The 60,948-nt window shown below is 32.2% G+C and overlaps 3 protein-coding genes across 5 annotated transcripts; 2 read left to right on the plus strand and 1 right to left on the minus strand.

Annotated features, from left to right (window-relative positions):
• The first annotated feature begins 2,712 nt into the window (after positions 1–2,712).
• Positions 2,713–20,862, plus strand: LOC139514496 (putative 2'-deoxynucleoside 5'-phosphate N-hydrolase 1). Of its 2 annotated transcripts, none has more exons than XM_071303821.1 (7): positions 2,713–2,826; positions 8,082–8,204; positions 14,384–14,497; positions 14,927–15,103; positions 15,941–16,006; positions 19,463–19,573; positions 20,415–20,862. In XM_071303821.1, exons 4-7 carry the CDS (start codon positions 14,968–14,970, stop codon positions 20,522–20,524), a joined length of 423 nt encoding a protein of 140 aa, XP_071159922.1. In that variant the 5' UTR covers positions 2,713–2,826; positions 8,082–8,204; positions 14,384–14,497; positions 14,927–14,967; the 3' UTR covers positions 20,525–20,862. The 2 variants fall into 2 exon arrangements, with proteins under 2 accessions (XP_071159922.1, XP_071159923.1); XM_071303822.1 differs by having other exon boundaries at positions 19,475–19,573; positions 20,415–20,654.
• Positions 20,863–21,462: 600 nt separating this feature from the next.
• LOC139514494 (beta-1,4-glucuronyltransferase 1-like) lies at positions 21,463–27,861 on the minus strand. Of its 2 annotated transcripts, none has more exons than XM_071303819.1 (3): positions 27,782–27,861; positions 24,057–25,141; positions 21,463–21,742 (listed from the first exon to the last, which is right to left on the minus strand). In XM_071303819.1, the coding sequence occupies exons 2-3, from the start codon at positions 25,074–25,076 to the stop codon at positions 21,551–21,553; spliced, it is 1,212 nt and encodes a 403-aa protein (XP_071159920.1). In that variant the 5' UTR covers positions 25,077–25,141; positions 27,782–27,861; the 3' UTR covers positions 21,463–21,550. The 2 variants fall into 2 exon arrangements, with proteins under 2 accessions (XP_071159920.1, XP_071159921.1); XM_071303820.1 differs by having other exon boundaries at positions 24,057–25,431.
• Positions 27,843–45,037, plus strand: LOC139514492 (complement factor H-like). Its single transcript, XM_071303817.1, has 11 exons — positions 27,843–27,908; positions 31,858–31,960; positions 33,642–33,833; positions 34,117–34,271; positions 35,219–35,366; positions 36,685–36,897; positions 37,299–37,460; positions 38,110–38,316; positions 39,058–39,267; positions 39,655–40,308; positions 41,069–45,037. Exons 2-11 carry the CDS (start codon positions 31,876–31,878, stop codon positions 41,149–41,151), a joined length of 2,109 nt encoding a protein of 702 aa, XP_071159918.1. The 5' UTR covers positions 27,843–27,908; positions 31,858–31,875; the 3' UTR covers positions 41,152–45,037.
• Positions 45,038–60,948: the final 15,911 nt, after the last annotated feature.

The raw sequence follows: 60,948 nt of genomic DNA on the forward strand, positions 1-60,948 counted from the left end.
TCTTTAGTTTTCTATGTTTTGTCATGTGTACTATTGTTTGTCGGGTTTTTTTTTTTTCATTTTTAGCCATGGCGTTGTCAGTTATTTTAGATTGATGAGTTTGACTGTCCCTTTAGAATCTTTCGTCCCTCTTTTGTTGATGTGTTAAATATTTGTTTTTCGTTCATTTCTTGTACATAAATTAGTTTTCTCGTTTGAATTGTTTACATTGCCGTTTTGGGGCTTTTTATAACTGACTATGCGGTATGGGCTTTTCTCATTGTTGAAGGCCGTACGGTGACCTATATTTGTTAATTTCTGTGTCATTTTGTCTCTTGTTGAGAGTTGTCTCATTGGCAATCATAACACATCTTCTTTTGTATAACACTTTATGTTAGCTGTCAAATCCTAATTATATTTTAAAAGATACAATGTGAGAATCTTGGATCACAATAAAAGGATCAGGGTTTGTTAGACAGATAGATGCATAGTTGAAAAACCTTATCGTTATTAAAACCAATCCGCAAAATCAGTCGTGTAGACAACTTTATGTTTGAGTTTAGTGTAGCAAAACCAAAGGTCATCAGTAATGTGTTGAGATAGGAAAAAGTTAAAAGATTTTTATTGATTATGATCGAAATTTTTAAAACGCAAATTAGTCATTAAAATGGTTTCTGTGAAGTGTTTACGATGATTAATACATGTTTCTTTGAATAGTTGTATGCACAATATTATACATTGTTCAAACATGGCCACAGATAGCTTCAACTGTTTGTGTGACGTTATAAAAAAAATTGTGTAATTTCAGAGCTAATCCGAATTGGAATCGAAGCGTCAAGATGTATTATAAATAATGCTTAATGATTATTTGAAACCACCTTCAGATAGGCCAACATAAGGATGGCATATGAAGTGCTACGATTGTCAAAGGTTTCTGAAAAGAAGAAACTATGATGATTTTAGTGAATCAGATCCTGAGGTTTCAAATGGAGACAGTCATGCTGCTTTAATTAATACGTCAGATCATCGATGTCTCACACAGTCGGTAAATGTAATACTTTAAAAAACATGTATATCTCTGTTGTGCAATTAAATTTACCGTATTTAGAAAACACGACAAAGTCTATGAAGCAATTTGATATGAACACCAGTTCGAAAACATTTGTTAGAACTGCTCATATTTCATAATTATGCCGATGAACATATGGCCATAAAGAAAAACGACCATACGACGAACGACATTGTGCAAAAACCGGATGTAATCTCGTATTCCGTAAGGGTAAACAGAATGTTAAAAGATGAAAAATAAAGATTTCATTTTATGAAAATTAAACATGAACTTTTGGTCTGTTATCTATGAGAAGTTAATTTGCATGCATTAACAGTCATTATTTTTATAATATCTTTGTGAAATGGCAAAACTTTATTATTTGTTCTGTTTAGCTTGAAGGCTCAATTGTATAACTTGTAACCCTTTATTCGGCAGTGTAGATGATTATTCATTTGAATTTGATAGTAACGGCTTAATTGATTCATCTCAATTTGGTATACTTTTATAACTTTAATGAAAGGTATTGACACTACTCATTGTAAAAACAAATTATGGAAAATGTTATTTTGTTACCTATGGTAAGTCAAAGAACGTATCGTCTTCTTTCTAATAAAATTAATTTATCGGAAGATACGTACAAGTCCTTGCTGACAAATATTCCGTATCAACTTCACAAATAGTACACAATGGTCTTGAAGTACAGATTCTAGGTACTGACTTTAAATACCATCTTAATAACGTGGTATAGTAAAATTGTATTTGTCTTTGTAAATTATTACTTTTACCGTTTAGTCTTTTTTTTTGTAATATCCATTTGACATGGCTCGGTACATATACATTCCGTCATTGTGTAATTGTGCTATGGTAAACTTTTGTACTAATAATGTGCTTTGTCTATATTCCTTTTTGTTTTTCTTTGTTTGCATATTTATTTGTTTGTATAGCAATAAAAATTATAACACAATGCTGACTGCTGTATCCCTATTTTTGACAGTTTAACTTATAGTGTCTGTTTGTTTTGTTCACACATCGTTGTCAATATAATGGCATTTTATGCAACTGTCATACAAGTGAGAGATTCAGCTAACTATAAAACCAGGTTTAAAACACAATTTTCGACATAAGGAAATGCATGTACCAATTCAGGAATCGACAGTTGTTATTCATTCGTTTGATGTGTTTGAGCTTCTTTTATTTTTGCCATTGGGTTAGGGACGACTTTCCGTTTTGAATTCGCCTTGTAGTTCTGCATTTTTGTTATTTTGCCGATGAAATATTTGATTTTCAGAGGAAAGAATGGCGATTGATTCTGACTTAAGCAAATTTGGTCTCCTTATTTCTCCATTCGATACGTACGGATATTGTATTCCGTCATAATTGTTTTAAAATGATAACAGGAGCACCTAAACTTCACTTCGGTTATTTGCTAGGTTTAGTGATACGTAGTCTTCAGTTTTCTATATTGTGTCTTATACACTTTTATTTGTCCTTCTACGTTGTTTTATATTTTTACGCCATGCAAATGTCATGTTTTATCGACTTATGAGTTTAAGTTTCCCTTTTTAATCTGTCGCCGGTCCTTTTTTAATGTTTGAAATGAAATGAATGGTTTAAACTGACCTATGATTTAAATTACATATACTAGACCTGTTGGTGCGTGTAATTCGTTGAAATATAAACTGTACATAACATAGGATTGTGTAATTGACAAATACTAGGATATTTTCTTTCATAAATGCTGATAATCCACATAAATTGTATCTACGTCTATCCCCAAAAATGTGAGGCGGAGAAATGTAAGTACAATATGGATAAACTAAAAATAATCTTATATTGAGCTCATTGACATTATTAATCTTTTAAACAGAAGTTATTTAACAGCTGGGTAGCAACCCTTAATGGGGGATTTCCTTCTAAATGATAAACTGTGCCTCAAACAAGGGGTTAGTTTGCCGTTGTAGAAAATAAAAATGAAAAACTTAACCTTTTTGATTTTAAAGGTGAAAATTCATTATATTTGGAACAATTTATTTGAAAGAGGGGTTATCTTATTTTGAATCATAAAGATGAAAGAAGTTCATGAATATTCCAAAATTCATATACATTTCTACATGTTTTGTAATTATTTTACAAGATAGATGTATAATTCATTTGGAAAAATTCTGCAAATGATATTTTTTAATATATGTCCATTTGTATGTAGAAGTCGTTTTAAAAACTAAATTATTTTTTTTTCACATAAAATTTACCCCTTATTTAATTATTCTTCATTTGAAGGGTTTTCCCCAACTTATTCAACATTTTGTCAACAACAGAAGGAAGTGATACATTTTGATATATTTTACAACAAACGAGTAATACCCAATTCCTTGGAGATCTTAACAACATAAAATGGACACCGATGACTAGTTATGCCAAATTAATTTCAAATGCATATGCCAAACTTTCATAGTGTATAAATAAGTAAATAACCTCATTGAACGCATATATAACAAGAGCTAATATCATAAACTATCTACACAGTAGGTATGATTCACTTACTAAGGCACTTTCTACTATTTTCTTGAATGTCATTTTTACTAAAACCAAAAATTTTCAGATATCAAACGCAATGATGTACACTCAGTAACGATAAGTTTACTAATAGACAAAGCAAAGGATGAACATACCTAAAAGTAAAATCACATAACAAGGCCATAAAAAAATTTGAGACTTTTTTTAGGGGGGTTCGGGTGCCTGAAACGGGAGAAGCTAGCTTATTTCAGCATTACTATTTATAATAAAAAAAAACAAAGAAAATATATCAGAAATGCGTTATTTTTATAAGCTAGCCTATATAAGTAAATATTAAAATTAATCTCTGCTGTTCAACCAAAACTTTCCGATTCTCCTGTGACCTGTACTATCGAAAAGCTTCAAAACACGTTCTTATGTATATACATGTATATATATTTATGTCCAGTAGCAAGTTATAAGCTTCTAGAAGTCGATAACATGTTATAAACATTCTAATGTCACAAGTGATCACAAGTTATCTGTAAACATTCCGCTGGAAGACATGTCAACCTACCTGGACACATTATTCTACCAATTTTTAAGTCATTGGTTTGACCTACCGGGGTTCGAACCCACGACCTACCGCACTAGAATCAACGGAACACGCTAGCAGACAATGCTGTTCATAATAAGAAAAAGAAACACGAAAAAAATATTTTCAAACAATACCAAAAATATATTTCATACTTTTATTAAAGATAAATAAAAATCATGAATTGCCTTATACATCAAAGACTTCCATAGAAAATGCGCTTCATGATTTTGTTTAAATTAATTATGAATAATTATGATTTTTGGTCAATGAATTATTTTATCGATTAGCATTTGTTATAGTGTAAACATTGGTAGCTATAGCGTTATCGATTCAAAAATATACCACGGAAAGTAATAAGCCAGCATGCTTATAGGGGGGTGTTTATACTCATGAGTTACCTTTTTCATCTTTTTTTCTCTTTTAAATTAAAGAACCCGTCTTCAACTAGTTTTGGAACGACATTAAGATTTGTTTCAATTTTCTTATTTTGATTTGTATTCGGAACACTTATTTTTTTACCGTCACCTCTATGATAAAAGCTGCAATCGCTGCAGATTGGACACACTGTATGCATGAAATTTATGCATCCATTACTCGTCATGCGAGTAATCGCTCAGTTATAATATTTCAATAGGGAAAGGGATAACCAATCGGTAAACTTACAACTCAGACGATTATTTGGGGTATTAAAAGACCGCGAAAACATGTCACTAACTTTGAAGTTTGCTGTTGTATCCTAAATATCAGGTTGACTGGGATATATGAGGTGGAAACACTTACTAAAATATGATTATTGAGAGACAGGACATAATCAATAATGAAATTAAAAAACCTTTATAAGATTCCTTTTCTGTTTCTTTCTGTGGAAAGTTTTTGAACTAACTCTGCTCTATATGGTTATAAAACAATCAAGTTACCTCAAGAAAATATTATAAGTACCATTAAATTTGTCATCATATCATGCAGAATATAGTAATTTTTACATTGTGCTGCTGTGTGTCTTTGTATTTCGAAGACGAGGAAACACGATTCTTAACATGAGAAATTTAAAACTTTGGTAAGCGAATGATCATTTCCGGTTTTTGTTATGTAAATCTTAATTCCTATTAACAGATCAAGACCAAGTAATATTTGAAGTTGTGTTCACATTGTACAATTTTTATGTATGAAAATCAATGATGATTTCAGACTGATTATCCTAATGCTATCAGGTCATAATTGTTCATGATTTAAATAGGAGCACCTGAACTTCATTCCGGTTTGTTGCTAGATTATGTTTGTCTGGCGTATGTACAAAATTAAGTCCTGGTATCTATGATGAGTTTATTTACGCTGTCTTCAGTTTTCTATATTGAGTCGTCCTATACACTTTGTTTTTCTTTTAACCGTTTTTTTTTTCGATTTTGACGCCATGGAAATATCAGTTTGTTTTCGACTGATGAGTATCCCTTTTTTATCTTTCGCTTGTCTTTTTATATATATACGTTTGAATTGAATGAATGGTTTTAAATGACTCATGATTTACATCACTAGTATATAATTTTTCACAAATGCTATATACATATATTAATCCACATAAATTGTATCGACGACTATCTCTAAAAATGTGAGGCGGAGAAAATGTAAGTACAGTTTGGATAAACTAAAAATAATTTTATATTGAGCTCATTGTTATAATTAATCTGTTAAACAGAAGTTATTTAAAAGGTGTGAGGGACAACCATCAAATCGTGGATTTCCTTTTACATCAGGAACAGTTCCTCAAACAAGGGGTATTTTGCTGTTGTAGAAAAAAAAAATGGCAAAATTAAGCATTTTTAACTTTAAAGGGGGAAAATCGTTAAATTTTGAATATCTTATTTGAAAGATAGGTCCTTTTATTTTCATTTAAAAAGAAGTCTATTGATATATTCCAAAATTCATGGACATGTTTTAATTGTCATTATATACCAGATAGACGAATAACTATCTGTGAAAGGATTCGGCAAATGATAAAAATATGTGCCCATGTGTACGTACGTAGAAATCCTTTTTAAAACTTTTTTTTTACTTTTACTTTATCCCTTATTTTACAAAGGGAAATGCATTACCTTGTGAGGTAATCCCTTAATTGAAGGGTTTTACCCAATTTGTTTAACCTTTCCACAACAGAAGGAAGTGATACATTTTGATATATTTTACAAAAAACGATTAATTCCCAAAACCTTTAGATAAGCACATATTGTGACGTTTTACACCGATGACTATTTTTGTCAAATCCATTTCAAATGCATACCAAACTTTAGTGAAGCAGTAAAAGTTCCTTCGATTACAGATCATTACAAGTATATAGCCTCATTGAACGCACATATAACAAGAAGTAATGTTATAAACGATCAACACAGTAGGTGCAGATCACAGGAGTCAAGTTATAACCAAAACCAAAGAAAAACTTCATTTTCAGATGTTAAACGAAATAATATGTAATACCTATTACTAAGTAATTTTACTGCAAGTCAAATTAAAGGAGGACGATATCGAAGGGTATCACCAGCCCAGTAGTCAACATTTCGGTGTTGACATGAATATCAATAATGTGGTCATTTTTATAAATTTCCTGTATACAAAACCTTGACATTTTCGAAAAACTAAGGATTTTCTTATCCCAGGCATAGTTTACCTTAGCAGTATTTGGCACAACTTTTTGAAATTTTGGATCCTCAATGCTCTTCAACTTTGTACTTGTTTGGCTTTATAAATATTTTCATCTTTTATATAAGCTTTGGATTTCAAATATTTTGGCCGCGAGCATCACTGAAGAGACATGTATTGCCGAAATGCGCATCTGGTGCAAGAAAATTGGTACCGTTAATTTTATTACTACCACTGGGTCGATGCCTCTGCTGGTGGACTATAAGTCCCCGAGGGTATCACCAGCCCAGTAGCCAGTACTTCGGTACTGGCATGAACATACGGATTTTTTGTGTTATTAAAATTTGCTGTTACAAAATATTAGAAATTATTATAAATTAAGGAATGTATCTCCCTCATGCAAAGCTCTGATTCCTTTCACAGATTTGGCTATACTTTTTGAACCTTTTGGATTATAGCTCTTCATCTTTTATATAAGCTTTGGATTTCAAATATTTTGGCCACAAGCATCATTGTAGAGACATGTATTGTCGAAATGCGCATCTGGTGCAAGAAAATTGGTACCGTTAATTTTATTACTACCACTGGGTCGATGCCTCTGCTGGTGGACTATTAGTCCCCGAGGGTATCACCAGCCCAGTAGCCAGTACTTCGGTACTGGCATGAACATACGGATTTTTTGTGTTATTAAAATTTGCTGTTACAAAATATTAGAAATTATTATAAATTAAAATGTATCTCCCTCATGCAAAGCTCTGATTCCTTTCACAGATTTGGCTATAATTTTTGGACCTTTTGGATTATAGCTCTTCATCTTTTATATAAGCTTTGGATTTCAAATTTTTTTTTGGCCACGAGCATCACTGAAGAGACATGTATTGTCGAAATGCGCATCTGGTGCAAGAAAATTGGTACCGTTAATTTTATTGATATGAGCGTCACTGGTGAGTCTTATATAGACGAAACGCGCATCTGGCGTACTAAATTATAATCCTGGTACCTTTGTTAACTATTGAACTAATTCTGCTCTATATGGTTATAACAAAAAAATCAAGTCAGCCAGTTGCATGAATCGAGTAGTGAATTTAAGCTTTATCGTATAAATACAACAGAAATATTTAAATACTGCATCATCTCAAGAATATATGATAATTACTATTAAATGTGTCATCATATCATGCAGAATATAGTAATCTTTACATTCTTCTGTTGTGTGTTTTTGTATTTTAAAGACGATGAAACATGATTCTTAACATGAAAATTCAAATCTTTGGTAAGCGAATTATTTTTTCCGGTTTGTGTTATTTTAATCTTATTTTTTTTTAACAGATCAAGACGAAGTTATATGCAAGGAGTATTCATATGGTGCAATTTTTATAAATGAAAATCAATGATGATTCGAGACTTATTATCCTGAAAACATCACATTAAATACGACAACATCGCCATCAGGTAAGATCTTATCTCCTAATTATGTTTTCTCAGTTTTGATTTCCCTTTTGTTTGCTAATAATAATTAAAAAAAAAAGTATTATTAAAACATCAACTTTACTTCAAATGACAAAGTTAAAGAAACACTTTTTGAAGAAAAAAAATTGTAGAAGATATTTGTTCTAATATTTATTTGTAGATGGCTATCATATTGTTACATTATACTAGACTATGAGCAAATTTTATTTTAAGTAATCATGCATTTGATATTAGTTTTTTGGACAGGATCAAAGTTGCTTTCCTGTATATTTATTTTTAATATTTCCTTTTTTGCTCATTTGCTGTTCTGAATATTCATAAAACCGTTGCATATAGATGTCAATACCAACAACAAAATCATTCTTCAGTATCTTTCTTATTTTTTTCCTGTCATATGTGTTATTTGACTCATATTGTAAATTACAACATAGTCCCGGTGTGAAAATGAAGATATACCTCTGTGAAAGTGTTCAAGGTCGGTTACAAGACGCATAACTGTACACAACACTAATTACCACAAAACTCAGATCGAGTACAAATTTGGGTAGCGTCACTTTTTTATTTCTTGAGTTATGACCCTTTATAACGTTATATGTAAGTGGGGGCATTATCTGTGTTCTATTGAACACATTCCCTATTTATTTTACAATTTTTTTGTGAAATTGAAATTTTTTTCACTTGTTTTGTTAAGCCTTAATAGGAACGACTTAATTGTTTCACCTCAATATGATATACCTAGATTACTTTACTGCAAGGTATTGACACTACTCATTGTAAGTCAAATTATGGAAATTTTTGTCTTCATAGAACAGATTTTACCAAAAGAATAAAGAATGGCGATTGGTTTTCACATTGACATATTTTGTCTCCTTATTTCTCCCTTCGATTCGCAGCAACTGTATGGCTGTTATATACTCCGTTATAATTGTTCATGATTTAAACAGGAGCATCTTAATCAACTTCACTCCAGTTTGTTCTTGGGTTTATTTTTACGCAGTCTTCAGTTTTCTATATTGTGTCTTATACACTTTTGTTTGTCTTTTGAACGTTTTTTTCGATTTTGACATCATGGAAATGTCAGTATGTTTTCGATTGATGAGTATCCTTTTTTGTATCCTGCGTTTGTCTCTTTTTAAACGTTTGTAACTGAATAAATGGTTTGAACTGACCCATATAACAGCTATACATAACAAAGGATTGTGTAATCGAATAATGTCATTGGTGTAAATTCCAATACAGGAATGATACCAGCTGACATTTACAAAATACAACTACAAAAAAATATATATATACAGAGACATATTTTCTTCATGATAAGAGACACATATTTTATATCTACATTGCGTGGAGGTGTTATTCATATTTCAATTCAAGCTATAACAATAAGCTTTAATACTATAACTGTTATAGCAAATTTACCTGACCATATCGGGAAATAAGTATTCAGTCGGATTTTAACACGTGCTTGTGATTTGTTTAAAACCGGTTTTGATAAAAATAAACGAAGAAATGTCGAAATGTTCAGGACTTAATTAAATCCGTATTTCGGTAAGATGGTGCAAGCATACGATTTTTATTGCGTCTTACACTTTGAGAAGCGAATAATCTTTAACTACTTTAATATTGTGTAAAAACGTTAATTATGAGCTATGAAAGTCAAGTGGATCGAGCATTTTTCTGAGGAAGTTTTAAAAAATTGCAAAGAAATATTTTTACAGTGTATTAGCTTTCATTAGTCTTCCCTATCTATAGATTAACAACTTTTGGTTATATCTATAATTTAGAATCATCATTGAAGATGGAGTACGCTTGCACAGTTAATTAATTATATTGATGTGCCATTTGTATGCAAGATCGACATTCCGTTGTATTATGTGCCAATTCGAAAAAATTATGCGAGTATTGTCTCCCTTTAACAGGTTCATTATTCTATAATTAAGTTTAGGTTTCTGATATAATTTTGAATAATTAAAAAATGTATCAATTCAATATATTTCAGTTTGTATTATTGGTGTATCAAAAACATTGATGTACGAATATAATTTCATAAAGAGGTAGAGCCAATTTGCCGGGAATTTGTTTCATTCGATAAGATCAAGATAGGTAAATCATGTTTTAAATAGCCCGGTAGATGCTTATTATAATAAATGAAAATACGTCACATCATCTATTTTCATACCTTGAACAGGTATTCCTACTCAGTCGGAAACCAGGTTGAAATAGAACAAAAGAATCGAAGCTCTTTATTAGAGAAGGCGATAAATGTTTACTGTATTGTTTACTATAGTGACAAATTTGTTAAAAGTTAATAGAAACAAACAAAACTGCAATTTTCTTCTAAATAACGAGGTGTTTTATTTCAAAAACACCATTTGCATAAGTTTTCAATTTATCTAGTACATAGTTAAGCAGAACAATTAGATATCAAGTCGACGACATGGGTATCTTTCAAGTTGGATGACGAAAATGCATAACCTCCGATTTTTTTGAAAAAATTACCACGGACGGAAAACATGTCAATCTATTAGTTCGGTAATTTTCGTGTCTGCCCTTCCATTATGTGTCTGAAGAAAAAATTCCAAAAAATAGGTACCAATTGTATCGAAAGAGAAAATCGAGTGCACCTATTTATGTTAGGGCGTGTTTGAGTTGAGTATTTTGTCTTGATATCGTACAAAGTAAGAATATTTCATACATCGTCTTGCTTTAGATTCTATCATTTTTATATATTAAAGCTACAGTTTGACTTTATAACACAAAAAAATAACAGTACTAAAAGATGAAATATATGGGTCAAGTGAAATACCTATCTAATGAGTCACAAAAACAGAGAAGGTGTGTTCGAATAGCTATTTTTCTACTGAAAGTACTTGACGACAGTCTTACAAGTTGGATGATGAAAATGCATATCTTCGAAAAACTGTATTTTTTTGTGTGTGATAACTAGGGTTTATAGTCTTCAACCACTAAAAAAATCTAGTTTGCCCTTCCACGAAATATTTAATTAGAATTTTTTTAAATGTTTATGATTTTTCGAAAATTCCACCTGACAACCGATCAGACAATAGTTTTAAGTTGAATCAATGCAGACAAGATCATTAACTGATGCTCATTAGCTAGTTGATACATTTGTCTTTTAAAATATAACTGACATATAAGGATCGTATTGGTGCAATGTGGATAAATTTATCGGTTTCCAAGAGCAAAATTGGTAGCGCGTCATCGCTACAATGGCTTCCATTTCTACGATTGTGAAAATGAACTGGCGTAATGGGGAGATAATTTTGACGAAGTAGAATCCTGACTGTACTAAAACAAGGCCAAGACTATTGATTTTTTAATATTGATTTTATTTTATTATTAACATCCTTTATGCAAGGTGCCATACCACGTAACTTGTTTAGGAGCCAAATAATATCGAACAAATTCAAATCGTGATTTTCTCATTCTGAATATATGTATATCTGTATTTGTCCTGGTCTTTTAAGGTTTTATAGTCTTTAAGATAAGATAAGATAATACATGTATATATTTTAACCGGAGAATATCTTACATCAGTTGGTCATAGATCACCCTGTGTTACTAACACATGTTATATTGCTTTTTCTGTAATTTTAACAAATCGGCCCTTCGTTGTGATACAGATGCAACAGCTTCTTGATGTTTTACCTGCAATCACGATTTGTAGTGTAACTGATTTGTTCTGTTGTGTTGTTTTATTTTCTGATGACTTAGGTACCGGCGAAGGGACGGTGGTAAAAATTTCAGTACTAGAATCTATACAGTTTGTGAATTGGTGACAAAATTGTTGTTGACTGCATTTGTTACATATGATACCCTGTTCAAAAAAGGTTTCGAAAATTGTTTTGTGTTGTTTTGAAACTTGAATACAATGGCCTTATTGAAGGTGTGTGTATATTACACCCGCAACATGTAGGCTTCATTTCTATAGAATTAATTCTCGTGTTATTGATTATATACAGGCACCTACATCAGTTTGACGGCAGTTATTCATTGAATATATGTAATAAATGTAAACACATGAATAGAAAGTAAGTCAAGAGTATGGACAGTCATAGGATTGCACACAATAAGCGATACTAGTACATTATTTTTCTTTGATACATGTAAAATGATATACTAGTAAACTATATGGTCAAAATAAACCAGCATGACTCTATGAATTAAGCAAACATCCGAAAAAATATGATAGAAACATTAAAATTTGATATAACAACACAAAAAATGCAAATGTTCTGAACCCTTTCTTCAAAACCATCATTTATTAGTAGTTCTGTGCTCTACTGATGGGGCTACGGCGATGCTTATAATTATATCTCTTATTAAGTAGCTTTATCGGTACAATTTATCGATGTTACAATTTTGTCTTTTAAAAGCTGTTTATGTAATATGGACACACTAAACCAATTTCATTTTTGAGGGAAAAAGTAGTATGAATAACAACAGTCATAAAAAGCATAACTTTTTTGGGGTTTGAAATGTCCTTCTGGGGGGGATTCCATTTTTTTTCCACCTAAAAACACCCAAAAATCCGCATATTGGACTTTCATCCTTTTTGAGGGTTGAATTAACTATTGATCACATATATCATAATATATGTAAATCGAGATATTGATCAAAAAGCATTTTTATTTTTTGTTTTTATAGTAAATTTTATTCTGTCGGCACTTTTTGAAATTGGCCCTTCTGTGAAAAAAAAAATCCCCGGCAAATTGGCCCTACCTCGAAACGTTTAAAATGATTACATACCAATATAAATAGACTCATCATAGATACCAGGACTTAATTTTGTATATACGCCAGACGCGCGTTTCGTCTACAAAAGACTCATCAGTGACGCTCGAATCCAAAAAAGATAAAAAAAAAAAAAAAAAAAAAAAAAAAAAAAAAAAAAAAAAAAAAAAAGCCAAATAAAGTACGAAGTTGAAGAGCATTGAGGACCAGAATTCCTAAAAGTGTTGCCAAATTCATCTAAGGTAATCTATGCCTGAGGTAGAGGTTTAAAGAACCGTTCATCATTTATGAAAAAGACTTTGAATGAAAATTGAATTACTTATCTTCCCTTGATGACAGATTGATTGGGAAATGAACCAGAGTTATCTAATGGTAATCACATAGAAGGACTAGCAAGCAATTTTTAATTGTAGCTTATTCAACATTAAAACAATTTTCCACTATAAACGAATGTTACTTTATACAAATATAAGGACTTTGTAAGCTAAATCTACAAATTTTATTAGATATTATGATTTTTTTATTACAATAGATTAATATGCTATATAACAGTTCTTAGCAACATTATGTTTGCTTTAAATGAATGTTCGAATCATACATATCGATTATTTCAGCTACACATACAGTACTAATGTCCGTATCATTACAATCAAAATGAAACTAAACTTATCTTGTTCAGACATATTAACAAAAGATGGAACTATATCACTTAAATTACAAAAGAGTACATTTCTATTAAATTATAACGCTTAACATTTAATGAAGAAATGGAGTTCATCTTTAAGTCCATCCTTGCAAAGTGGACAAATTCTCTATTCTAAAGGTATTCTTGTATGTCTACCAACTTTTATTAGTAATTTGCTATTACCAATTCTGATATTTACCATTTTAGAAATAACACTTTTGTTAAGGTCCAGTAGGAGATACTTTTCTAATTCAAAATTATTTTTCACTTGGCGATATGTTCTTGTTAATGAAGTACGTATTGTGTGACTATGCACGAGCGTAATGTACCAGTTTAATATAGATATACCATACGATGATACATAGGGTAGTTTGCTGTTGAGAAATGGGAAGTTAGCAATAAGAAAGAGAATTCATCACGTTAGTCATAAATTCTAGTTTGAAATTTTGCCTCATGAGTGCAAAAACAAGTCAGTCAGTTGCCTGAATTAAGGAAGGAGACTAAGCCTTGTCGTATAAATACAACAGAAACACTTAAATAATGCATCAATTAAAGAAAATATAATAATTACTATTAAATTTGTCATTATATCATGAACAATATGTTAATCTTTACATTGTGCTGTTGTGTGTCTTTGTATTTCAAAGACGAGGAAACAAGATTCTTTACACGATAATTTTTTTCCGGTTTTTGTTATGTAAATCTTAATTCCTTTTTACAGATCAAGACGAAGTTATATGCAAGGTGTTTTCATATTGTATAATTTTTAAGTATGAAAATCAATGATGATTCCAGACTGAAGACATCACATTAACTGCGACAACATCGCCATCAGGTAAGATCTTATCTTCTTATAATGTTTTCTTTCTTGTTTTCTCTTTTGATTGTAAATCAAAAAGCGTATAATAATTAAAACATCAACTTCAACTTCTAATGAAAGAGTTAAAGAAGAACTTTTGAAATGTTCGCATTTACAATATGACGATGTACAGCATTGTTGTGTACTTTTGTTCTTTTATTTATCTAGATGACTGTGATATTATAACATTTGCATAGTTTTCTACTTATCGATCATGAGATGTAAGTTCATTGTTCAATATCAAAGTTCCTTTTCTGTTTATTAATAGTTAGTATTTTTCTTTTATTAGTAATTAATTGTCGGTCTGAATATACATGAAACCTTTACCAAAAGATGTCAAACAAACAACAACATAATCACTATACACTTTCTTTTTTTCTTATTTTTTCATGTACCATGTGTTAGCGGTCACAAATTAAAAATTGCAACACTGTGCCTTTGTGAACATGAAGATATACTTCTGTGGAAGTATTCAAGGTGGTAGACAAGACGCTGAACTGTACGCTACTATAATTGATGAATTAAAATCCAAGTATGGTGAAGTTTTGACGGAATTTGTTGGATCGCCAACAGTTGAACAAGGTAAGGCCAACATAATAGATTCCGCCATGTCGAACGTGCAAATGTGGAAAGCTAAGACGATACAAATAAAGAGAGTCTGTGATAGTCAAGTACTGTCTGTATTCCACTTTCGCTTGCACGAAGCTTGTATCTTATTTTAAGAAATTAGAAAAAGTAATTTTACTCCATTCACATATTAGTTCCAGAAAAATAACTAGCATAACACTGTAAGGTTGATTTGTTGATTACGGTTTTTAAAATCTATTACGCGTTGTTTTTGAATATTTTTTACAGCACCGAGTCGATAACTCTGGTGGTGGACTATCAGTCCCCGAAGGTATCATCAATTCATTAGTCAGAACTTCGGTACTTTTATAACAAAGTATTTAAAATTGCCCGTTTACAAACTAAGGTTTCAACTTCTTCAGGCAAAGTTGACCTTTGGTGGATTTTGCTATTTTTGTAGAACCTTTTTGGTTTAAAGCTCGTCCATTTACATCCTTGGCTTTTAAATAGACGGCTTTGAACTTTCCTGATGAAGGTAAATCCAGAAATGCACTTCGGAAGCATCAAATTTATTACATGTTGTTTTCATTTTTAATCGTGTTCATCAATGAGACACAGGTTTTAGCATAATCGGGTTCAATTATTTTTTAAACTCGAGATAAAAATATATATATACTTTTGATTATCTTGTTAACATTTTTATAATGCTATACTTGATGCTGTACTATAAATAATATCATAAATAGTATAAGGAAAATGGTTCTTGCAAGTTCATATTAATAAAACAAAAAATGTAAAACAGCGATTAATATCAGCAAAGGCGATTAATGAAAAACTTGTGTAATTTCACAGATGAAATCGAATTGGGGAGTAAAGAAGTACATCAGTTGTGTTTGACCAAATTAAAAAGTGCCGATGGTAAGTAAGCATAACTATATGTGTATGGAAGATCAGGTGTTTCAGTACAACTTCAGCTTTGACAAGCGAAATAAAAGAAACTGTGTATCTGTAAAAAAAAATGCATAAAATTTACCAACCGAATTTTTGCTAAAAGACGTGAAAATCGTGTCAAAATTTAGGCTTTTGAAGGTATTCGTTACTACTCAACTCTGCGTGACGGATTTTGAATAAATCTTGCACGCTTATTAATTTTTACAAATTTTCAGTTGTATAAATGTGTTGTACAAAGTAAAATCACAAAAAAAACTCAGAGGAAAATCTAATCGGAAAGTCCATAATCACATGGCAAAATCAAATGAAAATTCACATAAAAAACGAATGGACAAGAACTGTCATATTCCTGACTTGGTACAGACATTTTCAAATGTAGAAAATGGTGGATAAAACCTGGTTTTAAAGCGCTAAACCTCTCACTTTGATTACAGTCTATCAAATTCCGTTATATTTACAATGATGCGTGAACTAAATAGACATAATAAATAAAATAGTCAAAATATGGGTACAGCAGTCATCATCGTGTAATAATTTTTTTAAAGGAACAATTTAACAGAACACAAAAACATCTATCTACAAACACAATCATTGATTCGCGTGGCTGACGTCAGAAAATTGTATACGTCACATATATTTGTTGTTCAATGTATATACAAACAATTTTAAAATTTCACATGGGCAGTGTTAGCATACAGGGTTAAAAAATCAAAAGTATGTAAGAATTAATTTCAGAAATAGATCAAGATTTAAAATAGTCCAAAAGTTATATAGAATTTATAAGAATCCACAAATAGTTCATTTAGTTCACAAATAGTAAAATAATGTTAACGATACCAAGGTTACTGGCCAGATGCGCAAAAACAATTTGGTAAATATCTAAATATATATTATTAGTTATACCTCTTTATAAAGGAAATAATAAAGACAAAACAAATCCAAATAGTTATCGTGCAGTTACTTTAACGTCTTCATTAGGAAAACTGTTTGATAAAATAATTTTGAATCGTATTCATAAACTCCTTGTTAATATCAATAGTGTGATGCCGCATCCACTCCAGTTTGGATTTGTAAAAGAACATGGTGCGATACCAGCTATTTACACCTTGAAAGAAGCAATTCATTATTATCTTGAACGTAATTCGATTGTTTATGCCATTTTTCTCGACAACGAAAAGGCCTTTGACCGAGTATGGCAAGATGGCCTACTTTACAAACTGAACCAAATTGGAATTCAAGGTAAATTGTGGAATCTGATATATATGTCGTATAAAACTGCAACAGCACATGTGCAGCATAGTGGACTAACAAGTCAAGTGTTTCGGATTGAACAAGGAGTAGGTCAAGGCCGTGTGTTGTCTGCCTGGTTATTTTCCTTATTTATCAATGACTTGATTTGTGAACTCTTATCGACACATTGTGGACTACTAGTAGGCCCGATAAGCATACCAACAATCTTGTTAGCTGATGACACAACTTTATTAAGCGCAACTGTAAATGGTGCTCAGACATTATTAAACGTTGTTAACAGCTATGCGCTCAAATGGCGGTTAAAATATAATGCATCGAAAAGTAGTGTTTTGACTTTTACACCACCAAAAAAGACTCGCAACAATTATGACTCTGCAGCATGTCTTAACCTAGGTAATATTGTACTCGAAAGAAAACGTACATATACTTACGCTGGAACACTTATTAGCTCAGATGGAAAAACTTTCGATAGATCAGATAAATCCAGTAAAAAGTTAAAACAGAAACTTCACTCACTATATACTGTTGGTGTTAATCCACGAGGGATGAGTGCCTTAACTAATAACTTGATATGGAAAAGAGTAATTCTTACAATTGCACTTTATGGATGTGAAACTTGGGGTCAGCTACCCTACCGTGAAACTGAAATGTTGGAAATAACTCAAAGATATTTCGTCAGATTTATACTAATGATGGATAAACGTAGTCCGACTGACTCTTGTATTAGTAATGTTGGTTTGTGGTCTGTCGAAGGATATACTGATAAAATGAAACTTTTGTTTTTTGGGAGACTGTGTCGTGCAAAATCGACAACAATACATAAACGGATGTTTAATTTTCGTATGGGACAAATATTAACCGGTGAGGCCAGTCAAATTTCATTGACTTACGATTATATCAAAATTTTGATAAAATATGATTTTGATGCTTTTGTTGAAAACTTTGTGGCTGAAAACTTTTTTCCAGACAAGCTACTGTGGAGCAAAATTGTAAAACAGACTGTAGACATATACGAAGAAAACAAATGGAAACACTCAGTTGAACGGCGACCAGAACTTAAGCGGTACCATAAAATACATACTTGTTTGACGGAGCATCGTTTGTTACGACTAGCGGTAACTTATCCATCACTAAATTCAAAATTTATGACGCTTGTGAAATTAGGAGCCATAGCTATTCAAACAGGCAAATGCTCCTTGTGTAACTTATATAATACGGATATACTTATGCATTATATACTTTGCTGTACATCTCTTTTACAAATTCGGACAGAAATGTTCTACAAAATTGTTGATATTCTTGACGTAGAGGATTCCGTTCGTTTCTTTAATCAAGATGATGACGAAATTATCGAGTCGTTACTTGGAAGTATGAATCATACCATGCAAACTATAAATGCTGATGTATGGAGCCTCTTGATGTGCCACATAGCAGATTATATGTATAAACTATATCAGGTCTTCAATTATGATCTTTATAGTCACATATTTGATCTTAACTAATGTTGTTCTTGTATGAAGTTGGTGAATTATAGACGTTTTGTTTTTGACTCTATTTCCTATGTAATTATGTAACTACCTATAGACTTTTTTTTATTGCTGTTTGTATACTTTGATGTTGTTTAGAATATGTAAATATGTTAGTGTTATGTTCTTGATTCTGTTCTTATAATATAAATTGTAAAATCTTCATATTATGGAGGAAATAAAGATAATCAATCAATCAATATATATTTCTTTTTGTTGCAATTAGACAGTAAACGTGACGTCATAAATCCCTATGAATTTACTAACCCCCAACGGATCCATAAGTGGTCAGCACGAGACGGCGTTAAACCAACCACAGCGTCATAATAAACATGATACAAGTTAAAATAGGAATGGTTGAAAATCGAGATGCTCAAGGCAATACATAAAATAGTCAAATCAAAAACTTTCAGACCGATGCTGGAAAATGCGACGAAAGAGTAAGTGTCCTGCTTTGTAGTGTGGTTCGTAGCATTTGCTTACTGTCATATCAGACTAGAACTAAGGTTTGGTATCGGTCTCTCTCTCGATATGGACCAGATGATCGAAATTATGCATCGACATTTTTTTGTTATTAAATTGAATACCAATTTGAAAAGCAGAAATAACTCTTGTATTTCATATTAAAACTGATTTTCCATTTTAGTTTTAATTGCAGAAGTAACACAACCATCGCTTGGTGTTGGTTATGAGATCGGGAGAGCAGTTGGAATGGATAAGAAAATACTGTGCCTTTTCAGACCAAACTCAGGAAGAAGTGTGTTGTTTAGTCTATATTTTTTCTACTTTTAAACAAAGCAAAAACATGCGCAGAAAATTGATTAGGATAATACATTAAACACAATGCATTTCAAAGAGGACACATACGTTTAACCAATCAAATACATGTAAATACTCTAGGGCACCAATATCCCGGATTGTATCGTGAGCTCTTCAATAATGCAGCTTTCCACCTCATTCAAAACACTGAAATGTTTGGACAGACACAACATTCTACGGTTTGAGTTGATGCTCTAGATATTCTTTCACATATTATGATGGAGTGACTAGAAAACTTTCTATATTGAAATCAGACCAAACCCATGATAGCTGATATCAAAATTCGATCCGATTATTCAGTTTAGTACGCAAATTTAAATCTACAGATTATGTTTTCTTACCAATTCAAATGCATATCACAGGACGTTTGTCTTTATAAATCTGAGACCACGTAGCAAATATTTATGAACCCTATCATTAATAGACTGTCATGTTTTATAATTATATCAAAGATATATTTTGTACGCTGTTAGGAAAAATTTCTTCAAAAACTGGATCCATGTTTTACAAAGTGGGGAAATAGAATATCGAAGTCTGTAAAAAATAAAGTCAGATGGTTTAGGTCATTCTATGAGTACTTTTAAAAAAACCTAACGCTATTATTGTTGATATCGACAGACAAAATTGAAAGTACAAAAAACTTTCCTCAGTAAATGGAAATACGTTGTTAATACTGAAATATATCCAACTAGATAATCTATTGTTTACTCATTTATATTCTGTTCTTCATTTTGTTGTATTTGTAAAATTCTAGACTATAGGTTATTTTTCTTTTTTAGAGCTCTCCAGTATGATAGCAGGTCTACATGATAGCCATAATGTAACGGTAAAAAACTATGACGGACAAGACTTTAAAGACATTCTAAAAGTCTTCTTAACAATGTCATGATATATATCATAAATGCCAGCCACATATACAGGACGGAAGTTTGATATTTTTATTCAATTTGAAATTGTGTTGAAAGTGACTACAGCAAATACTATGAGCTTATGTTTTGGTTCAATGTTGGGCATAGTTGCTGTTTAATTATATGAAATTGTAAAAAATAACATTGGACCATATGTATTTTGGTAAAGGTCACATCCTGTAATTAACCACATACATAATATCTACATATACATATATGTGCAGTATATTTACTAGAGCAACTTGTTAACTTTATTTTTTGTCTCCATTGTATTCACCATATAGCAACTTTCAAAAAATAAAATATCAAGACGACCAGACAGTACTTTTTTCCTTTTATAAAAGTCCTATTGTACCTTTTTGTCTTTGACCAGTTTGACTTTTACTTGGTTTGTTTAAACATTAATTCCATTAAAATTTTGAGAAATTATCAGTATGAACAACGCTTTAAATGAGTATCATTTTAAGGATAGAGATAATTTGGTTGATTTTATATACGAACTCGTATGATGTAATATTATTATTTAACTCTGTGTTCATAATATATATTGTTGGCTCAGATTCTGACCATTGAATGCTAAATTACTAAATATACATTTACATACATGTACACTTTGATGTGTATTGTTTTAATTATGATTTTATCCCTTTTATACCTTTATGGGCCCTGTATTTTTGGATATACAAATATTTTATTCTATTCTATATAGATTCTGTGTATAAAATAAGAACATGTGGTATGATTGCCAAATAGACAACTCTCTGCCAGACCCCCAATGATATAGAATTCAACAACAATATGTCACTATATAACCTTCAACGGTGAGCAAATCCATACCACATAGTCAGCTATAAAAGGCCCCGAAAAGACCAATGTAGAATAACTCATACGATAAAACTAACGTAGTATGTTTGATTCCTGTAATAGATATGAATAAACAGAAGATGAACTCAAAAATTCATATAAATAAATTTTCATGAACATACAAAGAAAAATATAGGCACTAATTAACAAGAACGTTTTGAATTTGGATATTTTGTTCTGAGTTCTCTTTTAAACTGTTGAAATAAGTCTCTATTCCTGTTATTCTCTATTTCTTTGTTTTTATGAAAGCCGTCTCTGTATTTGAATCCTTTATGTATAAGAAAAGCGTTGTTTAAAACTCCAAAATTGTAGCCTGCAATGTTCATTTCACATACCTACAAAACAATTAAAGATAATCTTAAAAAGATACACAACATGTTTTAAAATGTTTACCAACGATACATTTTACATCACATAAAATGGTTGATACGGAGTCGCCAAGTTTATTACTATGTCAGTGTTGCAAACAATTAATAAAAACAATTCATTTCAGATGTTTATATCTTAAAGTAGATATGGGTCATTTTCAAAAAATGTCGATTTTTCAGTACACCCATGCTAATTTTTTCATTTCTAATGGAAATTTCAGTTGTAATGGTTTAAATGAAAGCTTGTCGGATTTGTGATTCAGAACATTAATAATAAACACACCTTACATCTATTTTGATAAGATTAAACTGCATTTAAGACCGATTTTGGGGGTATTTGTCTGCGTACATTGTCAGAAAAACACATTTGAAATGATTTTTTTGCGATTTTCTGATCGCCTTGATATCTGCAAAAGTGACTTTTTAAGATCGTTAAATATTACTCTAACGAAAAATCGTAGCTTCTTTATCATTGTATGTAACATATTATCTACAAACTAAATTGAATCAGCGTAAAGGAGGTTCAAGTCTTTCCTGTTACCGCTACTTAAATCAGCCGTTAAATTATTCTCCCTATGAATATTGAATCAGTCAGTGTTGATCTCAAAAGTGCAAAGTAATCTTTACATTTAAAACGCCTCGTTTCTTGAACGAAATTGTAGAGAAAAGAAATTTCAAGACATTAAGTGAAAAAAATAGAGCGTACTTTTTTTCATGTCTATGCTGTTACCACCAATTTTGATTAATTACACCAACAGTATACTTGTAAAAAGTGCAATAACGTGCTGGAAACCAAATTCACAATAGAAAAACATAATCACTTCACCAAAGGGTGTAATTATTTCACAACAGCAATCAAAAACGAAGAAATTTGTCTATCCTGTTACTATGGGTGCTATGGTTACAGTAACAGGATAGACAATTGTAGACAAAAACGTCGTTAATTTTTTTATCTTAATATATAGGTGCAAAACGAATGAACTATTTCGTTGTTTGAACTCATCTTAAGGTTATAACTTAATATTCCCAATTAAGCATTCGCAAGTGCAATACTGTTATCCGTAACAGGATAGACAAAAAGGTAACAGGATAGACTTTTGTATAGTGATATATCAGAAATTACCATCGAAATAAAGAGAAAAGTAAACTAACTTATGAGGGATTTACTTGATGTTAGGTTTATTTGAAAGGGTGAAAAAATGCCGAACAATATAAATTGCTATCTTAGACTTGCATTACTGGTGGTAATTTTTATAACCTTTGAAAACCAATTTTTAGAGGCATTTTTCAGTACAACCTGGAAAATTGGCAAATAATCTATTATATTACAGAATGAATATATATAGAAGTATTCTCTTTAAAACCATCTAATTGACTACGTAAAACAAGGTTAACATTTTATCTAAACCTTTTCTTAATAACCCAAAATTTCTTTTGAAAATGGTAACAGGATAGACAAAATAATGTACCACCGATCAAAAAATGTTTCAACATATTCTTGTATGACATCATTAAGATTACATCTTTTAATATGTTGTTCTTAAAGTACTGTTTGTTTTGATTTGCTTATGTAGAGGGTTGTTTGAATAAGTAACTTTTAATAATTTTTTCAATTTCAAAATTCGACATTTTTTGAAAATGACCCATATGACCACGCTTACTGTCGTTTACTGTATCATCAATTTCGTACTTGATTTTTTTTTATTATTATTCTAGCGTCACTAATGAGTTTTTTGTAGACAAAACTCGCGCCTGGCGTACACAAGTTTAATCCTGGTATCTTCCTTAATTAAACATTTTTACTGTTATACCTGAATTACCGGATTTTCGTCCATGTATTCACAGGGAAATATAGATCGTACAAAGTGCTGTATATATGCAATGTACTGTGTATATATGTGGTGTGTTTTTTTCAATTAGTTGCTAGCGTCAAAGCGTGACACGGCTTTCTCCACGCGGCCATAGAAAACTAAACTGGACGTGGTGCATTTGTTTGTTTAATATAGACTAAAAAATATTTCCACGTTCTGTTCTTAGATCTTCATAAGTTGCAAGGACTTAAGTTTTTCCGTAGTAGAAGTAGTTCGTTTTTCAAAAACATAAACTAGTTCTATAACTTTCACGTGGATAAAAGATTTATATATATAATACGTTCCTATAATGAATACATTATAGATCATTATAACTGGTAAATTTTCATAAAGAAGTAGGTTGTCGACCTTGTTGGTGTATTCAGTGTAAATACATCTCTCACCTAGCTGTGCATGCATGTGTATCATACCTGACTTATTCTATTGTATCCATACTGTTTGAACCGCTCGTCGTACAATGGGAAATCTTTCTTGGCGATATAAAATGGCTCGTAAGCATCCTCCCGTTGCACAAAGTAAGCTATATTCAAATGACTAGAGTCTGGTAGAAATTGCCACTGGTCATAGTCTGTAGGCCTTTGACACTTTTGGCAAACATCAAAATAAAATGGTCTGATTTTCTTTAATCTCCAATTTCTTAAAAGTTGTGTCCTATCTGATGGAATTACCGCATCGTCTTTTGATTCGAACGAAGGTACAACAAACACAACAGAATCATTTTTAAAAGATTGCACAAACGTATTAAATTCTCTTCGCAAATATTTATTTGGAAGCATGTCTATGTCAATGAGAAACACATAGCTTGTTTTACAAAATTTCACTGCCGTGTTCCTCAAAAGATTATGTGGGTATTCTATTCCTTCAATTTCATAATTTTGATGGTGAAAAGTTTTCATTGAATTCTCACAATTAGAGCTAACAAAATTATGTTTTAATTCGTCTAATGAAATGTCATTATCTAAAGGATATACGAGATGAAAATGAACACGATTTTGTATTTTGGGAAAGCATAGATGCAGATGTAACAGCTTGTCCATAGCAAATTGTAAATCTTTAAAGTGAGTGAAAACGGATATTGAGATTGCACCATCCCATCTTTCACTAAGGGCAATCACATCATCTAAATTATTGCTTGATGTCTGAGAAACCAGCGTAACATCATTATGTAGAGTGGGACTTGAATCCTCATGGCAGAAAATATCGGTTATAATATTATAAGAACCACTGCTATCAAGTACATGTGCGTTTTCAATTTTTGATATCAGCAATCGAACTTTTCCATGCTGTCCTTCGTTTTTCTGGTTGTTTGGTAATGTCATCCTTTCATGTTTTGTCAACATGCCTATGTGCCAGATTTGAATAAGAACTATAATTAAAACCAAGAACGCTATGACTTTTCCGATGCCAATCTTTCCAAAACCAAATACCATGTTAGCATCCTTTTATATTCATCATACTATATAGTTGTATTTTGTTGGGGTGTCTTGAGAAATATCTACCAAACAATAAAATGAAATATAATTATGCACATTGTGTATATAAATTTAAACTTAACGAAATAATCAAATTTGAACACTTCTTTCCTTATGTGATATTCTAAAAAAAAGGCATATATAATCTCCCACTCCTTCTGGCTGGCATAGTATCAGACAGTAGTTGTTTTGGAATAGCACTGTGTTGCACCAGATTTTCTCGCTGCCACCTTCCAAAGTTTGTTTTTTTCAGCTAACATTCTTTTCAATCACTGACAGTCAGGGGTACTACTTGTACAAGTTATTTAATTCACTTGAAAAAGGAAAAAAAATATACTTACATAAGTAAATTATAATATAAGTAAATTTTTTACAATCCCACCAAAATTCTCAAGTTTTGAGATGAAAATTCATGCCTTTAATGATTTTTCCCAGGTTAGCTCGTAATTTTTTTTCTTAGAGATCAATGTTTCATCTCATTAATTAAACTGATTGCGCAAAGATCTTAAGTATTTGCGCAAAGTCTTCAAAAATTGCTCCTTCAGTGTTCTGATGATAACAGACAAATGGGATTTTCATTGTCCATGAAATTACATTTAAATGATTAGTATAGACATCTGCAATGGACAGACAAATTAAAATTCTAGTAGAGCAAAGAAATCCTAAGAATTTAAGAAATGAAGATAAGGATGACTGTTTTACCTATACAAGTAAATAAAATTCACTTGTATAAGTACCCTACAAATTAACTTATATGAGTATATTTTTATTTACTTCTCCAAGTAAATAAAAATAACTTGTACAAGAAGTATACCCCTGACTGCAATCATTGCACCTGCTCTAAGTCAGGAGCCTAATGGTTGTCGTTTGTTGATCCCATTCATAAGTGTTTCTTGTTTTTTATATAGATTAGACCATTGGTTTTCTTGCTTTCATTATTTTACACTAGTCATTTTGGAGCCCTTAATAGCTTGCTGTTTCGTGAGAGCTAAGGCTCTGTGATCCTAAATGGTTTACTTTTTTTACAGAATTTCCATTGGCATTTTGTATTTGGCTTGAATTGCAACCAAACAATACATCAGCAGTGAATTTGGGCGTATATTTTGTTGATCAACATGATCAATGTTAAAATTCAAAAGCTTACCATCTCAAAGTTGTTGATTTAAATACTTGTCTTTTTTTTTTGAAGGGGGGGGGGGGAGGATTTGAAGCTTCAACCAGGCTGAAATCACAAAATCCAACATATGTTAATTTATATTCAATTTGCAAACATCAGCTTCAGTAAGGAAAATTCATGTGTTGACTGATTAAATTTTTTGAAGCCATATTTTTGCAGAGTTATGCCAGAGTATCATACAATCAAGCATCATGGATTCTGTGATTCAGCAAATTTTGTGGCTAGTAAGACACATTTTCTGACCATACTTTCAATAATAATGTTGTTATCTTCATTTCCATAATCTAAATGTAAGTGTAACACATGATAACTTTATTTACACTGATTAAAAAAAATATGGTTTTTATAAACTTTTGCCTGTAAAACGGGAGATATTAGGTACAGCCAGTTTAGTGAAGTTCACTTCCAGTTACAAATTATAGGTTTGTGTAGGTACTTTTCAATGAAATAAGTGCAAAAAAAGTTTATTTCCTGTTTACTCTAGATCACTTCAGTTTGATTTTTTTCCAAGGTCATATGTCAATCAACAATTTGCAAAAGACCCTACGGCTTTATTATGTACCAAGTTGGAGTGATAATCAATTAACCTTAAATTGAATCATTTCAGCTCCCATAACTCTTACAAGACGTCATTGGATTGTTGCAGAACAAATTTGTCATATCTTAATCACAATTTGGCAAATATTTTGCACTAGGTTTTTTTATAAATATCTTTAAAAGTGACAGGGGAGATCAAGAAACAATAAAAAGTCAAAATTTAAAACATGACCTTGACCTTTGACCTTGACCTCAAATTATGATTTTTATTAACCCAGGACCTCAAATACATGTACATGCACTACCTTAGATCTGTATTACTTACCAATCATGTAATACATTGACATATCACTTATGTCAAATTCAAAAGGGCAAATAACTGTCATACAGAGTCTACGAATTGATTCTGTTAAATTTGACAAATCATCCTTAGGATCTATAACGACCAATTTAGTAAAACAAATTTGTCGCTTTCTTTTACGGTTATCATGGTTATGAAGGAGATATCGGAATGAAAGGTCAAAATTAAGAAAATGACCTTGACCTTTGACCACAAATTTAATTTTATGAACACAGGACCTCAAATACAAGTACCTTCTGTATTACTTACCATTCATGTGATACTTCATTTATGTCAAATTCAAAGGGGGAAATAACTGTCATATTGAGTCTACAAATTTATTCGGTTAAAATTTGACATATCACCCTGAGGATATAACGAGTTTAAACCTATACTAGAACTTGCACTACCTCCCAGTTACCACTTTTCACATTTGATGATAATCTCAGACAAGCTTTTTTTAAAGCTACTATGTTTTAACCAACAGAGAATAAACCGATTTTTGGAAAATATTAAGCTTATTGGTAAGCTGTATACATTGGTAAGAGAAGATACATGAAAATGGTTTCTGGTATGATGCAGTAAATGCGATTATGCAATAAAACTAACCATATTCCCTTAGAAACAGGGTAAAATGCAGGTGTCCGTTCCGAATGATTCCATTGTTTACAATTCCAATTTCCGCCTTCTTGGGCATGCGTAACAATAAGAAAAAAATTGACAAACAATGAGCAAGGTAAAGAAATATCTTGTACCTTCAATATTGAGGTGGCTTGTAGTTTTTATTCATGAATACAATAGATGAAGTGTCCCTGGTCAACACTTCACCAAATCTTGAATTATAAAGATGAGTATCTGACTCAAAATAATTCAATTAACTTCAACTCGATAAATAAAAAATGACAACATAGATCAACACAACATAGACATAGTGACAGTCATGCTTTTAACGTTAAATATAACGTAAATACCATAAGGAGATCTGATGTTGTATGATTGTCGAAAATACAAGATCCTATAAACAGAGACGAAAATTTGGCAAATTGATGTCAAGCAATTAGCAGATTAGTCTACTGCAAAAAATTACATTCAATCACAATACAATACAATAATAATTTATTAACGTCTCACCATCAATAATACAGTATACATATTTCACATTATAAAAGTAAACCTTTTTAAAATTATTAATGCCATTGTAAAAGAATTATGAGAGACGGATTAAAAAGAACTAGTATTTACAAATTTTCAAAAAGCAATTATAAAACAAAAGTTAAATCATAAAACATATTTACATCAATTATCGGTATAAAAAACGTTGTCTACGGTCTAAAATAAGCTTGCTGGTTTTGGCACATTTTTGTATCGCATTAATATTATCACTCGCTAAAATGAATGAAAGTTTCAAAGAATTCAGCAATAGACTAAAATTTTCGTTTTCAAAGTTTAAAAACTTATACAGTTCGTCTCTAAGATCATCGTATAACAGACATTCAGTCAATACATGCTCCTCGTTTTCAATTTTATCGTCACAAACAAAACAAGTTCTTTGATCTATTGGAAGACTCTCGTAGCGTCCTGTCTCCACACGTATTGGGGCAACACCACAGCGAAACTGAGAGTATGCTCTTCTGTGCGATGGTATTATAAGTTTATCTAGGTAAAGTTCTGTATATACATCCTGTTTAAATGTTCTATATGTACGTAGTTTGTTACCTCCTGGTCCATTTCGTCTGGTAGTGTCTTTATGCAAATCTTCATTCCATTTCTGTTTAAAGTCGGACATAAGTTTTACATGTATAGCATTGTTAACTTGCTGCTTATCAATATCAGTGTCATTAAACAACTTCGCTATACCACATGATTCGAATAGACTATAAATTCTAAAGTTTGAATTTTTGCACACTCGATGACGTCTGAAATTATGCTCTGCCCAATTGTCTATTTTCTTATTTATTCTATTCTCATCCATATATCGTAACCGATTCCAATAGTTCACAGGCACTTGTTTCCATCCATGGGATGATGAACCAGGGCTTTCAAAACATATTTGAGCCAGCTGTACATTTTATATTTGATCCTGATTTTAATCCCTTAAGACATTTTGTAAGACTAATTAACAAAAGGCAATTAAGGTAATCAGTTAGCCATCCCAATGATTGACAATATAAAAAAAAAACTATATTAAACTTTACTTTGATATAAATTTGATGTTCTGACGCAAACTGTTAAATTGGTAGTACATCATTCGTAGTGTTCAACATCAGCTTACTAATATATGCCTTAGACTCTCTATTTGTGCAAAATAAAATTGTCAAAAACTTGACTTTCGTTTTAAAAAGCACAACATGATACAGTAATATGTACCAGATGTTGACTTGACAATGGTAAAACATGGACCAGAGACATATATGTAAAATCTGTGTATGTTTTCAAAGCACGACAGTGTGTGAATAGCTCTTTCCACATTAGTTCTTCAACAAAATACTCAAAATGATCACAAGATGCATGTACAGGTATCAATCATATACATGACAATTTTAACATTTTTGAAGAAATTAGGGTGCATAGCTAAATTTCCCACCTGCCCACAAAGGTATTTGTTCAAACCATGTGGTTTTAATGATTTTTCATTTAAAACCTTTTTGAATTTTTCATAAAATCATTGTTATAAACGTATTTCTTATAATTTTAATTTGTTAGACTAATTTAATAAGATGCAAAACATTGAAATGTAAAAAAATAACTTAAATAATGAACAGATCGATCAATTTATACAATTTCTGGTATACTGTCACTTGAACAGGTACATTTCAACTAATTAGGTTTGATTAAAAGGAGAAGGTATTAAAGTAGGGGTTGTTTTGATAATAATTCTTTATCATGTCACTTTTATGACCGGAAATGTGTGATTGTTTAAGGCAAAAAGTCTCTTAAGAAAGCATTGACCACTAAAAAGCAGATGTCTGGATCATGCTTATCCTAGGCGGACAAGTCCGGTAAAAATGTAACTGTCCGGAATATATGTCTGTTTTGGAAACCATAAGGTGTACTCAATTTTGACACTGACAAAGGCTATTTGTTATTCTAATGCAATTTAGATGTACATGTAACAATTTTTTTTCATTGGCTTAAAGTTGCCATCAAATCTACAGTTGACTAGGCATATCTAAGGAGGGACCCGCCATTTTGAATTGGTTGAATGAACAAATGTTTGATTACTACTATATAATCGAAAATAAAACAACACCTACCTCGAATTCGCCGTTTTAATGTAATTTTATCCGAATTTGAAGCGTACAGGTAATGTAATAACCTCCAGTTTGTAAGTTTTCATTTGTATGACGTCACGTTTAGCCATGACGTCTCTGTGCCAAAAGCATTCATGAAGTTTCGCGGATTTTTTTCTTTTTGTCAAATTAAGACAATTTTTCAAGTTTTATCGTATTTTTTCTTTTTGAAATGCATCAGAATCAGAATAACAGTACTGTAGTTGAAGAGTTGCCACCGTCAATTTTGATTTGACGGTCGCAAATCTCTGTTTTACTGTCTCTGCTACACGTCGCCAGTAAAACTGCATTTGCGTCCGTCAAATCTACAATTGACGGTGGCAACTCTTCAACTACAGTACTGTTATTCCTTAAATCTGAAATATTTGTCAATACTATTTTATAACAACATGCATCTTCATATATAACCATCTTATATTTAGTCCCGTTGAGCAAATCTTTAGACATTTATTAGTCCTGCGATTCAATTCGTTAGACCCATAATTTTTCCATATCGGCACAGTATCCTTTATTCTAGATGATCCAGAACATTTAAATTTGCTGGTTGATCCTTTTTATAGACTTCCATATACATTGTGTACATGTACATGTATAAATATGTCTAAATAAGTGACAATACATGTATGACCAAACTAACCGTGAAGGGGCCTTTTACTTTAAATATCAGCACAAAAATGTGAAATTAGCAAATTTAGACATTGTTCTTGTTCTGATATAAAATAATTTAGAAAATACAGATACAGTACTAGTGTACAGGCAGTCTTAAAGTTTGCTTCACACATCAGTAACTTCGTCAAACCTTCATGGAGTTTTATGAAGTTTTTCTATGATTAACAATGATAAATAGAATAGATACAGTTTGAAGCAAATTGTTGAAAATATATATTACATTAACCATATTAACAGACATTCTGGGATTACATTTTTCACTTGATACATTGTGTAAGTTTGAAAATCTTTCATTCATCATAGGCATTTGTCTCAGGAAAAAAATACTTGTATTGCTTAATATAACACTTACCGTATAATAAACAGTATTATGTCTTTGAGACAAATGTCTGTGACCTAAAAGGATTGTTATGAAACTATGAGTTAAGCAAATCTTTCTGATCATTCATGTCATTAAATCACATCTATTTTTTTTTTTTAATTCTGTATTTCACTGATAAATTGACTAAATCACTTACTCCTAACAGTCGCTTTAAATAACACTGCTAAGCTGTACAGTCACATTAAATAGCACTGACCATAGCAAAAAATGGTGAAATACAGGGTTCTGCAGACATTTTACCTTAAAAATTAAAATAGAATTAATATTTCATCACTCAGAATTTTTGAGTGCCATCTCTTGTTACATTGATATGTATCTGCTTAGCTTCTAATTTATAATTGCAGATTGTATAGTTTAAAAAGATGATTTGTAAGGAATGGATCTACACTGCTTTGTTGATATGGCTGCAGTTCATGGATTATCTTGCGGATGCAGTTAATTTTAATGGTATGATATATTTATGATAGAATTAACATATTTTACTAAAATATAAAAACACACACTTTTAGACAGTTTAAGATCTTGACATATAAAAAAATGGAACAATAATTAAGAATTTTAAGAAACTCTTGCTAAATAAGACTAGACAAATGTCACAATGAACTTGACATACACCAAATTATCATGATGGCTATAACTAGACAGTGACTTTGATACCACTTTTAATAACTGTAAATATACATTTATTTCAACATATACAAATCTTTCAACAAATTCGGAAACAATTACATCCATTCATAATCTAAATTTAAAACCACAAACTACAATGAGACAAGAACTGACGGACTAATGAATTCGACAAAGCACTTTAAAATTACGCCATGAATTAATATCGCCAATAAAACAATTTCTAGCTGTAATTCAGTAATTTTGAACTTTACTATAAAACTATGTAAAAAGTACGGAAAAGCCATATTGCAGATTATGATAATACTATCATAATATTTCCAAATAACTTTTAATGAATGAAACTCTATCGAGAAACTAAATAATATTTTTCCAAATAACAAAATTAACTAACCTGTAAATATTGCTTAAGCATTTAAGCGTCAGCATTGTAAGGCGGCTATGAAATACTAAATCTCTATATATAAATAAGGCGTACATATATTTTCCCGCGCTCGTGCAATAATATTTTATTCTATTTAAATCGTTCAGGTGTGTAGTGACGTGTATATGAAATTGTGCAGTGACGTATATTAGAAATGTCGTCAGTCTCAGTCAATCGTCATAATGAGTATGATGAAACAGAAAATGTAATGAATGAATGAATGAAATAAATGAACTGATGAATAACCAATCAAACATTTAATATACACATAAATACGACGGTGACACAAAACTTACCAAATTTGTAGAACACTAATTAAGAATATGGACAAAGGATTCTCCTTTCAAACATGTTAAAAGGAACTCTTGTCTTCTAGAAGATTTTTTTTTTTTCCTTTTTTTTTTTTGTAAACCATGCCAGTGCATTTGTTAAAAGGGGTATAATTAAATTTACCTCCTTCAGTATTGCAATTTGTTCTAATAGTATTTTGTAAGACCAACTCATTAAGAACAGCTAGACCTATTGCAAACAAAATGAAACTGTGTTTACATATGATTGAACAGACTGAAAATATATTATTGATATTGAATAAATACAACGTACATCACATACCGTTTTAAAAATGATTGTTTTACTTAGGCAAATTAATCATTGGGTGATAAATTTCTCTTAGAAGAAAATTAAAGGTCTTATTGAATAAACTACACTGATAACAATAGTTCAGTATTGTATTTATTCAATGGGACAATAGAGCTGACAAAAGTTTATATAGATTGAACAATAGGAGTTATATGTGTGGAAAAGAGTCATTTGGTTGGCAATTAATAGATTATTACCATAAGGATGTTCAAGTAAAATTTGGTATGTTCTACAAGTGTAAGGAGACTCATTGGTCTTATTCAGACTGTAACAGTGTTTTTTGTTCAGTTTCCCTCTTTTTCGTATTTTTTTTATAGACTTAGACATTTATGTTTTAAATATACTTGAAGTAAGGGACAGACAGAGTAGATTGATTAAATGATATACCGTACATTCATGTACCTATCAACCAATATAGAAATGTGTCCTTTATTTCAGAAAAACCTCTGTATTTGAAGTGGTGCTCCTCTTTACCAATTATAGAACATGGACATGTTCAGAGATTCCATTATAAACCATCAATAGCACAAGTTATATGTGACGATGGTTACCAGCTTATAGGGGATATGAAGCTTACATGTAATAATTCAATTTGGAGTCCAGTCAAGCTGCCATATTGTAAAATAATAGGTAAGTTGTTACATTATTTTCTCCTATATTCTTAACATGTATTTCTTGATATTTCTTTTATTATACACCAGCTATTACTGTTTTACCTCTGTCCGTCCGTTGCATGAATTTTTTTCACCGGTTTCAGTGTTTATATGAGTCAGCTTTGCCATGTGATGTGTTTCCAGATTCATCACTGTACAACTTCCTGTTTGCTGTCAAGTATTTGAGCAGGGGTACCATCAGTTAGTGTCTCTTGTTTTTAAATGAAATACTGAATTGTTTTTCATCTTTTTTTCTATAGATAACCAACCTCATGCTGATGCTGGTAATGATGTTGTGATACATTTACCTAAAAATTATGTTATTTTAAATGGTAATGGTAGTTATGACGATAATGATGATATGATCACTTACCATTGGTGGAATAAAGATCCACAGCTTACTCTTGATTTAAGGGTATGTTATAATGTAATGTTGTTTGAATCTTTGATACCAGGGAAAGGGCTGTTCAATGGTCAGTATTGTTATAAAGCTCCATATCTTTTGAAGGAAATTATATGATATTTCTAAAAGAATGTTAACTTGTTATTATGCTACCTATTATTATTAGTTTTATCATTCTATGTATATGCAAATTAAAGAATAATGCATTACTGTGTAGTGTTCCTCAATCCAGCAGTGTAATTGTTATATACATTTTACACTCATATGTTGCTGCAGTGTTAACGTTTTAGTGAGGACTTTCATGTGTTTTAGTAATTTTTTCTGTGATATGAAAACTGACCTTTATTTGGGTAAGTCTTAGGATCACTAGCTAAACTTTAAGGGATTTTCCATTCTTATTTTAAAAGTTATTGCTCTTGGTTTTACTGGAAATGGAAAAGACCACTTTCGAGTTTGTCCTTCAGTGGAAAAAACTCATTAGCTATGTGCGTCTTTCTGATGTCATTTACAAAAATGTACCAGATAATGGGGATCGCCTGTATCCCTACACTATTAACGTTCATCAAGTGCTTACTGATCGACATTGTGCAGGATAAACTAGAAATAGTGGTTGTTATGTAGGTACTTAATCACAATTCCCTAATGACATCAGTGCTGATTGTCAATTTTGAGAATTCAATTTGCAAAATTTATACAATATAGCAATATAGTTTTCCAACCACTTGCTCAACATTGAAAAGGTAGTGACCTTCACTTAAACCAAAGTTTTTGACGGAAATGCATCGAACTCAAAAGTTGTCTATTGTTTTAAACTGAAGATTTAAGTGAAGCATACATTACCTGATCTCCTAATCAGTTGATAGATAATAGAATTGATTATACTAAACATCCATAACTTTTTTAACTGTAATAATAATATGTATTTTGGCACCGTTAATGAATCCCCTTTTAATTTTCAGGGTAGAAGAACACAATATTTAGAGGTATATAATCTGCAGGAAGGAACATATACATTTATACTGAAGGTGATAAATTCAGTTGGACAACAATCTACAGATAGTGTTACAGTAACTGTTAAACAAAGGGTTACAACAACTGTTAAACCAGGTTAGTAACAAGCTACAGATAGTGTGACAGTTACTGTTAAACCATATAAGTAACAAGCTACATATAGTGTTACAGTTACTGTTAAACCCGGTTAGTAACAACCTACAGATAGTGTTACAGTTACTGTTAAACAAAGTTTTACAACAACTGTTAAACCAGGTTAGTAACAAGCTACAGATAGTGTTACAGTTACTGTTAAACAAAGTTTTACAACAACTGTTAAACCAGGTTAGTAACAAGCTACAGATAGTGTTACAGTTAAACAAGGTTAGTAACAAGCTACAGATAGTGTTACAGTTACTGTTAAACAAGGTTAGTAACAAGCTACAGCTAGTGTTACAGTTACTGTTAAACAAAGTTTTACAACCACTGTTAAACCAGGTTAGTAACAAGCTACATATAATGTTACAGTTACTGTTAAACCATGTTAGTAACAAGCTACAGCTAGTGTTACAACAACTGTTAAACCAGGTTTGAACAAGCTACAGATAGTGTTACAGTTACTGTTAACAAACCCACACATTAATTGTGTATGAATGAAACTAAATCTAAATTATCTAATGCTTAGACATGAATTATAGGTTATGAAGTCAGTGACCTGAACAAGAAAAAATTGCTCACAGTGCAACTGTAAGAGGTCATCCATATGTAGGTACATATATACTATACCCATGCTCATACACATACACATAATGACCAGGTACATGTATGATACTTTCTTCATATTTTTCCCCAAAGAAACTGCAGAGCTTCCTCAAATTTGCAAGCCAGCTTCATGTTACCATTTGTTACAATGTCAAGCATTTTTACACTCAATACTTGTGAACTTCATGTTTCTATATATATCTTTACAAATAATGGTCATGTATGAAATTTTTTGTCAATTCTTCTAAACAACTACAAATTTGCTATCCATATTCCTGTTACTATTTTACCCCAATTTTATGTTAAATGATATTTATAAATTCATACACACATTCAAAATGGCCATGTAGGAAATTTTTGGTGAACAAGAAGCTTCTTCATCTGTTGATGCAACAACATTGAGGAAATTTCAAAGAAAATCACCCTAAATTGTATTCAGTTATGTTGCATCTTACTAACAGCGTATAATGTTTTCAAATGCCATTTAAATGGAGGGTATCATAAACTATAAGCCAGCATTAGCTCACTGTAGTTCTTTTTACAATTATTTCAAGATAGTAAATTTAATGTTCACAAATGGCTGTTTTGATCATTAATTTATCCTTAGTCTGTGCAGGATAGTTCATTGTAATACATATTTAATACAAAGACATAAATTTGTGATATTTTGTAGGAAGTACTGAAGAATGTTTAGAGTATCCAGACATACCACATTCAACAGTTCGATGGGAAACATCTTTTAGAGCTGCATTAGTAGAGTGTGAACCTGGAAAATTTATCCATGTTAATGGGATAGCCTTTCATAGCATAAGCATCAAATGTCAGAATGGAGAGTGGATGTCTGCAGATGGAATTAAAAATTTACCAGAGTGTGTTAGAGATACAGGTACAAAATATGTATATATACTAGATAAACAAAGGATATGGGGTATCCATCCATAACAAAAAATCAGGTCATGTATAGCAAAAAATGTCCCAATGATACCTTCAACACAGAGCAAAAAACTTTCACCTCACTTCAAATTTAAGACAGTCCCTAGCACTGACTGGAGCGTGATTCTTTGCAAGAATAATTTGGATAGACTCTTTAAGATGTAACACCACCAAATCATTAAAAAAAAAGAATATACTGAAAATTTTTAAAAGTATTACATATTTAAAACAAAATAGTTCCAGGTAGGACTGGTGTTCCTTGTACTGCTTACAGATAACTGTTTGTTTGGTCAAGGTTCTTAAACAAAATGATGACTTCTGGGTAAATAAATGTCCTGTTTGACATGTTTGTAGATGCTGATTGTGGTGATCCTCCATCAATACTCCATGGGACATACAGTCTTACTGGTAGAACCCAAGTGAAGTACAAATGTGATGCTGGATATTATACAGAAGAACCATTTGCCATTTTACTTTGTGAAGGAACCAGTTGGATAGGAAGCACACCTAAATGTAGTAAGTATTTTCTTGATATTAAATTAGTTTTAATATTTAAGATATAACAGATAAATAAGGTGTACACTAATAGAAACTGAAGCAATCAGTTCATAACAAGTTTGGGGAGTTTATTTTATACATAGATTCAATTGAGAATAAATCACCCTTCTTTAAAAATGTATACGTCTGGATTTTTGCCAAGGACAATCAGTATGTTATTTAGAGGTATATAAAATTGCCTGTATATGAATCAACTAAGCGATTTGTGTAAGTAAATTCTGCATTTTCTCACATTGCAGCAAATTCTCCTACATCAAACTCATTTTGTGCTATTGTATAATCAAATATTATACATTTCTGTGTCAAGCTAGCCATGCAATATATTGTCCAATGTAAGATTTAATTGTATTGGAGAAGACTTCGTTTAAATTTAGTGATATTATTGGCATTTTTCTTATTTTGACAAAAAGTTATGTTTAAAGTTATTTCTGACGCCACATTTAATTAGCTGGGAGGAAATCAACTCTTTGTGACCCTCTCAGGCCTTTGAGACTGTGAACCTCTTCTTGCTCCTCCTTTATTATTGAGGGCTCAAAAGACTGTTAACTTTAAATATGTGTTTATCTTTAAAAAATTGGAATGCCGTGATTACTGTTTATCTCTTCAGAACTTGAAGACTATAAGTGTCCAGCTCCTCCATCAATAGATAATGGTGAAATATATCTAGAAGATTCTTACAATGTTGGATCAAAAATAACATATAAATGTAATACAAATGCATACCAGTTATTGGGGAATCCAGTTATGGAGTGTTTAGATGACTTCACATGGTCTAGATACCAGCCTACATGTATCTTGTCTTCCAGCTTAATAAGTATGTATTGAATGTAATAGAAAAAAATATATGGTCAACTTCATTGTTAAATCTTAAGTAAACATTATATCCAGTACAAAATATCAAACTGGTTAGTTTTATTGACAGTCCATCACAGAAATTTCATAATAATATAGTACATGCACATGAGCTCTAAAATGGTTCATAAGATTCTGCAAAAATCCTTCATAATTTCTTGGATAATAGCTACATCAACATTTTTGAGTTATTTATCTCCTTTATAACTATAACTGATACATTTCAAACAAGGGTCAAACTTTTGACACAATTTTTTTGTCATTTTCATGAGGACTTGACTTCATAAGATATGACATAAATCAATAGTTTTGCACAGTGTGGGTACCATGAAATTTTGTACCTGATTATATAAAAACATTGGAGAATGATTTCAGAAATGAAACACTTTAAAATTGAAATGATCTCAGTAACTTATTTACTGGCGAATCCAGAAATGTTCTTGAAGTCATGCTTTGTGTTTCCTTATATAATCAACCAAATTTTCCACAAAAGAGTGGGCCAGGCATGGTTCGTTGACTATGTTTTGCATATTTTACATGTTAAAAGTATTTTTCTTTTTTAATTTCAACATTTGCATTGTACTATCAAAATAACATACAAGCATAAGTTATATTTATATGTCCATCTAAATGTTGTCTTCTAGCTTAGAAAATAAGATTTTAAAAAATAATAGCATAATTGAAAAATATAATATATTTCCAGATGAAGACTGGTTTTGTCCTGCTATACCTCCAATACCAAATGGTAAATGTTACTGTAATCCTAAAAAGGACATCAATTTCTGTGAGCCATTCTATCTTACGATGAAAATACAATGTTCGTGTAATGAAGGCTACAGACTTGTGGGACAAAGGACATTGACATGTACTGACAAAGGATTATGGAACTATGATCAACCTACCTGTGTTAAAGGTATGTATATCTATGAAAACAGATGGATAAGGAAATAATGTTTCTCAAGGTGTAGAAAATTCATGTATAATTGACTTCAAAAGTACTTGTATTTGTAAGATGTTCTATAAATTCATAAAAGACAAATGTTGCACATTAAAGTGAAAATGGAGACAATAATGGTTACCTTTTTTGTTTTTAGGCTGTTGCAATTTCTAGTTAAAGGCAAAAACAACTTCTTTATTTTTTTTTCTTAATTGGCTTATTTGAAAACTCATAAAGTGTTCTATAATTGTTTTCTTTTTTATTATACCATCTTGTGTAGTCTCAAGTCACATTTTTCTCAATTCAAGAGGAGTTCATAATATGGAACCAGTAAATGTTTTACAATTTCTGCTTGATTTTTAGTTGACGATATTTCCATAGATACTGCAGGACATAACAGTGAATCTAATGGATCTACAACAAGAATGAATACACTTGCAGTTGTCATAGCAACAGCATGTAGTGTCCTAGGCATTCTCTTACTAGTCATGGTTGTGATGATCATACGCAGACGTAAGCCTCGTCCCCGCCATTATCACCAAGTTGGTGTGCCGCCACCATACACTAGAGTACACAGTAGCTCATTTGATGAGCTAGACAGAGTTGCATTAATTGGGTATGATGCTGCTAGATTACCAACTTATGAAGAGGCTGTGCGAAATAATTCCTCTTCATCTGTTCCTCAGAGGGGACAAGGGTTGTCAGAAGTTTCAGTTAATGGTGAATTTAGGCCATTGCCAAGCATTCCACATGTTGTTCGAGGCAGTAATGCTCAAAATAGTGACATTCAATCTGTGCACTCGAATCGACATTCTATTACAACGATGAGTACTGTTAACAGAGACGGTATATCTGAAGTGTTTGGTTCCATTGATACAGTCAATTATAGTATGAGTGATGCGTCTACCTCTGTCACAGTGGATACATTTGACAGTTCTGCATCACGGCCATCTCATGGGTCAGGTACAGCCACTGCTGGCAGTGTCAATACCTCACAAGAAAATATAGTCACTGAAGGTAAGTCATAAAGACCCAAGCAAGAAAAAGTTAAGACACCATATTTTGAATGTATTTAAGGAATGACTGTAATATTTTTTCCGTCTATGAAGAAATTACATCAAAAATGTGGTGCACACTGAATAACGTTTTTATTTGAAGTGTGCACCACATTTTTTATGTTATTTCGAATAGACAGAAAAAATATGAGTCATTTCTTATAATTTAATTCTAAATTCCATTTTAAACCGGAGTAAACCATGGAAAAACATTGATGATGTCACAGTCACATGACAAAATGATGTCTATAAGCTGATAAATAACACAACGTCAGCCAATCAGAAGAAGCATTACATCCAAAATTAAATTATAGATTAGTACCAGTAATATAAATCTTGTCCTTTTTGCCTAAAAGCATGGGTTGTAATGTGGGAAGTTTACATTGTAACGGTTTCAGATATCCTAACTGAATTTAAAAAGTGGAAGGATAACACAAAAGTAACTTTTAATGATTTTTGCAACTACTTGCAAGGACCAAGATGTGCTTTATATTTGTTTGGGGATAAACAATTTGAAAAATGACAAAATTTTGTATTCTTTTCATCAAAAGAAGGAGTTGCTTTTAAATGACATCATAACTGTATTTCTTATAGTGATGTATTTTAAACTCCTTGTATTTTGTTTTGTGCTACCTTAACTTCAAATTATTCATTAAGTGTAAATCCCAAAATATCATCATCAGTATGCTGTTTCAGACGATTTTCAATTTTTGTAATTTCAGAAGCACCATTATTAGTTCCTGAGATAGAAGAATCTGAAGACAAAGGTGAAGATATGGACATCAAAGATGAAGACAAGAATTGATCATTGTTTATATATATTAGTTAATGTTTTGTATGTTCCAATTTTGTATCATGTTTAACCCCAAGATATCATTACATATTTCATTAGATTTTTGAAAACTAGAAGGCCTAGTTGACCTTGAACAGAAAATAGGAAAAAAAAGGCTAGCTATTGTTATTGTTAATACCCTGCATTTGAAATATGGAGGACGTTAAATTTGTTAGTCTTTGCATCCATCTGTTTGTTCACCTGTTCATCTGTCAGGTCATCAGGTTAAAGTGTAATTTTAAGATAGTCTTCTCATGAAATTGTGATCTTAAATCATCTTATCAACTTGAATCTATATTACCGGTTCACTTGTTTATTATAATGTGATATTTTTTTTATTTTTTTTTTTAAATATTTGCCAAATAATTACTCATATTCTGCAATTCAATCAACATGGAAATTTATGTAGTGAGCTGAGCATGGTGTGCTATAGACATATTCTGAGGTTGTCGGTTTTTGTTTTTTTTGGGGTGGGGGGATAATTTTGTAATCATGTATTCTTAATTTCATTGGCATACTATATATATGATCATATATGGTTCACCAAACTAAAAGTCACCAGTAGCAGGAGATATTGATTTCTTTTGAATGTTTAGAGAAATCCATGATAAATTTCAGATTAAACTGACCATCTGTGGTACATAACACTATAGGGGGATAAATCTGTAAAAATCAGCTGAATGTTTTGTTTAGGAAATATTAAGCTTCTCAATTATCAAAATTGGTGTTTGTCAAACTGCTATTCATCCAATGAAATATTTCCGATAAATGAGTGGTTTAAGTTTTTTGAAATTTATATATTTTTGTCAAATGGTCAAAGTAAACATTTTGTCAAAATTCTATGAAAATTACAAGAGCTAAATTAATTCTATTCAAGGTGTTTGGTACCACCTTAAATTTCAGCAAAGGGAAAATTGCTAACATTTTAAAATATTTAGAATAATCATATATATTGAAAAAACTGTAAACTTTAATTTATCACTGCCTTCATTCTATATAAAAAAAACATGAATTTATTTTAATTACATGGTATTCTACTTGATAACCAGTATATCAATATGTTAGGTGGCATGCTTAGTTGTACCAGTTAATTGGTAAAAATATATTATATATTTCATAATAAATTAAACATGTTTGCAACTATAAATAGTCATCATTGAAGTTCTGTGACAAATCCTCATTCAAGTAAATTTAAAATCCAACAGGTGATTAGATATGCATATAAGATGGAAAATTAAATAAATAATTGATGCTTGTTTCTATCTATTTGGTATATTTTTTCAACATTCCAAGAAATTGGATTTGTACACCCTGTTCATTTATTGACAAATGACAATTTTTTTCTTCAGAAGTCTTCCAATACTCATTCAGGGTCCCATCAGAAGTCACATTTATAGGGTTAATTACATCATTTTGTACATGGACTTTCAGTATTCCAGGAAAAAGTAACATTCCCACCTTATATTTTCCAGCTTTTTTATATTCCATGTAACAGAAAGAGAAGAATAAAACGTCTTTTCAATGTTTTTAAATGCTTTTAAAATTTGCATGTAGAATGCTGGGTTCATAAAAAAAAAATTGCTTTTATAGCAGCTTTTGAATTCACTGAAAGTTTGAGCAATTGTTACAACAACTTAAATTAAGGAATCCCTATCTTACATATAGAAGCAATATTTGTTTATCAGTTATTTATTTTTTTGTGTGTATGTATCTGTGTTGTAAGAGAAGTTACAAAAGAATTGTTTGTGTTGTAAGAGAAGTTACAAAAGAATTGTTTGAGAAGATTGGGAGTAGTGACAAATATGTATGAGGTTTTAATTGATCTTGGCAGTCTAAATTATAATGTAAAACTGCAGGTATTTCCTATAGAATTTGATGTTTTGTGTAAATTATAGATAAGTAGTATATTAATCATCTTTTTATATATAATGCAATTGTTTATACTTATACACCCTTTTTAATATTTTAAATACTGGTATGGTGTGTAAAATTGTCATCTTAGATGAAATTTCAAAGATTTATCAGTGTCTTCTAATTTAGAAAAGGGATCAGACTGTATTTATCAGGTGTTGACTCAATGATGCATATTGGTTGATCATCTTCAAAATCAATGGTGGTTGTATATCATGTATATTCCATTCCAAAACTCACAATGGAATAACAATCTAATTTCTCTGCATCAATTTTCAAAATGAGTACAAACATCATTCATGTCAATTGGACCAACTGTTGATTTTCATTTCATGCTGAAGTATCATCAAAGAGATTAAATCACTAGGTTCCTATTAAATTCTCCACTTACTAAATGTTTTGGTCATATTGACCTACATTTATACTTGTTTGCATAATGGTTTAAGTCACATTATACATTTATGATCTGTCAGTGCATATTGATCTGTCCTTCAGTTCTTCTAGTTTTCTTTGAAATGAAGGGGTATTACCTTTTGCATAATTTTCTTACATTTGAACTGAACATTTTTATGAATCTCAATAAAACATTGATGTAAACATAATAAAATCTGTATGGATTTTTTTTTTATTAAAGAGCTTTCTCCTCACTTTTACACAAAAATAAAAATTAAAGCTGTAAGCATCAGTTTTGGGACATTTTACTTGGTGTCACAATTTCACACCTTCTTTCAGAACAGAATATAACAGAAAGGTCAATGATGAATCCCTTCTGACATGAGAGGAAAATATTTTGATTTCTTTAAATTAGACATTTGTAAGGCAGTATTTTGTTATAGAATATCTTCTTACTTAAATTTTATCTGAAGAAAAAAGGTATGGCAAATCTGCTGTTCTCTATACATGTATAACAATTTCATTTGAGATCATTAAAATTTGTTATTGCTGCAATTTTATATGAATTGCCCAGTATTTAGATTTGATTGACTCTCACCCAGTAAACCTTGGTCTTTAATATTAATATGTTGATATGTTGATCCCCTAAGTTTAATGAAAAGGATAACAAAAATACAATTTTATGACAGATGTGAGAAATACAGCTTTATGAGACATATTTTATTGTGATGTTAATGTCTATTTCAATGTTAGTTGTCCCTGTCTACAAGATTGTCCATAGATATGGAATTGCCGACGTCCTTGTGTTTGTCCATCCATCCTATATTGTAAACATTCTCACATCTACAATTTATTTTCTGTTAATGAAATTTATAAAAAGTTTATAACAGCAGAAAATTAGTGCCAAATTATTTTGCATTTAAAAGGAGTTTTGTCCATAAAAATGCTGTACACATGTCTGCTTGGCCTTTTAAGCACTCACAGGTTCAATAATTCCTTGATTTTTATGAAATTTGTGACAAAGGGTTTATACCAGCAATGTCTGAAATGAGTTCAGTGCTGATCAATTATATTTGAAAAAGTTGTGTTCCTTTAAATCTTTGTAATAGGTCTGTCCTGTCTTGTAAGTGTTATAAGAGACAAATTACATCAGAGGTTTACATTTGCAATGTCTCGGATTAATCAGCAAATCAGTGCTGTTTTGCTATTTATAAAAATGAGTTATGCTCCTTTGGAAAAGAAATTTCATTGTAAATGCTCTTAAGCTCACCTTGTCAGAATGAAAGAAATTTAAAGAGGTTTATATCAGCAATGATTAGGATAGAATTAATCAATGATTATGAAAGGAGTTATGCACCTTAGATTTAGAAATTATATGGAAAATTGCATTTCAATTCTAATATGGTATGTATGTTAAAGTTAAAAAGAACCTACTCAAAAATAATATTAAAGTTATTGCCAATGTCCATCAGTAGTGGACATTAGATCACTGTTCTTTCATTTGTACAATTGTTACTGTGATCAAATATTAAGTAAATAAAATATAAAATATTCATTCTCTTTTTATCATTCAATGTAATATTATTGCACATAATACAGCTCCTTTGGGCCCACCAGTTTTGAAAAGCTGTCCGAGTACACTGATTGATACAAACAATGGATCGAATTTAATTTTCGGTAGAAAATGGTATGATCTGTTGGAGCAGTTGATATATATTTTACAAAATATATTTACAAAATATAGCTCAGAATAAAATTGAGAATAAAAATGGGGAATGTGTCAAAGAGACAACAACCTGACCATAGAGCAGAAGTTCATTAAAAAAATATATTTATTTCACAACTATGCAGAAAATGGCTGTAGAATTCATTTCAATCAGATGCTGATACACTTTTAGCTTCATTAATATTACACAATGACGAAAAATTAAAAAAAATAATGACAACGAAGCATAAAACTCTCATCATACTGTTAGCAAATGACATTCAACATAATTTAGGACATGGAAATAAAGTAGTATGTGAAATACATGTAACATAGTGCCAGGTATGTTGTAAAAGTTGTAGTGTATGATATCATGCACTGTACTGGAAGAAGAAGATAAAATTTGATGAGATCAGTTCTAGGAATATGTCTAATCTGGAGAAAAAAATCATGTAGTCTGACATTGTAAATGTAACCGAATTAATAGGTATTTATATGTTATATAAATAATGTTTATATACAGTTCGATTTTCATTACACTGAGTAAGTCTACATAAAATGAAAATATCCCATTACGAAGTTGTATATCAAAAACCTGCTTTGAGTATCCAGTTGATTTACTAAAGCAATAACACAGTTTTTATGCGAACACAAAAATAAAAAAAAAATTGGTCGTATATTGGTTTCACGTCGTCGTCAGCGTCGCAGAAGACGGATGGTTCCGGATAATAACTTTAATATAAGTAAATAGAAATCTATAGAATTTTAACACAAGGTTTAGAACCACTAGGGGAGGGTTGGGATTGATTTTCGGGATCATGGTCCCAACCGTTTAGGAATTAGAAGCCAAAAAGGGACCCAGATAAGCATTTTTGTAGTTTTTAGACAAAAACTTGGTTAAATTGTATGAATCTCTCTCACATTTTACCACAAAGATCCATACAACAGATGGATGAATGGTTAGGATTGACTATGGGAGTTATGCCTCAAACCATTGAGGGATAATGGGCAAAAATGGGGAAAACAAGGGTTTTTTCTCTGTTAAAGGACTCTTCAACTTCGTACCTTATTTGGCCTTTTAAAAATTTTTTGATTCGAGCGTCACTGATGAGTCTTTTATAGACGAAACGCTTGTCTGGCATATAAAATTTAAATCCTGGTATCTATGATGAGTTTATTTAAGACAATTTAAAAGCAGTCTAAGGGAGGTAATCCAATCCCAATTTAAAACAACAATGTTTGATTACCTCCCTTACACTGCTTGTAAATTATATATTAAGAAATGATGATTGTCTTGAAGTTATTAGCTGTCAATTTATTTTTAAAAGTAACTGTTAATTAATATTTATTTTAGCCATGACTATGTATGTCATTTTATATTTTAAGACTTGGATCATGTATTTAACAGGGTTATTTTGGTTGCAAACTTTATTAAAATTGAATTGAGATTATGACTATGAATGATTTGATTTTTTTTTTGGAATACGGGGAAAGGGGGGGGGGGGGGGCGAGGGGTTGGGGTTGGTAGGTAAATTAGAATATGTTGGGGGGACTATTTTTTCTCATTTCAGATTTCAGAAATATTCTTCAAATTTTTGTGGATTTTTTTCGGGGGGGGGGGGGGGCGTAATGTTCAACAGGAAAGTGTATTGCACAAAACCAAAAATACGTTTTATTTAAGGGTCAAATCGCAACAACATAGTGTATAGCACAAAAGCAAAAAGTTGAATATAAATTCAAATCATATAACCAATTTTTAAGTTCTTTGACTACAGCTATTTTGTGGCAGAAATCTATTATGTGTCAAATATTTAATTGCAATCCAAATTCAAACATGTATCAAGCGTGGATATTGTTCCATTTTAGCCCAAACTTTTCAGGGTTGGACATCTGTGGTCGTATCTAGCTGCGCTCAGCGAAGCAATTTATTAAACAATTGAATATAATTCAGACTAATTTATCTGGAGAAATAAACATTATTTTGGAATACCAGTAAATGACAACAAAATGTCTGACGGAGGAAAAGGTGTGCGAAGGAAGACGAGGAGTTTCCTTATGAGACCCAAAGGGATTCTAATAACTCATCTAATTGGACTGTAAAAAAACTGAAGAAAGAACTTTATAAAAAGGGAATTAGGACACCTAATGGAATGTCAAACCACTTTACATAGAGAATAAAAGTGAAGGAGTAACACCTATAGATACACAACAAACAGAGAACTTTGGTGATGAGAGTCACACCGATTCATCGCCAGAGAGCATTGTTCCGATTACCTTAAAAGCATTTTAAATGCACCAACACAGAAGCATTGAATCAAAAAGTGAAAATGAGAACAGACAGGAACAACACTGAATCACAAAACATAGCTTAGTGTTTTACAGGACATGAAGAGACTTTCAAACAGTTGATTAACAGACATAAATAAAGAATTCAACTGACAACAGTTGTATAACCATGCAGGGATTCGCAATAGGAGTGAAACCTACACTTCTAACGGTGGAAATTGCCAAGAACTTAGTTTACTGATACTGATAAGTTAGGTAATAAGAAGGTTTATCATTCTGGGAAGGTTATGTGCAATAATGTTAATACCAGTAGGGGTTGCACCAGGAGTTTTTGGTCATTATTCATAATCTGTAGTAGATGTAAAATCGTTGGTCATACCCTAAAAGTGTTTCCCTCTCAAAGTAGGACTGATGTACAAGATAAGCCACATACAATTAACCATTCGCAAAAGTTTGAGAAATTAAGTACTGCAACAAATATACAAGGTCAATGACTACAAGATTTTCCATATCAGGCAACTACTTATGGACCAATGAATGTAATTTCACATGCAGAAGAATAAGTATCTCATCCTGACAAAATGTTAACTATTTATGCAATAGTTTAGAGAAAGGTTTTGATTTGTTTTTTCTCAATTGTTTATGACTTTCGAACAACGGTATACTACTGTTGCCTTTATTTGATACTTTGGTAGCCACAACAGATTTAACTACAATAGAATGTAGAAATCGTTCATCTGAGGGCCACAGTCATAGGTGGTTACTGAATTGATAGATAAAGAATTGTGTAAAGGTTTCTTGTATCGACCCTTTAATGATCACCCTCGTCATAAAATATAGGGTACGCCCCATTGGTATTGCAAAAGGGAAACATATAATGATGACAACCATCTAAGCATGAATGATTATCTTATTGACAAACATTATTAATTAATTTCTTGTGTAAGAATAAATGACGCCATTGGTGTTATTTTGAAATTTGGAAGATTTTACTGATTTTGCAAGTTCGGCATATCCGACGCGTTCAAAAGTGTCTTATTACACCAAGTCATTTTTGCATTTATTGGATGAATTCCTAACCATAGATCCACCAGATACTGATTGTGAGACTATGGCTATAATGATGATGATTTTCAAAAAAAAATAACTATCCTATAGCTAAACACAAGACAATAGGTTCTGTAAAATGTTATGAATATTTGGGTGTAATTCTAGATTCTAAAAAAAAACCGGAAGCTCGACTTCCCCTTAATAAAGTCAATCGCGATTACGGGAGAAAATCTATACAAGTTACTTGGTGGATATTTCAAACGAGAATGGTCCTGACAAACAAAAAAAAATCAATGGATTTTCTTGAATTGTACCCTAAAGTAGTATCCGCAATACTGTGGGACCACAGTGGACAACAAAATGCCTTTTTCTTGGCGTGACATTGAAGCTACAATATCTATAGTAAATAAAGGCTGTTCAAAGTGACTACAAATAATGAAATTAATGAGAAAACTTACATAGTGTGCTTGTTAGAATAACTTTCATTTTAGGGCGAAACATTTTCGAGGATATCAGAATGACATAAATGATGCTTTATCTCGTTTTCAGAGGACAGATTCCGCAAACTATCTACCAGTTCAACACAACATCAAATGAAGTGCCCAAGCAGCTCAGATGTAATGTGGTCCTAAATCAAGCAGTGAATAAACCTTGGAACAGTGTTATTACGAATACTACAAGAACAGTTTATGAGACTGGTTTCAAAAAGTTTTAGACTTTAATGTTATTAGATAGTTTTCGATTTACCAGTTTCTCCTATTTCTGAGGATATTTTAATTTATTTCAGAGCCCACTGCTTTAAACTTTTGAGTTTACAATACTCTACCATTAAACTATATTTATGTGGAATAAGATATAAATATTTTTGTTTTTTAATTTTAGTTTATTTTAGTTTAATCTTTTGGAGTTTAGTGTGACGTCCATTTTTACTGAACTAGTACTATTTCTATTATGGGGCCAGCTGAGCATTACCTCCGGGTGCATGATTTTCTCGCTGCGGTTAAGACCTATTGGTGGCCTTTGTCTGTTGTCTGCTCTTTAGTCTGATTGTTGTCTTTTGACACCAGACACAAGTTGTTTCCTTTTTCCTTTTTCCTTTTTCGATATTCAAATGAAAATCGAAAAAGGAAATAGAAACCGAATAAGGAAATGAATATCGAATAAGGAAATAGAAACCGAATTAGGAAAAAGAAACCGAATAAGGAAATGAAAATCGAATAAGGAAATAGAAACCGAATAAGGAAAAAGAAGCCGAATAAGAAAATCAAAATCAAAAAAGAAAATAGAAACCGAATAAGGAAATGAAAATCGAAAAAGGAAATAGGAAACGAATAAGGAAATGAAAATCGAAAAAGGAAATAGAAAACGAATAAGGAAATGAAAATCGAAAAAGGAAATAGAAAACGAATAAGGAAACTAAAAAAATGAAGAAAAAAAAATTTGAGGAAAATATTTTTGAGGAAAAAAAAATTTGAGGAAAAAAAATTTTGTGAAAAAAATTTGAAAAAAAAAATTTCAAAGAAAAAAAAAATTTGAGGAAAAAAAAATTTGTGAAAAAAATTTTGAGGGGAAAAAAAATTCAGTTTGGACTTGTAATATTTTTCAAAATTTGAATATCGAAAAAGGAAAAAGGAAAAAGGAAACAACTTGTGTCTGGTTCTTTTGACATATTCCCATTTTCATTCTCAATTTTATGTACAGGGTAGTAAAAATGAACCCTTGCAGTCTGCTAATAATACACCTTTAATTAGACTTGATTATGTTTAAAATTCTGTAAAAAGACCACGGAAAAAAATCACATAAGATTACCAATAACTTTTGAAATTTTGGAAAAAAATGTAAATGGTTTGAGAAAAGGATTTTGATCCAAGTTTACTGATTTGATGGTAAGAACTGCATGCATTGTCGAATTTTAATGGATTTTTGAGATGTAGCGAGTTTTCAGTGTCAAAGGCTGATCCAGCTCTAAATTGTACATTTTTAAAGTAAAATGAGATTTTATTAAATAAATACTTAACATCATGAATTCTGAGTTCATCCATCTGCCCAAGTCTGACAGTAGGAAAACCCCAAATAAAAGTATCATCCAATGAGAAGAGGGATGACCAAGAAGTGCCCGTATAACCATGCCTTAATATCATCCATTTAATCTCCTAAAGTAAGCAAGAAGCCCTAGGAAAAATAAACAGGGGATGAAGGGGAGGTTGGGAGAGACCTTTAGTTTATGATGGTAAGTATTTATTTTATAAAATCTCATTTTACTTTAAAAATGTACAATTTTATGTCAATAAATACGTAACCATCGTAAATTCTGAGTAAAATATAGAATCTAACGCAAAGCTGAATCCCCTGAACCAGAAGATGCAGGAGGAAAACAACTCTTTGTGCAGAAACTAAAGGTCATAAGGAGTACAAACTCTGAGCTTGAGTAGCTGAAGACTGCAGATAGTGAGAAATGAAAGAATTTTCAGTTCTCCAGGAACCTGCAGATAAGACTTCCTCTAAAGAAGCATTATTAAAAAGGGCACAGGAGGTAGAAATGGCTCCAAAATCATGGGCTTTAACATGCATACTATTCAGAAGTTCTTCATTGGAAGAATTGTCAGCTAAATAAATAGTTTTACAGATTCAAGCTGAAATGGTTTTAGCAGACAAATCTTGTTTTCCTTTATTAATAGGAATAAATAACCTGGAATTTAAGGAGGTTCGGGGTGCTGAAGATATAAAAGTAAGACTCTGATAGGAATCATCAGGAAGGGCTGAAATCACTATCGGTTCTGAACCTCTGCCCGGAATTTGATTTTTGGCTAAAAAAGCTGGATCCGTTTATATGGTAACAGATGACTTATCCCTATTAAAACGAAGGCAGTAACCAGCAGCGGAAAAATTTTTCTTCTACCAGAGGTTAAGGCAAGAAGAAAACAACACTTATACGGTAAAAACTTGATTTCAACCTTTAAGCAGGTTCAAAAGTATGGGTTTTTGAAGCTGATGAAACAACACTCAAATTCCAAGACGGGATTAAAATTCTCTGTCTAGGGAGTTCAAGAGTTAAATTCTTAACTAAAAGAGAAATAAATTAATTATTACCAAAGTCTGGACCTCCAGACAGTTGAATAGTCCTAGAAATAGCCGATCTATAGCCTTAAAAAGTAGAGGAAGATAATTCAAAAAGGTGGATCAGAAATTCTGCTAGTTGTTGAATAGAAATTTGGAAAGGATCAATTTCCTTCTCACTACACCAACTACTGAAGATAGTCAACTTGGCATCATAGACGATGTTAGTGGAATCTCTAACTGCTCGGGAGAGATGTCTAGCTACGCATTCAGAAAAACCGTTCTCCTTAAAGCTATCTCTGAGAGATTCCACGCAAACAGATGTAGCTTCTCTGGATTGGGATGAAGAATCTTGCCCTTGAACTGGGACAGAAGGTTGTATCGTACTGGTAGAACCAGTGGACGAGCACAAGACAGATAAAGAATATCTGGAAACCAGACTTTTTTGGGCCAAGCTGGAGCAATAAGAATGACCAACCCTTGCTCTGTTGAGATCACCCGAAGAACTTCTGACAGAAATCTGAACGGAGGGGAGGCATAAGCGAACATTCCGTCCCAAGGAACACTCATGCAGTCTACTGCGTAAGATTTCGGATCTTGTACAGGAGACATGAACACTTGAACTTTGTAATTGAGGTTTATTGCAAACAGGTCTACACGAGAAGACCTCCACTGAAGTGTTATTGCCTGAAATACTGTTCCAACTCTGTATTGACTGGGGTAAGTGTTATTGACCGAGCATCTGATAACACATTGAGTTTCCCTGGGACATGACGAACTTCAATCTGTAGATGAAGGTGATTGCAAAGAAGGAGGATTTTTCTTGCTAAAAGGAACAGCTCGTAACAATGAGTGAACATAGTCCGATTTGGAACTGGAGATGATAGAAGTTGGCGTCGCAAAACGTTTGCTTGAGAATTCCACCAAACTAAATGAGGAAACAATTTCTGATGAATGATTGGAACTGGAAATTCTCAATCCTGTGTAGCTGGGAGCCAATGTTGATGTTGATAAAATTGAAGAGGTCGAATGTGAAGGCGACCAAGTGGAACAACATCCGCTAGTGAATTCAAGAGACCTGGCAGTTGTGAAAACTGGCGAGCAGTAACTGTTTTTTGAGATAGAATTAGATGAATTTTTGAACAAATATTCTGAAACTTTTCATGAGGAGATCGAACTATGCACTGATGAGATAAGTAATGTTTGTCTAGGAAAATAAAGTCCTGAGACAGAATGAGGTCTGCCTTTTTCCAAAAGATGAGAAACCCCAGAGAGAGAAGCAATCTGATGACTACATCAGTATTTAGATTAGAGTTTCTCGGGAGAAAGTTCCTTGATCAGTGAGTTGTCCAGGTAAGAATGAATCTGAAAAGCCTGCGAATGAAGGTGAGCTTTGGCTACCTGCATGGGTTTGGCAAAGGCTAGTGGTGCAGTTTACAGGCCAAAAGGGAGAGCTCTGAATTGGTAAACCCTTTTGTTTCCAAACAAACCGAAGGAATTTGCAGTATGAATGTCAACCTGGAACATGAAAATAAACGTCCGTCAGATCCAGGGATGTTGTCTATTTACCTGGAAGAATAGAAGATCTGATTGAAAGATTGGTCTCCATTTTGAAATGGGGAATAATCAAGTAAGAATTGAGGATAGACAAATCGATGACTGGTCTCATTCCTCCGGTCTTTTTCGAAACAAGGAAGAGACGAGAATAGAAACCTGGATCTGTTGAAGATACAGGGACTTCCTCCACTGCCCTCTTTGTCAACAGAGTCTCTACTTCTGTTGACAGAAGAAGAAACTTCTGTGGATTTTGAGTATTGAACAGTTGAATAGGAACAGGACAAAGAGGTGGTTGTTCTTTGAATTCAAAAGTCAATCCCCCTCGAATTACTGACAGAACCTAACAATCTGAGGTATACTTGTCCATCTTTTTTCGGACATGAGTTAACCTCCCCCTACTGGCAATTGAGAAAGAGGAGTTTTGAAGTACATCTCTGGATTGGGTTCTGACAGTAACGTACGAGGGGGCAACTTCCTAGGAAGAGGGATTGGCCCTCTTGCCACCCCTCTTAAAACTGTTAGGTTTAGACCTAAGGATTGAAAATTTCTTAGGTTTATTATCTCCATCATTAATGATTTTCCTCCTCTTCTCTTGAGAATTATAAGATGAGCATCCAGCGGAAGAATGACTACCTCGTTTAGAGTTATTTCCAGAAAGAGATTCATTCACCTTCACTGTACCTGGTGTTTGATTGAGATGCTTCTGTACCTCATCAAGTGGTAACCCGAAAATCTTCTCACCTAACGGAGACTTGATTAAAGCATCCTTAAGATTATCTGACACCTATGCTTTATCCAAAATATCAGATCTTTTGGATAAGGTGAAGTTGGCGATGGAACCCAAAATCAACAATTGAGAGGCACCCAAAGTCTTGTTCCTCTGTAATAGAAAAGGCTTGACCTTTGGTGGAAGAGAAAAGTCTTTAAGAACTGGAGCAATTGCAGTTAAAAAGTTTTAGACAGTGCCTTGAACATGAGATGCATTCTCGAGGAGGTTCTCCTTTTTGTACCAAACAGACTGAGAAAGACGCAGTCCATCGGCAGGTTTAGAAGCAACCGTAGATGAAAAAACCATGTCACATTTAGGAACCAGTTTACCCAAGGTAGAATAAAAAATATCATAATCTTTAGAACGGAATTGTTCAGTAAATGAGGCAAGCCCAAAACCACTCACTTGGGAAAATTGGGACTCATTAGCCACAATCCCATCATTGATGATCTGCAGAGAGTTAGACATATGATTGGATTGTGGAAAACTAGAATGTGACTTAGCGTTGTCTACAGACAGACCACATGAAGCCTCGAAAGTAGAGTTAAGTTTCTTGGGTCTGGGGAGACTGCAATGGTACCTTGTTAACATCTCTCATAATGGTATAAACCGAATCTCTAAGATCCTTCAAAGTAGAAGAGTATCTTCAGACTCAGGATCCTTACTGGAATTGGTAGAAAATAACCAAAGAAGAAGAGATAGACACGGGACCAGAAGGTTGAGAAACATTATGAGAGACCTGAACTGAATTATCATTTCTTCAACAGAAGTAAAACTTTTTTCCTGACTGCCTGGGGCCACCGAAAAGCGTTCTTCCTCGTCACTGTCCTCTGGGTCACTTTCAATATTATGATCTGGAGGGAGTGAAATAACTGGAGAATTTACCTTTTTGGTAATGTTCTCTAGAGTATCCAGGCGGTTGGAGAAAGACGTCAATTCAGAAGAAATAGACTGACGAAAGTCGCCTAGAATACTCTTGAATAGAGAGGCTAGAGTCAGCTACCTGATTAAATGATGCCTAACAGAAGAGGTAGGCAGAGCAGCAGGTACAACTGCTGGATGACACTGATAAAAGAGGAGCAGTAACAGGCAGATTAGATGTAGTAATCTGAGGAACAAAAACTGGTGTTGTAATTGGTCCACAATAAGTCCAGAAAGAGCTGACCAGGAACCTGACTAGGAAAAACCGGATAAGAAGCCCTGGACTAGGAAACCCTTGACCATGTAACCTCTGACAAGGAAAGCCTGAATAAAGATAACCCTGAGACAAAGGAGGTCTAAACCAAGACATGGCATTACTAGCCGAAGCGGGTAAAGTGAAGCCACAGTAAGACGCTGGTGTTCTAGACCCAGGTTTAAAGTTTAAACCCATAGAGATACCAGGGTAGGTTAAAATGGACCCTGTGGTGTCAACTGGCATAAAAAATGTGTGCATAACAGTGGTAATGGTAGGGACACCTCAATGATAACCGACTTAACCTGCATTGAGGGTCTGTTGATCGGTCTTAGTAGTCACCGAGGTAAAAACTTCGGTTAGTTGATTTCTATTGGGAGGGGTTCCCTGACCTACCGTTGTTTCGGTCACAGGAAAGGGTAACGAATCGTCTAAAAAACATCACTACATGTAATGGCCTCGTAAGGACTGGGAGCATTAAACTCCATAATTAACGAAGTATGAAGTTAAACACTTATAAACAACAATATTATAACAACAAAATGTAAACTGAACAATGGTATGGGGATACCTACAATATTCACTATTGTAAAAAAACAAAACTTAAAAAGTCTTCTCTGTAAGTTGTAACACGTGTGTCTTGATGCGCAGGCGGAAATTAAATAAGTGATATAAAGGCATGGTTATACGGGGACTGCTTGATCATCCCTATTCTCATTGGATGATATTTTTATTTGGGGTTTTCCGCATGTCATACTTGCGCAAATGGATGTACTCCGAATTTATGATGGTAACGTATTCATTGACATAAAATCTATGATATATATTTATGTAAGATAGGTGTATGAATTTTCGAGTACAGGTAGCGGACTAATTTTTATAACAATAGGTAAAAAGTTCCTTTAGTATAATATTTAAAGTTGTGCGTGCACGAGAAAAGTTATCGACAAGGGTGAAGACCATCTAACGAGAACGTGTTTAGGAAGATTAATCTTCAGTATACGAGTTCATGCATTATATATGTAGTGTTCATATTTTAATTATGCCCTTCTCTTTTGTAGATTGTACTGATGCCAGTTGTGGTGAAAACTATTGAGGACATTTGTCTTATGTTTAATGTGTTTAATAAATTTCGAAGATGGTCACCGCACCTGACAGTCTCTACAATGGTGTTTTTTTTTATTATTATTAATACAGAAATACTTTCATTGCAAATATTTGAGATATAAGTATTATTTTTCGTGGTTGGTATTAGGGTTTCGTCAGAAAATAAGGAGCCAAGAGTACACAAATGATTTATTTTCGTTTGAACATCTCTAGTGAATTGAAAAAAAAGTTGCATTTCACACAGACTTTAGTTTTAAAATTTAAACAATCATAAACTGATCCTAGGGCGGCTAACTAGTATCTGCCCGTACAAAATTTTGTCAGAATATATACAAGTAATGAAGGAATTTTTTCCTATCAACCCAACTGATCCACTTTTCATAACCATTGATAAGAAACCTGGAGAGAATATATTTCCCCACCTGTATAAAAAAAGTACTGGATATATATGGCTTCAATGAAAGTCATTATTATGGTCATAGTTTTAGAATTTGGACAGCTACTAGTACTTGTAAGGCAAACATAGAAGATCACTTGATAAAGATATAAGTGCACTGGTCTTCATATAGTTACATCAGATACATTAGGGTAACGCCAGCATCTATTGAAACAGCTCAATGTAGGCTATGTAGAATTTAAGGGAATGCTCATTTTCATGCATGTTTTCCTAAAGTTTCTGTATGATAGTGTTTTGTTTGACAAATAATTTTAATAATGTGTTATCATTATGTGATTACTTTTAGTTTTTCTTCTATGATATATTTTTTTTCAAGGTTTTTTTCATGGCTGTGTTGAAGGTATCCGCTCCCTAACATCACACATCTGTGGGGACACTCAGCTGTTACCATCTGTGTTATGAACATTTATAAAATTTTATAACTGGTTGTTTGAAATATTTCACTCATCCTCTAATAATTTCTGGAGATAAACTGTCAAATTTCATACAAATTCATTTCAACATAAATTCAACATCAACATTACTACACTTCCTCATAGCCTCCCTGCAGACCTCCTAAATGCTTCCTTATAGGCTTCATCATAGCTGCATAGGCTTCCTCATAGCCTCGTGTATTTATTTGGAACCATCGTTAGACCACTTTCGAGTTCATCCGTCACCGAAAAAAACTCGTCAATTATACGCGCCTTTATGACGTCATTTGCCGGATAAAGGGAGTTGCCTGTATCCCTGCACTATTTACGTTCATCAAGCGTCTTAGTGGTCGTCATTGTGCAGGATAAACTAGACATAATGGTTGTTCTGTAGGTACTTAATGGCAATTCCCTAATGACAACAATGCTTGTCAATTTTGAAAATTCAATTTGCCGAATAATTCGTACAATATAGAATTATAGTTTTCCAACCACTCGCTCAACATTGGAATGGAAGTGACGACGCCCCTAAACGCACAAATGACGTTCACTAAAACCAGAGTTTTTGACGGAAATGCATTGAACTCGAAAGTTGTCTTCGTGTTATGTCAAGCCAGGGGTCTATTATGCTTTGCTACTTTTCAGTATGCACATGTTATGTCCCTTTGTCGAAAATTTATTCGCTATATGTCTGCTGTCATGTTTGTGAATTCAATGAAAGTAATCTATGTATTTCTGGCACTAAGACAGGGATTTTTTACCACAAATTATTTTAAACTTACTAAGTTCTTCCATAAGTACAAAGATTTGGTTATCAAGTTTGGCTGAACCCGTAGAAAGTTTCTTTCAAGCTTGATAGCACATCCTATTTTTACGGAAATATTGTTAACATATGCACATCTATGTCGATATCTTGGAATTGCACAAGGTCATAGTTTCCTCTAAGTATTAATGACGTCTTTACATATATATATTGATATTTTAGTTGGATATGCATGATGTTTCTTTTAGTTCCTATTTGCTTTGAAGCAGTTACCAACAACTAAACGTTCTCTCTCAGATCTGTACTTAGTTGAGGAGGTTTGTATTTCAATTATCATTTGTATTGATCTGATGAGTTGAGCCTCAGTTTTCAATTGACTATTTTACATTGTTCTTATGTTGTACTGTTACACCACGATCCCAGGTAAGGTGAAGGTTTGGTCCCTCAAAGTAGTTTAACCCCTCTACACACTGTATGTGCCTGTCCCAAGTCTGGAGCCAGTAATTCAGTGGTTTTTCTTTTGATTCTGAATACCACATTTGTTTTTCGTTTATTATTTTTGTCGAACCTGCGACATACGAATAGTGATCCGATGGCGGCGTCGGCGTTAACTTACTTCTTAAAAGCTTTATATTTTACAAAAACCTGGATGTTTTATACTTTGTATATAGATGCCTTATGTTACGAAGTTTCTGTCTGTCATATGTCCATTGACCTCATTTTCATGATTCAGTGACTACTTGAAAAAAAAATCAGGTTTTTTGTAATGTTAATATCTCTCTTATAATGAGTAATAGGATAACTATATTTTGTCACATAGTTTTCACTTGACCTCGACCTCATTTCATGGATCAGTGAACAATGTTAAGTTTTGGTGGTCAAGTCCATATCTCAGATGCTATAAGCAATAGGTCTAGTATATTTGGTGTATGGAAGTATTGTTAGGTGTACATGTCCAACTGGCAGGTGTCATCTTAACTTGACCTCATTTTATGGTTCATTGGTTATATTTTAGATTCTGTGTTTTGGGTTGGTTTTTTTTTAAACTGTATATGCACTAGGTCTTCTATATTTAGTGTATGGAATGATTATAATGTGTACATGTCCAACTGGCAGGACTGGTGTCATCTGACCTTGACCTCATTTTCATGATTCAGTGGTCTAAGTTAAGTTTTTTGGTTTTTTTTTTTATACTATATGCAATGAGTCAACTATATTTGGTGGATGGACATATTTTATGATTTACATGTCAGTCTCACAGGTTTTATTTGACTTTGACCTCATTTTCACGTTTCATTGCTCAGTGGTAATTTTTTTAAAACTATAAGCAATAGGTCAACTATATTGTATGGATAGATTGTAAGCTGTACATGTCTGCCTGGCATGGGACATCTGACCTTGACCTCATTTTCATGGTTTATTAGTCAATGTTTAGTTTTCTTGATTAAGTTTGTTTCTTAGAAACTATAAGCAATAGATCGACTATATTTAGTTTATTGAATGATTGTAAGGTGTACATGTATTTCCGGTTTAGTTTATTTGACCTTGATCCCATTGTCTTGGATGATGGTAAGTTAATGTGACTCTTGAAGAAAAGCTTTATATATCGGACTATCAACATAATATCAATGGTTAATAAAGAAGGCGAGACATTTCAGCATGTGTAGTCTTGTTTACATAAAGCAGGCCTTTAGTTTTCTTGTTTGAATTGTTTTACATTTATCTTTACAGCTTATATACTATGTGAGATGAAAAAATTCTAGGCCTGTAGTAATTGTGCTGTACAACTAATCTTTCCATGCTTTTTACAAGAAAGTTACCCAAATATAAAGTTACCTCAAATGAATCAAATGTAACGGTAATAACTGTCATTTCCCAAAATTAGATATAACAGTTTTCCTCCGGAAACTCTACCTCTAAATTTATGACAAAAGAGACGATTTTTTGTTTCCTATTGTTAATTTTTCTTTTATTTAGTAGTTATGCAGCCTTGTCACTATCTTACGGTGTTTATGTATCACAACTTATACGCTATGTGTCGGTGTTTATGTATCTCATCTTATACGCTATGTGTCTGCTGTGATGTTTTGAGATTCAATGAGGACAGGAATTTCTTTCCACAAATTACTTTAAATTTTTCTGAGTTCTTTCATAAATACAAAGATTTGGTTGTCAAGTTTGGCTGTATCTGTAGAAAGTTTATTTAAAACTGGATAGCACATCTTAACTTTCACGGAGATATTAATAAAATTGAGAATGGATTGTTAATGTATGCACATTCATGTCTCTCTACACGATGTCGATACCTTATCATTGCACAAGGTCGTTTTCCTCCGACTGTCAATGGCGTCTTTACATTTAATTCCTTGGATGTTGGTTGTGAACTGATTGATATTTTAGTGGGAGATGCACAATATTTCTTTTAGCTGCTATTTGCTTTGAACCAGTTGCCATTTACTGTGAGTACTCTATATTAAAGATTTGTACTTAAAAGTAATTGGGGAGGTTTTTTTTCTCATTTGTAATGATCTGATGAGTTGAGCCTTTTTCAACTGGCTTTTATAGTTTGTTCTTATGTTGTACTGTTACACCACTGTCCCAGGTAAGGCGCCATCAAACTAGTTGAACCCCTCTACATTCTGTTGTATATATAAAAAAAGAAGATGTGGTATGATTGCCAATGAGACAACTCTTCACAATAGACCAAAATGAAACAGAAATTAACAACTATAGGCCACCGTACGGTCTTCAACAATATGCCTGCCCCAAAGTCTCACGGAGCCTGTAATTCGGTGATTTTTGTTTGATTTTATATATCATATATGTTTTTCGTTCATTAATTTGTACACAAATCAGGCCATTAGTTTTCTACTTTGAATTATTTTACATGTATCATTCATACTAGCTTATACGCTATGCGAGATGAAAACATTATCGGTCTGTAGTAAGTGTGCTCTACAAGTAATCTTTCTATGCTTTTTATTAGTTCTGTAACTACTGTCAAAGAACTTATTGTTATGTTTTGTAATAAAACATATGAAAAGAGTGGAATTGGCATTATTTTGAGGTACTTATTTTTTAAAATTCTTTAGATGTTTTAGAAAAAATACATTTTTTCGGGATTTTCT

This window comes from Mytilus edulis, chromosome 3 (assembly GCF_963676685.1).
Source record: "Mytilus edulis chromosome 3, xbMytEdul2.2, whole genome shotgun sequence".
In the NCBI taxonomy this organism is placed as follows: Eukaryota; Metazoa; Mollusca; class Bivalvia; order Mytilida; family Mytilidae; genus Mytilus; species Mytilus edulis.

Bases quoted from the DNA above. Each gene is read 5' to 3' on its own strand.
- LOC139514492 (XM_071303817.1), top strand. From the start codon at position 31,876: ATGATTTGTAAGGAATGGATCTACACTGCTTTGTTGATATGGCTGCAG. The intron at 31,961-33,641 runs GTATGATATATT...CCTTTATTTCAG, and splicing joins GGATGCAGTTAATTTTAATG to AAAAACCTCTGTATTTGAAG. The intron at 40,309-41,068 runs GTAAGTCATAAA...TTGTAATTTCAG, and splicing joins AGAAAATATAGTCACTGAAG to AAGCACCATTATTAGTTCCT.
- LOC139514496 (XM_071303821.1), top strand. From the start codon at position 14,968: ATGAAGATATACTTCTGTGGAAGTATTCAAGGTGGTAGACAAGACGCT. The intron at 15,104-15,940 runs GTAAGGCCAACA...GTAATTTCACAG, and splicing joins ATCGCCAACAGTTGAACAAG to ATGAAATCGAATTGGGGAGT. The intron at 19,574-20,414 runs GTGTGTTGTTTA...TTTCTTTTTTAG, and splicing joins CAGACCAAACTCAGGAAGAA to AGCTCTCCAGTATGATAGCA.
- LOC139514494 (XM_071303819.1), bottom strand. From the start codon at position 25,076: ATGGTATTTGGTTTTGGAAAGATTGGCATCGGAAAAGTCATAGCGTTC. The intron at 21,743-24,056 runs GTATGATACACA...ATTGTTTTGTAG, and splicing joins GATACAATAGAATAAGTCAG to GTATGTGAAATGAACATTGC.